The sequence below is a fragment of the Quercus lobata genome, chromosome 1 (genome assembly GCF_001633185.2).
Source record: "Quercus lobata isolate SW786 chromosome 1, ValleyOak3.0 Primary Assembly, whole genome shotgun sequence".
Lineage (NCBI taxonomy): Eukaryota > Viridiplantae > Streptophyta > Magnoliopsida > Fagales > Fagaceae > Quercus > Quercus lobata.
This window is the reverse complement of record NC_044904.1, coordinates 50,960,467-51,032,555: the sequence shown is the minus strand read 5'-3', so window position 1 is coordinate 51,032,555 and position 72,089 is coordinate 50,960,467. Positions and strand designations below refer to the sequence as shown.

The 72,089-nt window shown below is 37.8% G+C and overlaps 2 protein-coding genes across 2 annotated transcripts; one reads left to right on the top strand and one right to left on the bottom strand.

The window, feature by feature from the left end:
- Window positions 1-27,341: 27,341 nt before the first annotated feature.
- LOC115991917 (phosphoglycolate phosphatase 1B, chloroplastic-like) lies at window positions 27,342-63,328 on the bottom strand. Its single transcript, XM_031115901.1, has 11 exons — window positions 62,893-63,328; window positions 60,902-60,969; window positions 60,612-60,704; window positions 60,462-60,533; window positions 58,238-58,309; window positions 50,387-50,446; window positions 50,149-50,201; window positions 48,567-48,664; window positions 47,075-47,174; window positions 27,777-27,880; window positions 27,342-27,666 (listed from the first exon to the last, which is right to left on the bottom strand). Exons 1-11 carry the CDS (start codon window positions 63,203-63,205, stop codon window positions 27,560-27,562), a joined length of 1,140 nt encoding a protein of 379 aa, XP_030971761.1. The 5' UTR covers window positions 63,206-63,328; the 3' UTR covers window positions 27,342-27,559.
- Window positions 51,967-56,853, top strand: LOC115991928. The gene has a single exon (XM_031115914.1). It carries the CDS (start codon window positions 51,984-51,986, stop codon window positions 53,091-53,093), a length of 1,110 nt encoding a protein of 369 aa, XP_030971774.1. The 5' UTR covers window positions 51,967-51,983; the 3' UTR covers window positions 53,094-56,853.
- Window positions 63,329-72,089: the final 8,761 nt, after the last annotated feature.

Below are 72,089 nucleotides of genomic sequence, written 5' to 3'. Positions count from 1 at the left end.
TGCTCCAACAAGGTTGCGCCGAACCTTTTTCTTTTCTAGCTTCCTGGATTCCGCTACTAGACCTTAGCATCAACCAATGAAGATTGGTTCCTTCCTAACTACTTCCTAGAATTCCAAACAGCTCCCTCACAGTGATGATTATGGTGAGAACAAGGTTTGGTAAAATGCCTCTCAAGGATTTGACAATGGAGAGGAAGAGAATTGAGGAATTTGAAAAGACTCTAATGTATAGATTATGGGTGAATCAATCTTGTTTTTCTTTAGGGTTTCTCTCTCAAAATTCTCTCTGGAAGCTCTCTTACATTTGTGGGTAAAAGAGGTATTTATATTGGAGTGGGAGAGGAATGTGAAACGTCAAGATTTACAAAACAGGGTTGGCTCGCGGCTTGACCTCGCGACTTGACTAAGTCGCGAGATCCAGTCGCGAGATAACCGTATGGCCAGTTGTCTTGTTTTGTCCTGTAGTGCTCCAGCTAGCATGACTGTTCACCTTCCGGCATGCTTGGCACGTGTGCTGCGTCTGGCGGCTTGCAGCCGCGAGTCACCCGCGAGGCCAAGCCGCGAGTCTCTGTTTTCTTGCACACTCTTAAGTAAACTTCACTCTATCTCACTCACTACCCTTACAACAAACCTACCTAAATACAGGGTTACTAAATGCTGAAATACAAGCAAATTTGGCACGAAATAAAGCCAATTAGATGGTTGAATAAATTCAACCTTACAATTTCCCCCTTTGGCTATTCCGTGACAAAATCCTAAAACAGACTCTAGACTTAACATGTGAGTTGGGAACAGTTGAACAAAACTCACTCACACCTAACTCTAGAAGTTGTGAAGCACTTGAATCATATGAACATAAGACTCTTGAAACACAACAATACACCATGGTCATTGTAAGCAGAAAATCATGAAATGCATATGAAACAGGCAATGTGTGATCAAGCAAAGATGGAGTTAAGAAACAAACATGGCTTGATCAACCAAGTAATCACTACAAGGCAGTGACCACAATGCTCATTCACACTTGGAATGAACACAAGGACATACAAGCTAACAAGCACAAGGCAAGATACTTGTATGCTCAACACTCAACCAATGCATAATACACTAAGTATATGCATCTAGGAACAATCCTACAAGGGCACAAGAGTGACAGTACATAAATCAAAATGCAAGACATTTAGATAGAAGTACTGATTTCAACATAGCATAAAAGGCTGCATTAAGCAAGGTACAAACCATAAAGCCTACAGAATATGCATAAAAACATTAACCCTAAAAGCTTACATAAACACATGGGTACAAAACACAATATAACAGTTTACAAAACACAATATATAACAACTTAAACTGAAGAAGAATGCAAAGACACTCCCCCTTAGGTAATATCCTCCCCCTCTGATCAGGCCTATCACTCCCCCTTTTTGTCATGGAATAGGCTATACATCCTCTTCCAGCTTTCTCTGAATTTGATCCAATTGAGTTTGAAGTGAGGTAAACTTCATATCCCATCGAGTGCTGTGATGGTGTAGAGTAGATGTGAGTCCAGACATCTTTGTATTCAACTCGTGTACAGAGGATACAATGTGATCAAGTTTTTCATCAAGGGAGAGAGTGCTGAAATGAGAGCCACTGTGAGATGCAGAAGTTTCTGGTTTGGCTCTCTTCCGACTATGTCCAATGCTTGCATTGAATGTACGCATGTTGATTGGACTCGGTTTCGAGAGAGGAGATTCATCTGCCGTTGGATAAATTCCCTTGAGCTTCAAGATCCTTGAAATGAGACAGCAGAAAGGAATGCATGTTCGAGACTCAGTTCGTAGAACCGTTTTGCGCAGAACATGAAAGATATGAGCACAGATGTCAATTTCCACATCAGAGATTAGATCATGAAGAAACAAAGCACGTCCGAGGTTCATATACCCAGTGCTTGATAAAGGGTACAAATTGTGAAACATCACAATTGTAAGCACTCTCAGTTTTGGAGGAAGAGAGGAAACACTGATGGATTTTCCATTGGGTGAGAACTCCAAGTCTTGTCCAAGACATTCTTTGAGAAGCTCCTCATCAGGACAAAGATCATCATAAACCGGTGAATGTCGGAATATTGGTCTGTTGATGTGAAGGATTTCTGCCAGATATGCAGGAGAGACTGAAAAGCTCTTTTTCCTAACCCAGCACTTAAGTTCATCTTCTTCCACAATCGCGTTGGCATAAAATTCATTTACCAAATCTTCATACGCGTCATCCAGATCAGAGAGAAGGTAATTCCAGTCCTTGTGAGCAAACCATTTAGGAATGTCAGTGTCATGAAGTGATGATTGATCCACAGTTCTTTCTAGTAATGGTGTAGCATTTTGAAAATAATTCTCATGAGACTGATAGGCTGCATAGGATCTGAACTTGTTGGGATCGAATCTCTTTGATGAAGAACGAGTCTCTTTTGTTTGAGGTGGGTAATCATCAACATCAATGACGGGTTCCTTCCCTTTGGAACTACCTCCTTTCACAGCTGCTTTCTTGAATGGTGACATGTCTAGTCTGAATCATGAATAGAGGAAATGATAGAACACAATCCAACAAACTTTATTAGCAGTGGGTTAGTGGTAATTTAGGGATAATGAAGAAACCCTAATAGCTAGATGAAAATGACCAGAAAATAGCAATGAGGGACACAAATGGCCCAAATTTAACTACACAGTAGAGAGGGTCAAAATAAAACCACACAATCAGCTGAGAAAAACACAAACAACACAGGATCATTTTGAATCAACACATCAATAGCGGATCAGACAAGATGAGAAACCAACAAATAGCAAACCCTAGCTAAGCACATGATGAATAACAAAACCAACAATTTAAAATAGCTCAAAACAGAAACAAAAGCTTCCAAAAGCAAAGCATGGACAAAGAGTAATAGCCGAGCTAAAAACCCATCTCAAAATCACAAACAAATGCGAATAATCCAGAGGGAAAACCACAAATACAAGTAGAATAGAGTTCAAGACAGAAAAACCATACCTGTTACTTGAGGATTTTGAGCTGAAAAGAGGCAAAAATGGAGATCGAAAATGGAGGCACGATGTGAATGGGTAAGAGCAGATGAGAGAGACAATGAACAGTCACAAAAAGATCGAGGGAAAACAAAAAAAATTTAAAAACTGCCCCTATTTTTGCCAAAACACGCGTTTTTCGCGACTGAAATGAGTCGCCACAAAGTCGCCAGTTCAAGCCACCAAAACACTCAAAGACAAGTTTGAAAAAAAATTTCTAAGTGTTTTTCGCGACTGGAAGGTCTACCCGCGAGTGAGTCGCGAGCTGAACCGCGAAAAATCTCTTAGTAACCCTCGCGACTGGACCTTCCACTCGCGAAATAGTCGCCAAAAATGACCCGCGAAAACGCGACTGAGGCTCGCGACTTGACTTACCCGCGACTGAGTCGCCAAAACAGGGCAAAACTGGGTTTTTAAAATTTTCAGATTTTTTAAACAAAATACTTTCCAAAAACACCTAAGAACACTCAAAAAAAAAATTTGTATTTAAATTAACAAAGATTGAGCATGTGAAAACACATTTCATCAAGTACAATCACATAAATGAATATGGCATTTATTGAACATAAACTTGTGTGTTGTGTGTGGATATCGACAATGAGATAGTCCTTAGTCTAATGTGAAGTTTCAATGATCAATTCAACCAAGGCATACACAATTAGCACTAGATCAAGTGATCCATCTCAATTATAGAAATATGTATATATGACCTCCCACAAAACTTGATAACTTATCTTGGAGCTTTACATTTTACTCCACTTTCAAACATAACATTTGATCATTTTGATCTTTTGAGACAATCACCTCTCATTGTGAGAGTGATATTTGATATTTCACTTTAATGAACAAGCCTTTGGCTGTTTGAATAAACATTCTCTTTAATATAAGGTCGCTTACCCTTTTTCCTAGTCGAATACTAGAATGTGCGACAGGCTTTTGCAGCTCAATATCTCTTTTCATTTGGAGATTTACATTTGGTGAGCTCTTCTTAGCAAAAACAAAAATAAAGAGTGGGAAGATATATAGACACAAGTCTATGCAAGTCTCAAGATCAACATAACCATTCACTAAACATTCATGACAAGATTGAAGATCTATTTACAATAATCAAATAGATTTCAAGATTTCTCCCACAGTGATATAAGTGCAAAGAAACAAGTAATGCTCGAAAATGCACAAAGCCATTAGCACAAAGGTACAAGGCAAAACAAGTTTTGAGACAAAAGCTCAACAATGTCAATCAAACTTTTTGATTTTCTAATTTTTATGTGATTTTTGGATTTTTGACATAAAAGAAGAAAAAGATTGAACAAACATAAGAAGGAGCAACAGTATTCACAAATAGACAAACAAACAATAATCATGCTGCACAAAGAGCTAACAAAGTAGTGTGTGCCCCAACACAAACAAGCTTATCATATTATAAATATGTGAAGCACACATCACACAAGAGAGTCAAGGAATTGTACCAACACCAATGGTCTTACGGAGTGATTCAAACCGTGGACCATTGAGAGGCTTGGTGAAGATGTCCACCTTTTGATTGTCGGTGTGTATGAACTCAAGACACACAACTATTTCCTCTACTAGATCCCGAATGAAATGGTAACGTATCTCTATGTGTTTAAATTTTGAATGCTGGACAGGATTCTTGGAAAGATTGATGGCACTGGTGTTGTCACAGAAGACACACATCGTTTCTTGAGGAATTCCATAGTCATGAAGTAATTTCTTCATCCAAAGAAGCTGAGTGCAGCAACTTCCAGCGACGATGTATTCTGCTTCAGCAGTAGATAGAGACACAGAATTTTGTTTCTTGCTCATCCACGAGACAAGATTGTTACCAAGGTAGAAACAGCCGCCTGAAGTACTTTTCCGATCGTCTACATTGCCAGCCTAGTCAGCATATGAATACCCAGCAAGACAAGCATTTGAGTCTTTTGAATACCACAGACCATAGTTTGAAGTACCATTCACATATCGAATGATTCGCTTAGCAGCAGTCAGGTGAGATTCCTTCGGATTAGCTTGGTATCTGGCACAAACACCAACACTGAATGCAATGTCCAGTCTATTGGCTGTAAGATAGAGTAAACTCCCAATGATGCTCCTATATAAGATAGGACTTACTTCTACTCCAGACGAATCAACATTCAGTTTAGTGGATGAGCTCATGGAGTGGAGGCATGTTTTTTGGAGTCTAGTCCAAACTTCTTGACAATGTTTCTAGCATACTTCTCTTGTGATACAAATATACCCTCCTTCTGTTGTTTGACTTGAAGACCCAAGAAAAATGTGAGTTCCCCCACCATACTCATCTCAAATTCCTTCTTCATCTCCTCAGAAAATTCAATAGCACGATCTTCAATGGTTGCCCCAAACACTATGTCATCAACATAAACTTGTGCCACAAATCTTCATCATTTTTGACAAACAGAGTTCGGTCGGCATACCCCCTTTTGAATCCTCTATCTAGAAGGTAATGTGTAAGCCGATCATACCAGGCTCTAGGCGCTTGTTTTAAGCCATAAAGCGCTTTCTTCAATCTCAATACATGATCTGGAAAGTGAGGATCCTCAAATCCTTTTGGTTGCTCAACAAACACTTCTTCATTTAGATATCCATTCAGAAATGCACACTTTACATCCATTTGATAGAGTTTGAAATTCAAAGTGCATGCAATGGACATGAGAATTCGAATGGATTCGAGTCTTGCCACAGGAGTGAAGGATTCATCAAAATCTACTCCTTCTACTTGTGTGTATCCTTGAGCTACTAACCAAGATTTGTTTCGAATTATCTCTCCATCTTCATCAGTTTTATTTTTGAAAATCCATTTTGTGCCTATAACATGAACGTTGTCAGGCCTTGGAGCAATTTCCCACACATCATTCCTTACAAACTGATTCAGCTCTTCATGCATTGACTCAATCCAATTCTCATCTTGAAGAGCCTCTTCAACCATTTTTGGTTCAAACTGCGCAAGATAGCAGTGATATGTTACATGATTGGCTAACATGATGTTTCCTTTTCTGAGGCGAAGACCTTCATCTAGAGACCCTATGATGTTGCTTTCCGGATGGTTCTTAATTACTCTTGAAGATGGCTTCTTTGATGTGGAGACTTCATCACTTCGAGAGATAGGAGGATGAACTTCCGGAGGAGTAAGAGGACTTGATGTTCTAGACATCGATCTCGTTTCCATTCTTGGGTTGATGGGAGTCGATTCTACTTCTGGTGTAGGTTCTTCACCTTCTATATCCAGAGCTTCTACCTCAACATCGGGCTCTTTGGTGCTCAGACCTTCTCCATCATCAATCATCTCCACCTTAGATAAGGCATCATCAATCTTGACATTTATGGACTCCATCACTGTCTTAGTTCTCTTGTTAAAGACTCTATACGCTCGACTCGTAGTAGAGTACCCAAGAAGAATACCCTCATCACTTCTCGCATCAAACTTCCCAAGATTCTCCCGATCATTTAGGATATAGCATTTACTTCCAAACACCCGGAAAGACTTCACTCTAGGCTTCTTTCCATTCCAAATCTCATAGGCGGTCTTCTTTGTTCCTACTCGGAAAAATATTCTATTACCAATGTGACACGAGGTGTTGACAGCTTCTCCCCAAAATTTTTGAGGTATTTGCTTGTTAAGCAACATGACTCTTGCCATTTCCTGAATCACCCGATTTTTTCTTTCTACCACTCCATTTTGTTGTGGAGTTTTGGGGGCTGAAAATTCTCTTTTGATTCCATTCTTTTCACAGAAAGACTTGAATCTTTCATTCTCAAATTCCCTCCCATGATCACTTCTAATTTTGGCAATAGGGACCCCTTTTTCGTTTTATAGTTTCTTGCACAGAATCTCCAACCTCTCACATGCTTCTGATTTTTCTCTAAGGAATTCAACCCAAGTGTATCTTGAGTAATCATCCACAATGACCATAATGTATCTCTTTCCCCCTAGGCTTTCAGTTCTGGTAGGCCTCATTAGATCAACATGAAGTAACTCCAAACACCGAGAAGTAGCAATCACATTCACCTTGTGATGACTTGCCTTTGTTTGCTTCCCCATTTGACATGCACCACAAACGGTCTTCTTTACCTTTCCAAACTTAGGAAGCCCCTCAACTGCTTCAAGTTTGGACACTTTTGCTACTTGTTTGAAGTTGGCATGCCCAAATCTGTGATGCCACAGCTCCAACATATCCACACGAGCACTTCTACACGATATGGGTGTCGTGGGAACTATTCCATAACAGTTATCTGTAGTCCGATTTCCCTCCAAAACCTGAATCCCATCTTCATTGATGATCAAGCATCCCTTCTTAGAGAATTGTACCAGGAAATCATCATCACAAATTTGAGTGATGCTCAGCAGATTTGCCTTCAGCCCTTTTATGTATAACACATCTTTCAACAGCGGTAATCCAGGAATCTCAATGGTTCCTTTGCCTAGGACTTGAGCATGACTTCCATCACCAAAGGTCATATAATCACCAACCTTTTCTTTGAGTGTCTTAAACAGTGACTTATCCCCTGTCATATGGCGAGAACACCCACTGTCAAGATACCACAAACATGCATTAAACACCTTCAATGAGGTATGCACAAATAAGCTTACATGTGACAAACATTCTTGACCTTCAAACACAAACTCATTATCAGTTTTCATGCTTCTTTCAGATTGACTTTTCAATTTCAGACTCTCAATCATCTCACACAACATTCTATTCTTTCTTTTATATTTCTTAATCAATGATTTAGATTCAGATATGCTACTGTGTAAGGCATGATTCTGATTTTCAAAATATTCCAGCATGTGAACAAATACTCTAGCATGTTTCTTAGTTTTTAACAACTCTACAAGATCATTAGTAAAACACCCTTCAGACATATGCATAGAGTCATTTTCACAAACACGTAAGCTACAATTCAGCATGGTATTTTCCATAACAGCTACCACAACACAGGGGTCTAGGATCATACTTAGGTAATAAAACCACAACAAGTGTACCCGCTCTGATACCAATTGAAAGTTCAAATATGTGTATAAACACCCTTGAACGTTTAGACCCCCAAATTACAACTTAACCAATTCAAGCATTATGTCAAACAACTAGTGTGCGGAAACTTGACATAAGCTATAATACGGAATTGGAAAAACTAACTAAGCCAAATTAAAATCTCAACCCACAGCAGATAATAAAAGGCAAAGATAAAAGGGAAGGAAGATGCAAACACAAAGACAACACGCGATGTGTTATCGAAGAGGAAACCGAAGCCCTCGGCGTAAAACCTCTCCGCCGCCCTCCAAGCGGTAAACAATCCACTAGAAAATATAGTTGGGATACATGGACAGCAATAGACCCTCCAAGCCTAATCTACCCAGTGCACCTAAGCCCTCCAAGCTTCTTGCTCCAACGAGGTTGCGCCGAACCTTTTTCTTTTCTAGCTTCCCGGATTCCGCTACTAGACCGTAGCATCAACCAATGAAGATTGGTTCCTTCCTAACTGCTTCCCAGAAATCCAAACAGCTCCCTCACAGTGATGATTATGGTGAGAACAAGGTTTGGTAAAATGCCTCTCAAGGATTTGACAATGGAGAGGAAGAGAGTTGAGGAATTTGAAGAGACTCTAATGTATAGATTGTGGGTGAATCAATCTTGTTTTTCTTTAGGGTTTCTCTCTCAAAATTCTCTCTGGAAGCTTTCTTACATTTGTGGGTAAAAAGGGTAGTTATACTGGAGTGGGAGAGGAATGTGAAACGTCAGGATTTACAAAACAGGGGTGGCTCGCGGCTTGACCTCACGACTTGACTAAGTCGCGAGATCCAGTCGCGAGATAACCGTATGGCCAGTTGTCCTGTTTTGTCCTGTAGTGCTCCAGCTAGCATGACTGTTCACCTTCTGGCATGCTTGGCACGTATGCTGCGTCTGGCGGCTTGCAGCCGCGAGTCACCCGTGAGGCCAAGCCGCGAGTCTCTGTTTTCTTGCACACTCTTAAGCAAACTTCACTCTATCTCACTCACTACCCTTACAACAAACCCACCTAAATACAGGGTTACTAAATGCTGAAATACAAGCAAATTTGGCACGGAATAAAGCCAATTAGATGGTTGAATAAATTCAACCTTACACATGTTATCAATCATGAATGAAATAGATCCATTTTTGTTGCTTCTGCTGTGTGTTTTGTATGAGATACAAAACCAAATTTACCAACAATTGGTATCAGAGCCAAGTTTTCATATCATGATCGTATAGCATGTGATTGGATTTTAGAATAAAAGAAAAATGGTTTCTTGATGATATCAAGTTCACACCAAGGATGCATATTCTCTTGGTTTGTTCAAAGTGGCCTATGACTATTATGTAAAGGTGTCGTGTCTTAATAGTTGCCTAGATATGGTTATATGTAGGGCTGTCCAACCCACCCAGTCACCTGCCCAAACCGCCCGTACCTGACCCGCTTCCACCCGATCCGACTACTCCGGTGGTCGGACGCAGGTCCTAAGCTCCAAAACCTGACGCCGACGGATCAGTTTCAAGTCCCCTCCTTCAAAACCTGTGAAACCCAACCCGCCCGAAGAGCATGAACATTCTGGTGAATTCTCCAGCTTTCCAACGAGATTTCAGCTTGATTTCATAGATTTCGTCAACCAAAACAATTAGATCCAACATAAATATACCAGATCCAATGATTCTCAGCACGATTTGGGGGAAAAATCATCGGATTTGACGAAATCTCTGCCAAATCCGGCTAGATCTCACCGGATCTTGGCCGGATCGGGTAAGATCTCGCCAATTTTCGATGGTTTCCGGCAGGTTTCAACTTCACCCGAAACCTATCCCACCCAACGGACATCCGACCCGCGAAACCCGACCCTCTTAATGGGTTGGTTGCGGGTTGGATTCTTGCAGACCCAATTTGTTACAGGTCGGTTGCAGGTTGGGCACAAACCCAACCCGCCCGACCCATGGACAGCCCTAGTTATATGAATCTAAGTGAAATAACTGTCATATGCATGCACTTTGACATTGCACCGCTTGGTCGTTTTGCCTTGGATGTAGAAACCGTATATTATATATATATATATATATATATATATATATATAATATATGGATTTACATGCAAATTTTTTGTTATAAAGGCAATTAACATTTTATAAGCAATTAACTTTTTTGCACCGCTTGGCTTGGAGTGCAAATTCTTGGTGGAAAGCATTAGTGTTACATTGATAACATTGATATATCAATATATATTGCTAACATTGATGTATCATTCTTTTGTTTTCTTTGAATGCGTTGATATATATATATATATATATATATATATATATATTATTTATATGGGTTCATATGCATTCAAATTATTGATATAAGGAAGTGATACAATGTTTCTAGCATGTCTAATATGCCTTGGATGTCTTGGTCCGTATATTAAAGAGTGTTTCATATGTTGCAATTTATATGAAGATACACGGATATACATGCTATCATGTTAATGCTAGGATTATGAAATTTATTCCTAATGAGATTAGGATTATGTTTTCAAGGGTTTCTAGCATTATTATGGTTCTTGATCTTGATTTTGAAAACCTTAATGTTTGATCTATGAATCTTCATTCATAAAATCAAAAGGTGTTTTTGATGGAAAATTGCAAAAACTATAAAAAAAAGTTGATGGAAAATTCTGAAAAAATTTAGTTATACGAGTTTCGATCAATTGGGAATTCCTTTCGATCAATCGAATGTACTTTTCAATTGATCGAAGAGAAATTAAGAACCGATCGAGTTAGGCAAAAACTCCATGATGAAATTCTTTATTGTCTTGATCAATCGAGAATTCCTTTCGACCGATCGAATGTTGATTTCGATCGATCGAACAGGAATCGAGAATCAATCGAACAAGGTAGAACCTTTGTGATGAATTTCTTCATTTTTTGATTGATCAAGTAATAGGTTCGACCGATCGAAGGCACTAAATTTTGAATTTTCACTTGTTTTTGACTAAGTGTTAAAACATTGATAAAAAGCAAGGCTATGTGATTAATTTTATAGTCCTTAAAAGTTAAGACATTTATTAATCATTATCTAACTAAAAGACCTAATGAGATCAAAGATGTTAGTTAAATAGAACTCTTAGTCCTAAATTTGTTTTATGATTAAAAGTCCTTAATTTATTTTAATTAGAGATTTTTATGAGATTAAAATTCTAATTAAAAGGTATATAGTTTCTAATAAGATTAAAATATTTTATCTAGTAAATTAAGGATAGAGTTCTTTATAACTAATTTTTGATCCCTTAGAGTTTAAGGAATCCTAAATAGTTTAGGACTTCCATTTTAGTTAGTGATTCTAATGAGATTAGAGTCTTCAATAAGTGCAAGGTAATTAGTTGTGATGGGATCATAATTATTTAAGAAAAACCCAAATAATGAGTGGGAGTGTTGAAATAACCCTTTTGTTAAGTTTATTGTAATGTGAATAGATACCTTGTCTTGACTTTGAGTCTTGCATTCCATGCGGAGGGTATTTACTTCACGGATTACATGATTAAATTTTTTTGTGATTACGCGAATGTTCGTTACGCTATTGTGATGTGACTTAGTAAGATCACATCAAATTTAAACAATTAATCACATTTAATGTGTAGGGTTAAAATTGTGATAAGATCACAATGATTTCAAGACAATCCACTTGTTTTAAAATTTCTAGTGAGAGAGAGATACAAGGGTTGGATCTCATGGCCTCCATTGTCGGTTCATAGTAGTGTGGGATAAACATCTAGTCTTGGCCTTGAGCTTTGCATTCCATGCGGAGGGTGTTTATTTCATGGTATTACAAGATTGAACTTCCCGGTTTATAGTAATTAAACCTTATAAGGGTAGAGTTTTGTGGCTACACATGGGTCTAGGCAATGGTGTACACTAGACTAAGTTTGATAATATCATCTATGTTGAGTTCTTGCTATTATTACTTAAAGGCTAAAGGAAGAGCAGCAAATTATTTTTGTTTGGTAAGAGTTACCATGATAGCATTAATAATGAGAATAATTCTCACCTGATCATAGTGGTTGATATTCACTCTATGCTAAGGAATATTAATTGCGGGATTCATTTGTCGTTGCACCTATTATAATATGGTTTTCAAGTTCCATATTATATGATTATGGATGCAAAATTATAATGTCCTTGTAATTATGTTCATAGTCTCAAAATAAAGTTGTCATAAAATTTTGTTCTCTAACATTTTAATTGAATCATATTAACTAAGAAATAATTTTGGACATGGTGCTTAAGGAGCTGAGGTACATAAATATGTTTCGATTTAGCATTGTCATAATTTCTAATACAAGATGCATTTATGGAAGATAGCTTATGATGTGATCATAGTCTCCATTGAAATGCTAAAATGTTATATTGGCTTTTATCTCAATTGTGCTACAACATGAGATGCAAGAGTTAGTACTAGACTTAGACTTTTTATTAAGCCTAAATGAGATGTTTGGTATGAATCATATTGAGTGCTAAGAAAGGCTTAAGGAGTTCCAATTCTATATCATTTTATGAAAATGTTTTAATTTATTAATTGAATTGGAATTCTAGGATGTAGAGATTAAATGTTAATCTCATATGGATTTGAACCACAAGTCCTTGTTAGAATCATTTGATCAATTCAGATTGTTTTGAAAATAAATTCAGGTTGATGGGTGGTGTTGCAAACCTAGGGAGGGATTTACCAATTAAACTAGTTGGGTCATGTGCTTCAGATAATTAAGTTAAGGTGGATGGGGCCCTTCACAAGTTTCTATGGTAACCTTGTTACTGCCAATCGGGAAGATTCCTGGTCTCTACTTCGAGATTTGAGCCATCGTTTTTCTCTCCAATGGATATGCATGGGGGATTTTAATGAAATTTTGAGAGTGGAGGAAAAGCAGGGGTGGCTTGGCCGACCGAAGAGACAAATGCAAGGCTTTCAGAATGCTTTGGATTACTGTGGGCTTAAGGATCTTGGATACCCTTTACTTGGTGTAACCGACGACCTAGTAATCATAATGTTTAGATTAGGTTGGATCAAGAAGTGGCTTCAGTGGATTGGATGCTCAAATTTTCTACTACCCTTGTACACCATTTGGAGGCTTCTCATTCTAATCATAGACCAATCATCTTGCTTTCAGACTCAAAGCAAAAGAGATTCTATTAGAAGGGTCATCCTTTTCGGTTTGAAGCTATGTGGTTGAAAGAAAAATCTAAGAATGTTGTTAAATATTCTTAGGCAAGCTCTTTAGGTTTATCCCCGGTTAGGAATTTCACAAAAAAGATTGATGCCAAGAAAACCTTAGAGTTTGGAAACAAGTGACTTTTAGGCATGTCCATAGCACACTTGTGAAGAGGCTGAAGGAGTTGAACAGGGCCGAAGAGATGGATTTTTACCAATCTAACCCAAACTACATCTTCCAACTTTGTGATGATATCTAAGCTCTTAAAACAAAAGAAGAAACAATGTGGAAACAACGGTCCCGAAATGACTGGCTAAGGGATGGAGATAGTAACATGAAATTTTTTCATTGTCAGGCTAAACCAAAGGAACAAATAAAATTTCATCTTAGGTTTGGAGGATGAAAATGGTATGTGGGTGAAGGATGAGGGCTGAATGGGAGAATTAGTTGAAGAGTATTTTTCTCGTTTATTTTCCACTTCAAGCTCGATCGGCTTTAATGAGATTCACTTATATCAAGGAGCAGGTTTGGAAAAAGCTTCAAGGGTGGAGGAGAAGCTACTCTCTTGAGCTGGTAGAGAGGTTCTGATTAAAGTAGTGATTCAAGCCATCCCAACTTATTCTATGAGTTGTTTCAAGCTTCCAAAGGGTTTGATTAAAGAATTGGAGACCATGATCTGAAAGTTTTGGTGGGGTTATAGCAATGAAGGTAGAAAAATTCACTGGGTTTGTCGATGCCTAGCGGCTGTTCGACCACCTATTGCATCGACGCTCACGCACCCTTGAATATGCGTACACAGGGTGTGTATGCAGGCTCAGAACTGGGGTGTAGTGAAGAAGGGTATACCTTTGGTGTGTGACTAGAAAATGAGTCAATTTTAATTGAGTTACCAAAGGTAAGTGAAATTACCACCAATCATTGGGTTTTTTCTAAGGTGTGATTGGTCACCTAACTCTATTTGAATTTATTACCAATCCTAGGATAAGAAAAATGTCTTTTTTCCTAATCTAATATGGGCAGATAAAAAATCTTGACTCTTAAGTTTGAAAGTCTGGTTATGTGTGGGGAAGGTGTTAGGCACTCCACAATGCCTATTTGTAGACAGTCCTTTGTTTTGGTAAAATCTTAATTTTCGGACATTGGCATTTAAAAACAAGCTATTGGCATTAACTTTTAGGGTTTTAATGGAATTGGGCTTTGAGGTTTGGTTTCAGAAAGGGTGTAGTCTTAATCGATGCTTCCCTAGTTTGTTTGGAATCGTTGTCAAATTTCCACGACAAAAATCCGATAGCATTTCGCCTTATTTTCATGGTGGAAATCTGGCAATGTTTCGCCTCAAGGGCATCAAGCACACAAAACACTATTTTCATCAAGCTTTCGCTATTAGAATATGGCAACGGAGGTGCCCCATTTTCACGGAAAAAATCCGACAGAGTTTCACATTTGGTGCGCTATGGCACACCAGTAGGGCTTCATTCTTGTGTATACGGCGCGTGCCAACATGCTTGTGCTGAGACAAGCCGGAGCCCCTCAAAGCATCAAGCATATTGATGCGTGTCACATACACGAGGAAACCAATGACACTCAGGTGGCATGGATCAAGACAATCACACAACGATGATCATGCACAAAATATAGTGTGAATATGCACCTACAACAAGTGTCTTAAGTGCATACTCACACAACAAGGTCAAGAGCACTCGTGACTAGAGAGGGTCGCTCACATAACCACAAGAGTCCATCATACAAAGTGCACAATTACCCATATACAGGCATATATAGATATACATACATCTTGCACAATGCTATCACATAGAGTGGGAAAGTAAAGCAAACATTACCAACATTCCAAGGGTATGGCCTAGCAAGGTACAGGAAATGCAAATCAAACATTGCCATACCTAGGGAATGCGGCCCAAGCAAAGTGCAGGAAAGATAAAAGGTACAACGAAAAGAGACCTTAATACATGATTCTAGAGAAAAGGCTAAGAGAAAGAGAGAAAACCACTCGAGGAGGCTAGGCCTCCAAATCTACTGAACACTGCCCTTTTTGGGCTAACGTCTTCCTGCTTCCATCCTTGCCCTCACCCTTGCTCCAAGCACCCTTTTGATTGTCGAGAAAAGAGAGGAATCAAAGGTTTTTGGATGTGTTTGAGAAAGAATTTAGAGAGGAAGAAAGATAGAGAATCTACCAAGAAAAGTGCTTTAAAATGCCTAATTTTTTTTTTTTTTTAATTTGGTGGTCTAGGGGTTAAATAGAGGCTTGGTACACTTTTCGAGGCTTAGTGGCAACTTTTTAATACATGATTCTAGAGAAAAGGCTAAGAGAAAGAGAGAAAACCACTCGAGGAGGCTAGGCCTCCAAATCTACTGAACACTGCCCTTTTTGGGCTAACGTCTTCCTGCTTCCATCCTTGCCCTCACCCTTGCTCCAAGCACCCTCTTGATTGTCGAGAAAAGAGAGGAATCAAAGGTTTTTGGATGTGTTTGAGAAAGAATTTAGAGAGGAAGAAAGATAGAGAATCTGCCAAGAAAAGTGCTTTAAAATGCCTAATTTTTTTTTTTTTTTAATTTGGTGGTCTAGGGGTTAAATAGAGGCTTGGTACACTTTTCGAGGCTCAGTGGCAACTTTTTAATACATGATTCTAGAGAAAAGGCTAAGAGAAAGAGAGAAAACCACTCGAGGAGGCTAGGCCTCCAAATCTACTGAACACTGCCCTTTTTGGGCTAACGTCTTCCTGCTTCCATCCTTGCCTTCACCCTTGCTCCAAGCACCCTCTTGATTGTCGAGAAAAGAGAGGAATCAAAGGTTTTTGGATGTGTTTGAGAAAGAATTTAGAAAGGAAGAAAGATAGAGAATCTGCCAAGAAAAGTGCTTTAAAATGCCTAATTTTTTTTTTTTTTAATTTGGTGGTCTAGGGGTTAAATAGAGGCTTGGTACACTTTTCGAGGCTCAGTGGCAACTTTTTATGCACCAGGTCAGGTATGCTGACATCAGCATTTTCATCTTTTTTTTCCACTTGACTTCGACCACATATTTGAAGCCCTTTCCGGACATCGATTGAGTTGATCTTAGTATCCCTGGAAATTTCTAGATGCCTAGTCTTCAGAGCAATAAAGAAATTGAAATTCCCTCGATCTGATTAAAAGTTATGGCCTCGGGAAGAGTGCTAATGTGTTCCACATGGGTTTCAAGATATCTCAACCGTTTTAACTCCAATTTCAACCCATGAATAGTTGTTTGAAAGGGAATTCAATAATCTTCATAATGACGTTGGTCTCAATCCACTCTGACGATCAGATCAAAATTAGGTTTTTTGGTGCCCTCGAGAGTCAAACATAGTCAAAGTTGACAAAAATATCACAGTAGCTCGAGCTTGATGTAGAAACATAAAAAATGTTGTCTTGGGTTGATTTTGACCAAATTTGACTTTCAATTTGACCTAAAATGGCACTTCGAGTGCTCTGATGCCCAAATGGATTGCACCATGTCAATCTAGGTGTGTCCACAACCCCACGGAGAAAAGTTAATATTTTTTGAATTCCGACATGCAAATAGAGAGCAGACAAAATACGGTATTTACAGCTACCCCTTCCTTATTTGATATCTCGATTGCAATCAGAGGTGTTGGATAAAGAACATAATTCTGCATTTTGTTGCCCAAAAATTGCGTGTGATAACTGTACTATTCATGGGTCAAAATTGGTCTTACCCTAATAAGGCTGAGCTACTACAGCTAATCTAAGAATAATTTCTTCTAGCTTGGCTCCTTCGCACTAGGCAAAAACTCTTCTCTCTTTTTTTGTTTTTTGTTTTTTGTTTTTGTTTTTGTGTTTTTTTTTTTTTTTTTTTTTTGGGGGGGGGGTAACATAGATGAACATGCAGATGCTGGATGCTATGAAAATGCACGAAAAATAATGCAAATCTATGTGGAATGCTAGGTAGACTTGAGAAACTATGCATGATAGAACGGGAAATTTTGGGAGATTTAAAACATGGTGATGATGTAACTTTGATTTAAAGGGGAAACCTTAAAGAAGGAGAGTAGCTTTGAAAACGTGGGACTAAACGAGTGCTGTCGAATTGAATCACGAGAGACATACTTTGAAAAACTTGACATTTTGAGATAAAAATCTGGACTAAACGATCGCGGTCAAACTGAATCTTGAGAGAGATATTTTGAAACATTTGACACTTTGAGACACTTGACATTTTGAGATAAAAATTAGGACTAAACGATCGCCATTGAATTGAATCCTAAGAGAAATATTTTGAAACACTTGACATTTTGAGACACTTGACATTTTGAAATAAAAACCCGAACTAAACAATTGCCGTCGAATTGAATCTTGAGAGAGATATTTTGAAACATTTGACATTTTGAGACACTTGACATTTTGAAATAAAAACCCGGACTAAACAATTGCCGTCAAATTGAATCCTATGAGAGATATTTTGAGAAAGAGGTTCCTACACCATGGAAGTGTGGAAAATGTCCTACACCATGGAAGTGAAGAGGGTTGTACTGTGCATGTTGTACATTGAGTAACATAAAAGATTCCTATGTCGTGGAAGCGTGGAAAGGTTCCTACACCATGGAAGTGTGGAAAAGGTTCCTACATCATGGAAGTGAGGAGGGTTGTACTGAGCATGTTGGGGTGCATCGAGTACCATAAAATATTCCTACGCCATGAAAACATGGAGCAGTTCCTACACTATGGAAGTGTGGAAAAGTTTCCTACACTAAGGAAGTGAGTAGGGCTGTACTGAGCATGTTGGGGTGCAGCGAGTACCATAAAAGATTCCTACGTCATGGAAGCGTGAAGCAGTACCTATATCGTGGAAGTGTGGAAAAGGTTCCAACACCGTGGAAGTGAGGAGGGTTGTACTAAGCATGTTGAGGTACATCAAGTACCATAAAAGATTCCTACACCATGGAAGCGTGGAAAAGTTCCTACACCGTGGAAGTATGGAAAAGGTTTCATCAAGAGAAACAGGTCAAAAGACTACCCAAAAGTGAAAGTGTTTGAAAAAGACCTTTTGGGAGCTAGTTAAAGCTGAAAGTGTTTCATCGAGAGAAACAGGTCCGAAGACAACCTAAAGGTGAAAGGATTTCATCGAAATAAATCTATTTAAAGACTACCCAAAGGAAAGGATTTGTTGGTTGTGCTGGATTATTGAGACACCACCCAAGGCTCGAAAGAACTGAAGGATTGCCCTATTGCGAGCTCTTTAGGTTCCTTTATTTGCTGAATTCTGGATTTAATGTTTTAGGAAGATCCAATCTAGGAAATGCTGAGACTTTTGGTCATAACTACAAAAAAACTACCTCGATGTTGAGTTCTATGTGGTCTTGATGAATCGTGCATGCTTAGCACCTATTCTAGCTCCCACGAGGAGAGATTTCTCCTTCTCCTAGTGGATATCTTGAATTGCACTGGATAAAGGGAATACCGTCAATGGTTTGAAAATATCAGAAATAAAACTGCCTCAGTATCAGGATTAAGATTAGGGCCAACCTTTGGGGCATTAGGGGTCATGTTTGGGTTATGACTCATGCGTCCTCTACTAGGATGAGTTCGATAGGCTCGAGAAGTGTTTAGGGCAATGATGCTCAATTGGTATTTAAAACCTATGGTTAAGCAATTGAATCTTTTGGGTGCAGGTCTTTTTGAAGATGCATGTTAATGATTGATAGAGGCTTGCATAAGCTATTGCAATCATAAAGATCCCATTTTGTTCGAAATTCCTTGGGAAGAAATGAATAACCCTTAAGAATTTACTGAACTTGAAAATTTTGGAGGATCTGAAATCCTTGTCATTTGAAGTCTTTGAGGGTCATCATTTTTCCCTTCTATTTCAATTGGTTCTGAAAACCAAGTTCAAAAATTTTGGAATTTCATTCATAGGTCTTGTGGAGGCAGCCCTATGTGAGATTTGCATAGGAATTCATGACACTTTTGAGGTCATCAGCTTCTTCCCTTTTTTACACAAGAGAGAATCAAGAAAAATTTTACCCCAGTATGGCATTTTTCCGGTTCTTTAACCATCTAATCGGCCTCTTGAAGATTCCTAGCTAAGATGAACCATGATTGATTGGTCTTTCTGAGCGTAGCACTAGCAGTACACTTCCTCTAAAGGAGAACTTGATCCCAAAAAAGTCTTTAGACTAGGTCAATCTTTAGCATCCTCCCTACTCTTAGGGTTTTCTTGAAAATTTCACGCCACTGGTTGACAACATTAACTAAAACTTGGGGGTGAAGTCAGTGGTCCTTTAAGAAACACTACAAGGCAGAAATTGGCTACATATCAGCATGATCTCGAAAACCCACCATCGGGTCTTAATTTCCACACTTGGAAGTAGTGTCAGGGAAGTTCCACGGTTTTTTCACGTAACAGTACTTAAAAGAAATCCCTTTGAAATGAATAACCCAGATATTTTCCTAAGATCATTTCTCTTCAACTTGAGATTAACAAGATTTGACAAAGGTCTCCTCACAAGGCATAGGAGCCCAACAAAAACTGCCCCAGTATAGAGGCGTGCCAAACCTGACTTATCTATCTTCTACCACCTTATGTTCAATGTGACCTCTTGGTTAAGACTTTGTGATTGTTGGTGTGCATGCCCAAAGGGCTAATTCTAGAAGTCCTTTTTTTCGGTACCAAGAATAGTCGAATCCAGACTAGTCATGAAATCATCTTGACAAGCAGTGGGAGGGTTAGGCACCCTTAGGAGTTTATGCCACTGATAGCCATTTCAGAAGAATTAACTCCAAATACTTTGACAAGACCAATCTTGATGGTATGAGTCAACTGGCTTGGATTGCAAAAGACCAATCAAGGGTCTTATTGGTAGCACTAGCCTTTTCAGCCTATCACTTGAAGTGTGACACAAATGAGAACATCTATAGAAGCTTCTTGCTCTTCAAACCATCTTTGGCTCATTCCCCTAGAGTTATAAGACTAGCAAAAGCCATGGACCTAGGTCCTACTGATCTTCCTATAGACCAGAGCCTTAGACATTTCTGGGAATGGCTTGATCATCTCATTTTCAAGTTTCAGAGAATGCACTCAAGATCCCCTTTCTCTTTTCATCTTTAAGTACTTCCTCTAAAAGTCCCCATCCTCTTCCTCCATTTTCTCTCAACTGGAATGTCAATGAGCTACCATAATGTCAAGACAATGATGGTACGGGCATTCAATAGCAATTCATGCTTATTCCTTTCTAGTTTCAAATGCCATGTGGCAGCAGGTTCTACCAAATAATCTTGAATAGCCCATACATGGTTTGCAACTAGATGACAAAAACCGGTTCCCACTTTGCAATCCCCCAAAGAATGTTGGCATTCAACTGAAATGGTCCATTGTTTCTGTTCAATATTCGACTCGCTCTTCATTCTTGCCACATATCCTTTTGTACAAGCTTAAAGAACTTCCCACATGTTATCTCACACCTCAAGAAAGAATGGGAAAGCAAAGAGTTAGGATCACAATTGAGATATTTCCATGGTGGAAACAAAAAACCAAAGTACATGTCAGTTTTATGTCCAAATGCTTTAAGCATGCCCCTATTTCATTTTGCAATTAAGGGGGAGAAGTTCCATGATTTGGACTTTTTGTCATTGAATGGGTTTCTAAAGTGATGCAAAACTTAACATAACCTCTTTATGGCAAGCAACTAAACATTTGCATAGGTTTTGAAAAATCTTGGGATGAACCCCTTTTTCATAATGAAAATTTTAAGGTACAACACCTTGCCCCTTTTTAGGAAAAATTTGACATAATTTCTATAGCAAAGGTTTTTGCAACGATCAAAGCAAATACAAAGTTCTTTTTCTGATACAATATTCACCATGATCCTTGGACAAAGGATCCAATTTTGATACAACGGCATTTGATACAAGGAAAGCAAGGCTCGATCTCTTTGGCAATTTTGAAGAAAAACTTGGCCTCTTGCTTGTCTCTATAGAAAGATCTGGTTGCTTTTCACCCAACTTTTATCTATACAATTAGGTGAAAGATATCAGAAGATGCATGAATGCCCTTGTAAGGCCAGGGACCGTTAAGGCTCAGGTGGATACTAATGCACGAGTGGTCATGGGACCATCCCTCTTAGGGTTTCTCAATGTTATGCAAGTAGGCAAAGATCATACCTTCACTTGAGAATTGTTCCCCTGCAATCAAAATGCTTAAGGACACGCTCCTATCATTTTCAGAAATTGGCTTAAACCCTTGAGCGGGTTTTTATCATGGTGAGTTTCTATAGTGATGCAAAATTAATGCATAAGCTTTGGCAAGTAACCTGAACTTTCATATCATGCTTGAAGTTACGAGATGGACCCTTCTCTTTTCATTACAAAGAAAACAATGCATTTACAAAACTTTGGCTTTTTACAATGCCCCCAAAACCGGGCTATACAATGGCTCCAACACTAGGCCTTTTACAATACAAGGAAGTTCAAATTTACAAGATGTGGAGGCTTCATTCTTGATGGCTTTGCCTTCTTGGAGAACATCTTGGACTCTTGGCAATGTCCTCCTTGGCACGGAGTTCCGACTACTTGCCACAAATTTTATTTGTACACATTTACATGACGAAGCCATTAGTGTATGCATGCATGTCCTTGTAGGGGTTAATCACAGATGCTATGTGAGCAAGATGGATAGAAACTGGAGTAGAGCATAACTCTTTGACACAAGCAAAAATGGCAAACCTGCAAATGGAAACTGAACACTTTCTCCTTAACTCTTTTTGAAATCAATCCTAAAAAGGATATCCGACCCTAGACTTGAATGTTCGCTCGTCTTGACTCTTCCTAGTTCTCATGGATTTCGACTTACTCTAGGCCAACTATATGAGACACAGCTTAACTAGTAAGTTTGTCCTATTCTTAGGGAGGACCCCGATGATTTAATCCTTCCCTTCATAGAAGTTGTGGGATAGAGAGGATAAAGAGGGGTCTTTTCAACTACTCCTGTCCACCCATGGACCCAGAAGTGCCTACAAGTTGGCGCCCAGTAACTATCTAAGGTATGTGTATCCAGCATTTGCCTTCAACGCTGAGTCCAGGTTCGACCCAATATGAGGGGTGATGTCATGCATTTTGAAATGAAAGGGGAAAGATTTTCCAAGCACAACAGATGAATAGATAAAGGTGTAGCAGAAATTAAATCTTACTACCCTAGGTTTGCACATGCGAAGGAAAGTTGCAAAGCATGCTCAGGAAATCAGGAAAGCTTCACACATACGAAAATACATCAAAGCCAATTTTTGGAAAACCATTTGAAAACATTTTTGAAAAACATTTTTGAGTTTTGAAAATAGATTACTAAGGATATAGTAAAAGCATTTTCCAAAAGGAAAGCCCTAGAGGCTAATGCCAATTTCAATGTTTTTGAAAGCCAATATCCAAAGATTAAGATTTTATCAAAAGCTCTCTAAGTATCCCCAGTGGAGTCACCAGTCTGTCGATGCCTCACAATGATTCGACCACCCCTCGTGGCGACGCTCGTGCGCACCCTTAAAGATGCGTACACAAGATGTATATGTGGGCTCAAAGCTTAGGTGCTATGAAGAAAGGTATACCTCTGGTGTGTGATTGGAAAATGAGTCAATTTTAATTGAGTACCAAAGGTAAGTGAACTCGCCACCAATCATTGGGTTTTTTCTAAGGTGTGATTGGTCACCTAACTCTATTTGATTTTATTACCAATCCTAGGCTAAGAAAAATGTCATTTTTCCTAATTTAATATGGCCGGATAAAAAATCTTGATTCTTGAGTTACGTGTGGGAAAGGTGTTAAGCACCCTACAATACCTGTCCGTAGACAGTCCAACAAGTTATTGGCATTAGCTTTTGGGGCTTTAACAGAATTGGGCTTTGAGATTTGGTTTCAGAAAGGGTGTAGTCTTGATCGATGCTTCCCTAGTGTGTTTGGAATCGTTGCAAAATTTCCACGACAAAAATCCAGCAACATTTTGCCTTATTTTCATGGTGGAAATCCGACAGCGCTTCGCCACGAGTGCATCATAGCACACAAAACACTACTCTCACCAAGCTTTTGCTATGAAAACATGGCAACGAAGGTGCCTCATTTTCATGGTGAAAATCTGGCAAAGTTTCGCGTTTGGTGCGCTATGACGCATTGGTAGGGTTTCATTCCTATGTATATGGCGCATGCCAACATGCTTGTGCTAAGACAAGCTGGAGCCCCTCAAAGCATCAAGCATATTGATGCGTGTTGCATACACGGGGAAACCAATGTCACTCAAGTAACATGGATCAAGAAAATCACACCACAATGATCACGCACATAATATAGCGTGAATATGCACCTACAGTAAGTGCCTTAAGCACATACTCACACTACAAGGTCAAGAGCACTCATGACTAGAGAGGGTCACTCACGTAGCCATAAGAGTCCATCATACAAAGTGCACTATCACCAATATATAGGCATGTATAGATATACATACATCATGCGCAATGCTATCACACAAAGCAGGAAAGTAAAGCAGACATTGCCAACGTTCCAAGAATATGGCCCAACTATGTACAGAAAATATAAATTAGACATTACCATCTGTAATTTCGTCTTTTTCCCTGTAGGTGCATATTCACACTACATGTAAATGTAAATCAACCCAAGGTATAGGAAATTGTAAATTAGACGAATATGCACCTACACAGAATTGTGTCTTCTTGCTTGCATCCTTGCCCTCTTAGCTTGTATCTTTGGAATCGCACCCTCACTCCAAGCATCCACTTGATTGTTGAGAAAACAGAGGAATTAAAAGTTTTTGGATGTATTTGGGAGAGAATTTAGAGAGGAATAGAGAGAGAATCTGCCCAAAAAAGTGCTCCGAAATGCCTAAAATCTTTTTTTTTTTTTTTTCTTTTTTGAAATCTAGGGTTCTGGGGGTTAAATATAAGCTTGGCACGCTTTTTGAGGTTCAATGGCCACTTTTTGTGCACTGTGTTGGGTATGCTGACATCAACAATATAGGCTTAGGTATGCAGATTGAATTGATCTTGATGTCCCTCGAAAGTTCTGGGTGTCTAGTTTCTTGAACACTAAAGAAATTGAAATTCCAACGGTCGGATTGAAAGTTATGGCCTCGAGGAGAGTACTAATGTGCTCCACACGATCTTCAAGATATCTCAACCATTTTAACTCCAATTTTGACCCGTGAATAGTTTTTGAAAAGGGAATTCAATAATCTTTACAATGACGCTAGTCTCAACCAATTCTAACAGTTGGATCAAAATTAGGGTTTTTGTTGCCCTCGGGAGTCAACCTTGAGTCAAACTTGGTCAAAGTTGACAAAAATCTCCAAGTAACTCGGGTTTGATGTAGAAACATGAATAATTTTGTTTTGAGATGATTTTGACCAATTTTGACTTTCGGTCAATCCAAGGTTGACTAGGGACATTTTGGTCAATTTGACCTAAAATGGCACTTCGAGTGCCCTGATGCCCAAATGGGTTGCACCACATCAATCTAGGTGTGTTCGCGTATGTCCGCGGCCCTATGGAGAAAAGTTAATATTTTTGGGGTCTAGCACGCAAATCGAGGGTGGGCAAAATACGATATCTACAGGGTTAAGTGGGAGCAGTTATGTGAGGCCAAAGAAAATGGTGGTATGGGGTTCAAGGAGATTAAGAAGTTTAATGATGCTTTGCGAGGTAAACAAGTGTGGCGCATGATGCATAATCCGGATTCACTATGTCATAAGGTTTTTAAAGCAAGATTCAATCTTGGCTACTCTATTTGCCAAAGAATCCACACTTGGTTCTTACGCTTGGAAGAGCATTTTAAGTGTGAAAGATGTTCTTAAAAAAGGCATGGTGTGGCGGGTTTGGAATAGGCAATCCGTGTGCATCAGGGAAGACAAATGGTTACTAGATAAAATTTGCAAAACTGTCATCACTCCACCACCTTCTCTTACCCTTGATGCTAAAGTCAGTGCTCTCATTGATACCGAGTCAATTACATGGAAAGAGGATCAAGTTCAGCAACTGTTCTTGCCTCATGAAGCCAAGTTTATTCTTAGCATCCCTCTTAGTGCTAGACTTCCCCCTGATTGTCTAATATGGTCTCAAACGCCTACAGAACTGTTTACTACTCGTAGTGCGTGCTTATCATTGGCCAATGCTACTTTGGCAAATAGTGCTAGTAGCTCCAATCCAAACCCCCAAAAGAAATTTTGGAGAGGCCTTTGGAAGCTACAAGTCCCTAACAAAGTGAAGCTTTTTGCTTGGAGAACTTGCAACAAAGCCTTGCCAACCACGAATGATCTGTTTCAGTGCCATATTGTTGATTTGGATCAATGCAACATTTGCAGAACTACTTTTGAGGACCCATTGCGTGCTATTTGGGGCTATCCCAGGTTGGAGAAGGTGTGGAGTGACCATGTTTGGTTCAGCCAAGCGGCCTCTTCCCCACCAGTTGATTTTTTAACCTATTGTCTTGATTTTTGTAGGTTTTTTATGATAACAGGGTCGAGTTGTTCATCTGTATGGCGTGGAGGCTTTGGAATCATCGGAATGCTCTAAGGCTTGGACTCCCATCTCAACCGCTAGACAGAGTTGGTCCAAATGCTGCAAAGTTTCTCCAGGACTTCATTTGTGCTCAAGATGCATAGCCTGTGAACTTTCCAACTGCTCCCCCCAGCCTATGGTGCCCCCCCCCCTCCCCCCTTGACTTCCCTGGGATTCAAGGCAAACTTTAATGGTGCCATGTTTAGCAATAACCACATGGCTGGTTTGGGGTGGTAATTCGCAACAATCAAGGCAAGGTGATTATTGTTTTGGCTGAGTGTCCCCTTTCCAAATTCAATTGTCAAGGTTGAAGCTTTGGCATGCCGTCGTGTTGTGAAGTTTGCGTTTGAAATCGGTATCCATGAAGTAATTTTTGAGGGTGACTCAATGATTGTGATACAAGCTCTTAATCACAAGTCTGCTAGTGAAGCTCCGTATGGCAACATGATCGACGACATTCTTACCCATGTTTCTCATTTATCCTGCTTTGAGTTCAGCCATGTTAAATGTTCTTGTAATAGGGTAGCTGATGCATTAGTAAAAAAGGCCAAATCTGGGTTAGAGTTTCAAGCCTAGATAGAGGACCTGCTGGATGACATTGCCCCCTTGGCTCTCTTTGATGTTCATTAATTCCTTTTTTTTTTTGGTTTTTGTTTCTAATAAAGCCTAGGCTACTAGTCTGGTTTCTCAACCAAAAAAAGAGGTTCATATTGGTTTCTGAATGTCGGTGCTTCATATTTCAAATAGGCATTCACCTTTTATATAGTAAACAAGCCGGGTACAACTTAGTTTGTTTTGCCTAGACTAATGGCCTGTTTGGATTGAGGGGAGAAGGAGGGGGAGTAGAAGGAAGTAAAGTAGAGTTGACTGAAAATAAGCTAATTTTGGGTTAAATTTACACTATTCTACTCTACTTCCCCTCCCTCCCCCTCAATCCAAACGGACCATAAAGTTTTGGTTTTTCTTGATGTCTAGTAGTCATTCCAACAACCAACAATGTTGCTAGCATGTGCATATTAAACTATGTTGCTAGCATGTACTACAAACATGCAGGCTATTGCCTATTGGTAGGAGGAGATGATTGGAAACATATAAGCCCAAATAAGGAAACCTACTTTGCCACATCAGGAGTATGACCAAGTAAACTTGCTTTAGTTGAACACATGGGAAAGTGATGGGCCTGAATGGACTGGAGAGAATAGCATAATGCCTATATGATCCTCCTTGTTAGCCATTACAGTACTTGCCACATTACAGTTTACTTGTTTCAGTAAGACAGTCCACAACCATTCAAAATATATAAATTTTACCACTTGGGGCCTATGAGTAAAAGGCTTTGGAAGGACAGCCGAAAGCTGAATCTCTTCTATATATTTACTTACCAAGTGTCCAATAATCAATCTATCGTCTAAAGAACCAAATTCATTCCACCAAAATAAAAAATTGAAATTAAAAAAAGGGAGAGAGAGAGAGAGAGAAGAATAAGGTTAACTAAAAATAGTACTGTACTATAACATGAACAATAATACATGTAGGAATGATTAATATTTTTTACTTTTCATTATTGGAACTACAACAAAAGTATGTTTCTAAGTTCAATCCCCAGTTTGTTCATTTCATGAAAAGAAAAAAAAAAAAAAAATGAACGACTTTTGTATATCAACAATTCATTATTAATAAGGTTAAAAATGAACAGATGTGCCCAAGGAAAATGTCACAATGTGCTTATATGAACATCATACAGTTGCAGGTTTGAGGGAAAGGAAATCTGAAATCTTGTTGGTGTAGAAATCTGGTTGTATGGAATTGTTTGGATTCTGAAGCATTGGCAATGTAGTCACACCTGTCAAGACAAAAAGGGGAGGGGGGGGGGGGGAAATTGGGCTTGATCAGATTATATATGACAATACACGAAGCTAACCAAAGGATAAATTATTCAAAAGTATTAGTTACCTGAGAGAACAAGAAGAGTTTTGCAACCACCATTTTGTCCAAAAAGAACATCAGTATCTAATCTGTCCCCAACCATGCATATTTGTGACTTGAGAATGCCAAATCTGTGGTTGATCAAATTGACGAGACAAATATTATAGACCTCATACTTGATGAAACTGTTATTTTCGTAATTTCCACAAAAGAGTTTAGGTCTCGCGAAATGTAGCATCAAGTCATAGCTTTTATGAATATTGTTTCTTGTGTTGTTAACTGTTATATGCATACTTAAGCCCCATGGTTGACAAAAACAAAATCACATACTATTAGGACTCTTACATGATAGGACTCATCTATATGATTGTATTGTACATTTGCATTGTATTGTAATAATTCGCTAGGCAGGTAATCAGTTACTGTTGTAGTTACAGTGAGTTGGTTAGACCAACTAACTAACTACCTATTTGTGCCTATTAATAAGGGAATGGTACTGTGATTAGAAGTAAGCAGAAATAAGAACACTCTTAGTCTAAGTCTCTCTTCTCTCTCTTCTCTATTCTTAAGAGGACCGGTTCCCTTGAAGTAACAATCTCAATTCCACCATTTTCATTCTTTAGAACTGTTAAAGTCTTAACATTTGGTATCAGAGCAGTTCTTCCTACCATTCCACCATGACAAAAACTGGTGCTTCTCTTCAAATCCAAGAACAGATTTGCAGCTTTGAGCAGAGTTACAGATCACCATGATCAGACTGTACAAGAAATTCAGAAGCAGCTGCAATCAATCAATGCCTTTATGCAGAAAATGGCACAGGCAGAAGATAAGAGACATTCTTCTTCTGGGTTACAAGGACATGCAGCTTCAACTGAGTTGACACTGGTTGATCCAAGCAAACCCTTGAAATTGGAATTTCCTAAATTCCAAGGAGAGGATCCAAGTTGCTGGATTTATAGGGCTAACGAATTTTTTCTTTCTACAATACACCAGAGCATCAGAAGGTACTTATGATATCTTATCACATGGATGGGGAGGCATTAGTGTGGTTCCAGGATGCTGAACAAGTTGGTATGTTTGTGGGTTGACTGGGGCTCAAATGGAGGAAAGGAGTAAACAAGGGTTTTGTTACAATTGTGATGAGAAGTGGCAAGTGCGTCATAAATGTAAAGGTGCTAAGTTTTTTTTATTGGAGGGTTCATCTTTGTCAATTGAACGCAATCAAGGTATGCAGTTGGTAGAATTAGATGATCAAGGAGCTGTAGTTGGGTCCACATATCATGAAGTGATGGAAGATAGTTGTAATGCTGAAATTACACTCTATGCGATGGTGGGTAGCCCTTCATCAAATACTATGAGGGTTCAAAGTAAAATCAAGAATCAAGAAATAGTAACTCTCCTTGATACAGGGAGTACCCATAATTTTCTAATGCCGCTAAGTTATCAAGTCTGAAATTGCAGTTTGATACCTCCCAAATCTTGAAGTCAAAGTAGCTAATGGCTCTATGATTAAGACACGGGGTGTGTCATGGGGTTACTATTTCTATGCAAGGTCGCAAATTCATAGTTGATTTTAATATACTGTATTTGGGGGGTTGTGAAGTTGTGTTGGGTACTCAATAGCTGCGGACACCAGGGGAGATTTGCTGGGACTTCCAGTTATTGACCATGAAGTTCTTTTATATGGGTAAAAGGGTGTTGCTCCAAGGTCTACAACCTTCGGATTCTACCTTCTTAAATGGTGAAAGTTTATTTAAGACTTGAAAAAGTTGGTTCTGTATTTTTTTTTTTTTAATGATAATCTGGCATTTAGTAAATGTTATAATGATCACTTAAAACATTTAAGGGTTGTTCTGGAAATGCTTCTTACCAATCTTTTTTTTTTTTTTTTTTTTTTTTGATAAGTAAGAAAGAGATATATATATTCAAAAAATACCTTATGCAAAAAGAGCATAAGGCAAACCAAAGATTACAGAGAGAGAAAAAAGATAGAAAAAACAAAGAACAAACTAATTAGAAAGGAACAACAGGAGAGAATCACTAGAAGTGAGTCCCCAAACCCTAGACCAATCATAAAGAGAACCACTAAAAGAAGCAAGCAACTGGTCTCCGAAACTTTCCACCTCCTCAAAAGTACGCCAATTACTCTCCCCTCCAAATACACCACATTAAGCATAACAAAGCTAAATTCCAAATTCTAGATGAGTGCTTTCCCAACCAATTCCATCAACCAAAAAGAGTATCTACAACCGATCTTGGCAAAACCCATAAAATCCCAAAAGATCTAAAAACCAAGCTCCACGACCGATACACCTATTCACAATGAAGTAGCAAATGATCCACTGTCTCCTCACTACAACAACACATAATGCACCAATCAACAAAATCAAAGACTCTACCCCACAAATTGTCACTTGTAGAAATCTTATCCTAAACTGCAATCCAAACAAAGAAAGAAACACGCCAAGGAGCCTTAACCTTCCAAATACCTTTCCAAGGAAAGACAATGGGCAAGAGACCTCGAAACTTGTTATAAAACGAGCGGATATCAAAACCTCCATTCTTCTTCAACCTCCATTTCATACGGTCTCCATTTTCATTTTGGAGTAAATTAGATCCCTAAGTACAAAGGAATTCATCCACAACACCCACCTCCCAATCATTTGGTTCTCGAATGAAACAAACATTCCAACTTCTCCATTCCTCCATCCCAACCTTTCAAGAGAAGAGTCCATAGAAGCCTCTCTATTAGTGGCAATCCAATACACAACCGAAAAGGTCACATGGAATGGTAAATCCCTACACCACCGATCTGTCCAAAACTTCACTTTATTCCCCACCCCTATCTCAAACTGAATATTTTTGCTAAAGACCTCCCAGCCCATCCGAATACTTCTCCACAAATCACACCCATGCACACCCCTACCCAACTTGGAAGTCCATCCCCCCTTCTTCCCCAAACTTCAAAGCTAGAACCCTTCTCCAAAGCCTTGTCTCCTCAACCCCAAATCGCCATAACCATTTCCCTAGTTAATTTTCTTACTCCTAAACCACCATTTTCCATAGACGCACACACCTTATCCTACCTCACCAAATGTGTCTTGGAATCCCCCAATAGGAAATCCCTTTGCAATTCTCAATTTTGTTAGCCACATGCGTAGGGATGGTTAAAAGAGATAAATATTTAGGAAGACTAGATAACTTACTCTTAAGTAAATTCAGTCTTCCACCTTTTCACAAATACAGCTTCTTCCACCTGGCCAACTTCCGCTCAATTTTCTCCAAAATAGGATTCCAAATAGTTGGGGATTTATGGGAAGCCCCCAATGGCATACCAAGATAGGTCATAGGCAAAGTACCAATCCTACAACCCAAAATCTCTGTTAAGGCATTCACATTATTAACCTCCCCTATTGGAACCATTTTTTCACTCTTCATGGCATTAACCTTCAAACTTGTTGGGTCTGTTTGGATTGAACTTATTGTTGTTGAAACTGAAAACTGAAAATTGAAAACACTGTAGCAAAATAATTTTTAAATGTGTGAATAGTACCGTAGGACCCATTTTTAATATTTTTTAGTGCATGAACAGTGCTGTGAACAGTAATGAACAGTGCATGAACAGTAATTTTTGTCCCCTGCACAGTGAACCCATGTGAGGTTACTGTTCACGCGCAGGTAAAAAAAAAAAAGTGCAAAACGTGAAACGTGAACGCAGGTTTCAGTTGAAACCAAACGGGCACGTTATAGCCTGGAAACTACGTAATAGCATCCGAACATATAAGATCTGCTCCACATCAGCATCACAGAAAAGAATTGTATCATCCACAAACAAAAGATGCAAGACACATTCTCCTCCACCCCGCCTACCATCAACCCTAAAACCACGAAGTAAGCTGGTCCCTTCAACTCTTTTCAACATCCTACTAAAAACCTCCATCATAATTTAAAAAAACAGCACAGGAGATAGTGGGTCCCCTTGTCTCATTTCCCTTGACCTTCCAAAAAGTCAGCTGGAGACCCAGAATTCTCATAGAGGGGATTGGAAACTTTGCCTGTCACTTTTGGCGATTGAGATTCTTGCGTAGTTTTAGTCACGCAACTTTTTTAAGTAATAATGTAATAATATTCCTTGTTTAAATTAAACATATAAATAGTTTTATAACTAGTTGCCTAAAACTATTAAATGTAAGTTATAAAAAATAATGTCATGCACTTTTACCAAAAAAAAAAATCAAAGAGATCGTACAACTAATTTTTGGATAATTTCGATGGTCATTGGCTACTTGAAATATTAAAATCACTATAATGAAGAAAAAAAAAATCAAATTTAATAATTATTAACAAATTAAAAGAAATTAACAATTATTAATCACCTAAGCATTCACTTGGAAAATGAACAATATTGAAATCCCGAACATAGCACCATGGAACATCCCAATACTGCTGAATGCCAATCAACTCATCCCACGTCTGCCCCGTCATATTATTATCATTTGGGCCATAAACCCCTGAACAAGCCCAAGTAAAACTATCCCCCACACCCTGCCACCGAACTGACACAAAAAAGTAACCCATCATAACCTCCAACCTTTCTAAAACCCTCTTATCCCACATCATTAGAACCCCACCAGCCATCTGATCTGCATCTAAAGCCACACAGGCCACATAAGGACAGCTCCACAAGCTGCAAACTATCTGTCTATCCATGCCAACAAGTTTAGTTTCTTGAAGGCAGACTACATCACAATTCCACTCACGTAAAAAGTTTTTTACTACCAAATGTTTCCGTAAGTTATTCAAACCTCGAACATTCCATGAAATCATCTTTAGCTTCATAAAGACTGTTAGTTCCCTATCTCTAGCTCTGTACAGCAGCCAAAGCTCTACTTACCATCATAATTAACCGAAGATATCAAATTCCTCGACTCTCTTCCCCTTATCCTTAGAGATTTTTCGATGAACAACAGCTTTCCTATGCAATAGGTTGGCGACTTCCATTTCCCTCTCTAGCCTTTGAAATAACACAATACACATCTTCTCATGTTGTCTCAAAGGAAGCCCCACCAACTTACTAAAGTTAGGAATTTTGTGTTTCACCCAATTTGAAATATCAAACGTATTCTCAAGCCCCAAAACCTCAGTTCCACTATTCAGCTAAGCTGACAAAGCCAGCCCAAGGGGAGTGATAGTCATCAGAGGGGGGAAACTATCCACATCACCCAAACCCAGCTCTAAATTAACCACCTCTCCCTCAGCCAAAGCACTCGCCCCAGGAGAACCACAATCAGCCTTCGTGGGTATCATAGCTAGCATGGACTGGTCAGATTCACGAGCACCTGTTGGAATGTCACAATAATGATCTATCCCCTGAGCAACAATTGCACCACTGTCCCAGCCACTTTCATCCCCATCCTAGACACCCAAATCCACTAGCCTAGCTCTCGATAAGTTTAGAAAGAACTCAGACAAGAAATGGCCAATAGATGACCTCGAACTCACTGGAGATGCCGTACCTAGTGCCATCGAAAGTTGACCTCCATCGCTGGCTTCGCAAGCCACCCAATACCTCATTCTGAAGAACAGAGGTCTCGTGAGAGATTTTAGAGCTCAACAATCGACACCATCACCGAGTCATAGGCTAAAGGTCTTGGGTCAGCCAAACCTAAACACCAAAATAATTGGGCCCGAAGAACTTGGGTTGAAAGAACCACGCTGCACTTACTTTGTAATGGATTCAGGCCTAGGCCCACCACACCGCTGGCTTACCCTCATTATAACCCATTTAAAATTTTTTGGTCCACCCATGGTGCAATCCCATACAACACAACACAACACGCCTTCTTTCCTTCCCCAGACACCTCCACGAACCAGGGATTTTTTAGAAAATAACAACAGAACCCAAACAATATCATTAGTTAGTAAACGTTTTAAACTATTTTGGTTTCTAGCAATTCGAGTTAAGGAGGATCGATTTCTGGGTTTTTAGCTGAGGTTGGCGGAGTGGCCACGTAGGCAGAAATCGAGTTTAACTCTGTCGGTTTCTAAGCCTGAAAAACGAGTTTAATGAACTCGGTTTCCAGGCTTGGAAACCGACAGCGTTGAACTCGATTTCCAGGCTTGAAAACCGAGTTCAATGAACTTGTTTTTCAGGCTTAGAAACCGACTCCTTTGAACTCGGTTTCTTTGTCTGCAGAACCACTCGTTCCTGACTGAAGAATCAGAAGGTGCAGGGAAAAATTGACAAAACCAGTCGTTCCAACAAGAAAAAATGAATTGCAATTGATCAGAAGACTCAAGAACAAGAAAAAATGAAATCAGAAGGTGCAGGGAAGAAAAAATGAAATCAGAAGGTGCAGGGAAAAAATGAAATATACTCGCCTACGTTCAGTACTGCAGTAGCCTAACCGAGTCCAATGGACTCGGTTTCTATGACGGCGACGGTGACGGCGACGGAGAGTGAGAGACCGGAGCTGAGACTGAGACGAAGCGAGATGGAGGGCCGACGGCGACGGAGAAGGACGGAGCTGAAGAGAGGGAATGAGTGCGACGGAACGGCGACGGAGCCGGATCAGAGAGCGGAGCTGAGACCGAGATGGAATGGACGCACTGTGAGTGTGGGAGGGAATGAGAGAGTTTTGTTGAGTTCTACGTGTGGCAAAAGAAAATAGAAACCAAGTCCAGGACTTGATTTCTGTGTAGAAAAACTGAGTCTATTAGACTCGGTTTTTGTACATATAAACCGAGTCTAATAGACTCGTTTTTTACACATAGAAATCGAGTCGTATTAGACTCGGTTTTTACACATAGAAATCGAGTCCGTTTGTATGCATAGAAATCGAGTTTATTTAACTCGATTTCTGTGCGCCGTTTCCCTGCGTCATCTGCTGCAAAAAAGGAAAATCGAGTATACTAAACTCGATTTTACAACCCACAAATCAACTCCACCAAACTCGAATTGTTATAAACCAAAATAGTTTGAAACGTTTGCTAACTAATGATATTGTTTAGATTTTATAGTTATTTTGTAAAAAAATCCCACGAACCACGGTCAAACCCTTCATTGTCCACCGAGAAGTCCTCAAAAATAACGTCCTTTTCCATAAACAGATTCATTTGAATTTCAAAGGAAATCTCTTTTTTTATTTCCTACCGGGTTTGTCTCTCCCAAATTAAAGTCTGCATTAATGCAACGCCTCCATGGGCTGTCTGACTTGGTTTGCCCGCCAGAATTCTGCTCAACGCACTCTGTGCAAGTTCTGGGTTCATCTTCACCACCCTCTCCTCCTCTAACCTTATCATGGGGTGGTTGGTTTCTACCCCTGACCTACACGGGATGGCCCTTTACCGTCTCAACAAAAGTTCTAGTCCTTATGAGGCTGAGTAACAAATTTCGAATGACCAGAACCACCAACCACATATTGGTCAAGTTCCAGCACCTTTCTTAACTCAAGCCCAAACACCCTCCAGCCATTCCTTGCTTTGCCTCTGGGATAATAATGGAGCTCCTAAACCCACCAACTTTGAGTTCAGTCAATAATAAGAATTGGCAAAAAGCGTTGGAGCTCCGTTGGAGTGTATAAGCTATATCATCCTCCCTCAAAGTGACAATGTGTTCAATATTCTTCATCAGCCATTGTGCCGCATTCTTACCCATAAAAACCGATTTCATGAAGTATTTGCCCCGCTCAAAAATCTGTAAAGAGAAATAACGCTCCCCTTCCTTTACCACCAATTGAAAAAATTTGGATTCAATAAAGAAATTGCAAGAACCACCCATAATTGATCGGAAAGAAAGAAAGAACTAATTATCTGGCTAATTTCTAGCAGCCATCTTTTGGCAATCCTTATTCTAAGCAAATTTGAAGAGCTTTTCCACCATATTAACATAAGAACAAGATGTAATGAAGTTCCCAGTGGAAGAACCTATTTGATCAACTGAAGCTCCTTCTTACCAATCATCTACATTGCTAAGAAATCTAAATGTTTATTTGGGTGTTCTGATGTTGAATATCTTAGTCATCTTATTTCTGGCCAAGGTGTGAGGGCTGATCTCAAGAAAACTAGTGCTATGTAACTGTGGCCTACACCAGAAAATGTAAGGGCACTGAGAGGCTTTCTAGCTCTTACAGGCTACTATAGAAAGTTCATTCAAGGGTATGGTTCCATTACTCAACCCTTGTCTGATTTGCTTAATAAGGATTCTTTTGACTAGAGTGAGAAAGCTAAATTGGCCTTCAATCAATTAAAGGCAGCAGTAGCTAGTCCTCCAGTCCTAGCTCTTCCTGACTTTACTCAACCCTTTTTAATAGAATGTGATGCCTCTGGGTTTGGGTTAATGGCTGTCTTGATCCAAGGTAATCGACCAAATGTAATGCAGGAGCATAACCAAAAGTTATTTCAATATTTCATTTTAGATTTTCCGTGGATAATTTCAGATTGTAACGTAGTTATTTGTTTAGTTTGGATTGATATTTGAGTTTGGTTAGGATTAGTTGTTCATCATTAGCCTTTGTTTAGGATTATCGGATTAGTATTTAAAATTGTTTAGGATTATCAGATTAGTATTTGAAATTATTTAGGATTTGTTTAGGAGAGTTTATCCTTATCTTTGTGATTCCTAGAAGCTGCATATAAAGCTCCGGATGATTTCTTTTGTATTCACAAACTATGATTATTATTGTTGAGACTATTTGTAGAGATTGCATTGTGTTTGTTTGGTGGTGAATCCAAACACCTTAGGTGGGAAGCCTAAGGTCTAAGGTGGGACTAATCTAGGTGGGAAGCCTAGGTTCTCCTACATCAACTTGGTATCAGAGCTCAACCGGATCACCCCCTTTCAGCAATCGAAAACCACGTCTGACCAGCCCAAACCCACACCGACCAGCAGTACAACCCACGATCATCAACACTCCAAGCATGTCTCACAAGATCTTTGCAATTACCACCAATCAAGCCATCTCTGCTCAGAAACAAAGAACCCAAATTCCACCACAAAACCCACAAAACCTATAATCCCACCATTCTTCCCGATTCAAGGCTCTGAAACTTAGAACCCTATTCCCTTCAAAACAAAATTAATAACCCGTCACAGCAACTCTCACACCCCAAACCCATTTTTGATCCAACCTATACAAAACCACAGATTCAAATATGCAAAACCCACACTACCAGGTCCGAAATACAAGAAGCCATCACCGATCTCTCCATGCTGCTACTCACAAGCACCGATCTCCACCTTTGAGCGTTGATGACAGCCGTCGCCCTTGAGTCCATGCCGCCTCTTCTCCGATGAATCCAGCGCCGCCCTCTATGATATTTTTCCTCTGTGTTACTTGTTTAGTTTCCTCTAAAGCCTTAGTTTCTTTTAGCTTAATTTTCCATCTTTAGTGTTTTAAGTTGTAGTTGTTCTTGAATATTGTTATTTGAAAATAAATAAATAAAGTCAAAAGGAGAATGTTCCAGCAGATACGTGAGGAGTCCATAGTCCACCTCGTTTGCTTCAACCAAGTGACCCATGTCCAGGGCAGCACTAGGTCACTAAACCAGCCCAATCAAGGTCCAACACTTATTGCTCTAGCCGTGGGAATCATGTCCACTAAATGTTCATTTCAAATTGTTGAAAATCTATTCCTATGAATCATGGTAGTCTTAGAAGCACCAATATTTGATGGACATCCAGATCCATGGACCCTCATCAATTGGCTAGATGAGATGGATCAATTCTTTGATCAAATATGTCTACCAGATGCTAATAAGGTTAGGTTTGCCTAGTTGAAATTGAGAAGTAGAGCTAGAAACTTTTGTCGTAGTATTGAGAATCATTGCAAAGGAAGGAGCAAGCCTGCCATAACTGATTGGAATGAAATAAAACAAATACTTAGAGAGAAATATGTTCCCCAATGCTATCAAGAGAATTACCAACCTCAATACTCTCATGGGAATTTTCTACACCACAGAGATAGTATTCAGCAAGAAAACACCTCATCCTTCCATCAAGAACTCACCGCCATAGCTTAAGAAAAATAATAAAGGTTTTGCTAGACTCTTCTACTTAGAAAAAGGATGCTCAGGTTCCACGAAAGACTAATGTTGAAATAGAGGTACAAGTGCCAATAGATGATGTTTCAACATTCATGCAGCAAGAAGAACCTATTATAGACTACACAAGAAGAGAAATTTCAACAAGTGAGCGAAGATTTAGAGGGTGCACTTGATGTGGAGGTTGATTATGATGATAGTGCTATTGAGCCCTTCATGATCCATGAGGTTGATGAACATCTACAGGTTGATGAAGTCCAAAAGGTTGATACTATGGTTCAAGATAAAATTGTGCCTATTCAACACATTGATTTTGTGTTTCTAGAGGAGTTCTATAGTGTCGTGGAATTGAAGGTCATTCTACTCTCAGTGCTTCCTAGGGTGATTTCTAATTTGAAGGAAGTAGTACGCTACAAAGTCCTAATTCTTCATCACTACAAAACTCGAGGTCGAGTTTTCTTAAACCAGGTGAGTATAGTGTAGGAGCATAACCAAAAGTTATTTCAATATTTCATTTTAGATTTTCCGTGAATAATTTCAGATTGTAACGTAATTATTTGTTTAGTTTGGATTGATATTTGAGTTTGGTTAGGATTAGTTGTTCATCATTATCCTTTGTTTAGGATTATCAGATTAGTATTTGAAATTGTTTAGGATTATCAGATTAGTATTTGACATTGTTTAGGAGAGTTTATCCTTACCTTTGTGATTCCTAGAAGCTGCATATAAAGATCCGGATGATTTCTTTTGTATTCACAAACTATGATTATTATTATTGAGATTATTTGCAAAAATTGCACTATGTTTGTTTGGTGGTGAATCCAAACACCTTAGGTGGGAAGCCTAAAGTCTACGGTGGGACTAATCTAGGTGGGAAGCCTAGCTTGTCCTACATCAAATTGCCTTTCATAGCCATACTTTGAAGGGTAAAACCTTCATTTATCTACTTATGAGAAAGAATACCAGCTTTGGCCACTATTGTGAGGAAATAGAGGTCTTAATTGTTGGGTAGACCCTTCATTGTTAGAACTGACCAGCATAGTTTGAAGTTCTTACTAAAGCAAAGTATTGCTACACCAACTCAACAAAAATGGTTGTTTAAGTTGATGGGCTATGCATTTATGGTTGAATACAATAAAGGCACTGAGAACAAAGTGACCGATGCTCTTTCCAGGCAAGGACCCTTGGTTCTAGAATCTGACCAGCAAGAGGACAAGACTGCTAGCTTGTTTTTAGTGTCTCTACCAGATCCTACTTGGTTATCTTTCCTTAAAGATAGTTATCACCAAGATGCCTTTGCTCAACAGCTTTTTAAGTCTCACTCTACAAGAGAGTCTCTTCCTAAGGGCTTCCTTATTCATAATGGGTTGCTTTTCTACAAAGGAATGTTTTTATTTGGGATCTCATTGTCCACTTAAGTCCCAAATTCTGCATCTTGTTCACAGCAGCCCCATTGCAGGCCATTCTGGGTTTCTTAAGTCATTCCAAAGGGCTAAGAGGGATTTCTATTGGCAGGGTATGCAAGCTAATCTCAAGGTATTCATACAAGAATGTGATGTTTTCCTGAGAATCAAATCTGAAACTTCATCTCCAACACTTGTCTATTCCTATCACTCCTTGGACTGATGTTAGTCTTGATTTTGTGGACAGGTTGCCTCGGTTCCAGGGTTATGAAGTGATTCTGGTTGTGCTGGAGAGATTAACAAAATATGTTCATTTTTTTCCACTTGTCATCCTTATACTGCTGCTAAGGTTGCTTCAGTATATATGCATTACATATTCAAGCTTCACGGTATGCCAGTGACTCTTGTTAGTGACAGTGATGCTAGATCCACTTCTCTTTTCTGGTCTGAATTGTTCAAGTTAAAAGGAGTGGAGTTAGCCATGTCCACAGCTTATCACCCTCAGATTGATGGCCAGACTGAAATTTTGAATAAAAATTTGGAACAATACCTAAAAGCGTTTGCTAGTGACAGACCTCATAGGTGGGCTGAGTGGCTTCCTTTGGCTGAGTTTTGGTTCAGCACCAACTTCCACACAGCTCTCAAGCTAAGTCCCTTGGAAGCCTTATATGCTTTTCCTCCTCCAAAGTTACAAGCTTATGTTCCTGGTACTACTAGGGTGGATGCTATTGACACATTGTTGCAACAAAGGCAAGATGTTCTAGCTCTTCTTAAGGGTAATTTGGTGGCTGCACAGGAAAAGATGAGGCTCCAAGCAGATAAGCATTGTACTGCCAGATCTCTCCAAGTTGGTGACTGGGTTTATTTGAGACTTCAACTGTATAAGCAGTAATCTTTAGCTTACAAGGGCAAGTGGAAGTTATCTACAAGGTACTTCGGACCCTTCAAGGTGTTGCAACAAGTTGGACAAGTGGCTTATAGGCTGGACTTACCTTCAGACTCTAAGATCCATCCTGCATTTCATGTTTCTTGCTTAAAGCTTAAGCTGAGAACATATAATTCCTTTCCCTACACAGCATCCTCAAGATAATGAAGGACATTTAGTGCCAAAAACTATTGCTTGTTGCAGACAAGATCAAAAACTCTGAGGTCTAGAACTATTACTGAGGTTTTGTTTCAATGGCTGGGAGCACCACCTGAAGATGCTACTTGGGAATCACTTTACAAGCTGCAACTCCTTTTCCCTCACCTTGTGGGCAAGTTGCTTTAAATGTGGAAGGAAATGTTAGGTGTTATGATCCTAGTGTCCCACATGGATTAAGTATAAGCTTAATCATGTGTTTATAAACTCTTCGGCACCCTCTCCTTGCAAGACAGTTTTTAAGGGTGAGTTCTACCTATAGGTTTGTAAAATTTGGTGTTAGAGCCAACCACTATCCCAAGTAATCGGGCGTAACTCATTGAGTATGAGATCAAATGAGTTGCGGTTTTGTGGTTGAATCCCGGAGGGGACAACCTAGAGGATAGATTAAAATAACTGATAAGTGAGTGGAGCCACCAAAGAAAAAGGGCTACCATCAGGTCAGTGTCGCTAGAGTGAGCCATCATAGATGTCGGCTGCAAAGTGTGGTGGTGTGTTATGATCCTAGTGTCCTACCTGAATTAAGTATAAGCTTAATCATGTGTTTATAAGCTCTTGGACACCCTCTCCTTGCAAGCCGGTTTTCAAGGATAAGTTCTATCCATAGGTTTGTAACATTAGGATTCTTACATGATAGGCTATTAAATCACCTGTAATGATTCCCTAGGCAGGTAATCAATTACTGTTGTAGTTACAGCTATGATTAGTTGGTTAGAGTAACTAACTAACTAACTACCTATTTACTATTCCAGATGTTTGGCCAGCACATGCTAAGTGATTGAAATAATGAATAATTCTTATAAAAAAAAAATAAATAATGAATAATTAACAAGTAAGCTCCTAGAATGTATACCAGGAAATCAAATCAAATAATAAATAGGGTTAGTTTTAGCTATCCATCAAAAACTATGCACTCAATCGAATTGTCCACACATTTTTTTGATAAGTAAGAAGAGAATATTATTAATAAAAGAAGAACAAGAAAAATACAAAGAGTTCATGGTAGTGAACGAAGGAAAAAAAGGAACAAAAAGAAGCAGCCCTAATCTATGAAAGAAAATCCATAAGGGTAGAACAATCCGAGAAACCCCAACAACGAGACCAATCAAAGAGAGTCCGTTGGCAAAACTCTAATAACTGAACCACAGTTTTGCCCTCATCTTCAAAAGACCGCCGATTCCGTTCAGTCCAAATGGTTCACAATAAACAATCTAGAACCAAATTCCAAATATCAGAACTATGCTTCCTAAGCCAATGATACCAACAAATAATAAGTTCACAACTGAACCTGGCAACACCCAATCGATCCCAAACAGCCGAACCATATACATCCATAAAGAATGAGCTATCGGACAAAAAAGTAATCGGTGATCCACAAATTCCGCATTGCAACAACATATACAACAACAATTCGCCAAAGGGCGACCACGAAGCATAAGGTTATCCAAGGTTAGAATCTGACCATGAGCTGCTGTCTACATGAAAAAAGCCACCCTTTTAGGAACTTTAACTTTCCAGATGCCCTTCCAAGAGAAAGTGGAAGAAGCTACATTTTGAATCTTATGATAAAAAGACCGAATATCAAACTTCCCACTTCCATTAAGATCCCAACAAAGCCTGTCACACCCTCCACCCCTAGGAATTCGAGTTTGGATGAAATGAAAAAGGGAGTAGGAAGCCACTAACTCCCAATCATTAAATTCCCTATAAAATCTTAAACTCCACACTCTGTCATTATCACCCACTAGAGGGCTTAACACTTCAGAAATACAAGCCTCCTTATTGCCTGAACACAAAAATAACTGAGGATAAAAAATTTTAAGAGGAACATCCCCAGTCCACTTATCATGCCAAAAAAGAATACGAGAACCATCCCCCACCACAAAAGAGAAATGCTTAGCGAAAATATCCCACCCTTCACTAATACTCCGCCATAACCCACAACCAAGAGCCCTTCTACAAGCTCTAGTGCACCACCAACCCTCTTTTCCCTCCCCATATTTCATGGCTATGACCCTTCGCCACAGATGAGTGGTTTCATGGCCATACCTCCAAAGTCATTTCCCTAGTAGGGCCTGATTAAAAGATGCCAAATTTCAAATTCCCAAACCACCCAACTCACGCAGTAAGCAAACCTTTTTCCAAGCCACCAAAGGATATTTGAAACATTCAACTGACGAACCCCACAAGAAGTTCCTTTGAATGCGTTCCAATCTAATCACCACAGTTTTAGGGATAGTAAAAAGGGAAAGGTAATAAGTTGGAAGGCTTGAAAGGGTACTTTTCAGCAAAGTGAGTCTACAACCCTTTGACAAATAAAGCCGCTCCCAACCTGAAAGCTTCTTTTCCATCCTCTCAAGGATCGGATTCCAAATAGAGGTTGTTTTATACAAAGTTCTCAATGGCATATCCAAGTAAATCATAGACAAACTGCCCACCCTGCATTGAAGAATATTAGCCAAAGTCTGAATGTTACTCACCTCCCCAATAAGGACAATTTCACTTTTCCCCACATTCACCTTCAAACTAATAAAAACTTGAAAACAAGTCAAAACCAGCCTAATAAAAAGAATTTGCTCTCTAGAGGCATCATAGAAAAGAATGGTATCATCAGCAAATAATAGGTGAGAAATACGGATACTAGTAGAATTACTAGGACCCGCATGAAAACCCTGAATGAAACCACCTTCCTCAGTTTTCTTTAGGATACGACTTAAAACCTTTGTTAAATTACCAATTGTCCCAAAAGTTTAAACTATTTGAAAATGGCGAGTTTAATAATTTAACCATAATTCTAACATTCCCCCTCACTTGTAGGCCTAAACTTTCCTTTAGTAAGTGGGGGCCGAACAAGTAGGAATTTAACATTTTAAATGGGAGGTAGAATGAAGACAGGAATCGAACTCGGGATCTCCTACTCTGATACTATGTTAAATTACCGATTGTCCCAAAAGCTTAAGCTATTAGGAAATGGCGAGTTTAATCACTTAACCAAAATTCTAACAACCTCCATGATCAAAAGAAAGAGAAGGGGAGACAAAGGATCACCTTGTCTTAGACCTCTAGAGTTACCAAAGAAACCAATAGGAGATCCATTAACCAGAACTGAAAAGCGAACTATAGTGACACAAGTCTTTAGCCATCTCCTCCATCTACCCCCAAAGCCCATCCTCTCCAACAGATAACATAAAGTGTTCCAATTCACATGATCATATGCTTTCTCAATGTCTAACTTACACACTACCCCTGGAGTACGACACTTCAGCTTACTGTCTAAACATTCATTAGCAATAAGCACTGAATCCAAAATCTATTTGCCAACAACAAAAGAATTTTGTGACTCCGAAATAAGTTTATCCAGCACCCACCTCAATCTATTTGCCAAAACCTTAGACAATAGCTTATACACACTGCCCACTAAGCTAATAGGCCTAAAATCTTTGATATTCAATGCATTATTTTTCTTGGGAATCAAAGATAGAAAAGAAGCATTCAGAGACCGTTCAAACTCTGAGCTCCTATGGAAATTATCAAAAAAAACCATGACATCTTTTTCCACTACACTCCAGCATTTTTGAAAAAATGCCATAATGAAACCGTTAGGACTTGGGATTTTATCACCCTCCATCTCTTGAAGAACCTTTACCACTTCCTCCTTAGAAAAATCCCTCTCTAATTCAAGCCGCTCATCCTCCTCAATTCTAGCAAACTCTAATCCATCCATAGAAGGGCGCTAAGTATCTGACTCAGTGTACAAACTCTGATAAAAATGAACCACCTTAGCCCACACCTCTTCCTCATCCTCATAGAGGACGCCATTCACCTCTATACCCCGAATATGATTAGTTCTTCTATGGGAGTTTGCTACCCGATGGAAAAAGCGAGTATTATTGTCCTCCTCCTTTACAAATAAAATTCGGGACTTTTATCTCCAAGAAATCTCCTCCAAAGAGGCAAGATGTGCAATCTCACCTTTAGTCTGGATACAACAAGTTTGTTCCTCCTATGAAAGACCTGACAAGTCCTCCCTAGCATCCAAACCCAACAATTCAGATAAAAGGCATTTCTTACTAAAGGCCAGATCCCTAAATTCCTCCTTATTCCACTTTTTCAAGTCATCTTTAAGAGCTTTTAATTTACGAGCTAGAATAAAGCTTGGAGAACTCGAAAAACAGTACCCATTCCACCATTGCCGAACCCTCTCTATAAAACCCTTTTCTTTCAACCACATATTCTCAAACTTAAAGGCACTCCGACCTTTATTAACACTACCAGCCACCACCAGAAGTAGGCAATGATCAGAAACTACACAAGGGTAGGGAGTACCCTTTGAGACACATTTACAAAGTGATCTACCCAATCCACCAATGCCAAGGCTCTATCAATTCTTGACATACAATCTATCCCCGAATCTCTAAACCAAGTAAACGAAGCCCCTTCAAGAGGTAAGTCCACAAGGTAATTAGCCTCAATGAAGTCTGAAAAAGCAAACATAGCCGACTAAAAGCCTCACAACCAAATCTATCACTCGGAAAACGAATGGTATTGAAATCCCCAAACACACACCATGCCGTATTCAACCTAGAGTGCATCCTTGTAAGCTCCTCCCATAGAGCACCCCGTTGACTATCATCATTAGGCCCATACACTCCTGAACAAGCCCATACAAAATCATCTACCACCCCCTTCAGTAAAACATTAATAGAAAAAAGACCAACAGCTCAATCAACTTTTTCGAAAACTCTCTTGTCCCAAACCAGTAACACCCCCCCCCCCCCCGGTAGTATTGATTGCATCTAGAGCAACCCAATCTAGGAACGGACTACCCCAAAGGCTTCGAACAACAGGAGAGTTTAAAGAAGATAGCTTAGTTTCTTGAAAGCAAACTATATCACACTTCCACTCCTTGAGAAGATTTTTACATGCCTCTCGCTTCTGAGGATTGTTTAATCCCCTAAACTATAAATGCTCCCAATCAACACCCTAATCCAAGATTAATTTCTAATGTCCACCACACCATCCAAAATCATTTTCAAAGTTGACAAATTAGTGGACTGATAGGGATGGACATTGCAAATTAATGGAGTGATGGAATTTTTTTTTTTGATGAATTAGTGATGGATGTTCTATACTTCTATTTACTACATTGATGAAGTTGAGATGTTTCTGGCAAGTAGTCAGTATTAAAAATAAAATAAAATAAGAGTTGTGAAGTTGCAATATTTGTAGCAAGTGGTCTGTCAAAGACTCAAAGTTGTCTTTCAAACTTATATAGCAAACGCTTATTCATCAAACCTAATTAGAAGATTGTGGCAATGATGTAGGACCAATTGGAGAATTTGTCCACATGTGCTTGTGACTGGTTAAACTTTGGGAGGATTTGTAGATTTATGGTTTAGAACCTTTAGAAAGATGGGTTATGGTTAGAATGACAAGGGTTTTGTATTGAAGAGAAAAGATTTGATTTAAGGTTGAAAAGAGGTAAGAAAAAAGGGAAATCTGATTTCACCAGAGTCTGTGAGCAGTAGCGTGAATAGGAGCAAAATATCAAAGAGAAAGAAAGAGAAATATATCAATATTTAATTGATCAACTCATCCTTGTTTAAGCACAATAACACGCTTATATACACCACAAATATTAACATCTCCTAATAAATCAAACCCTAATTGAATCAAACGAGTGCCCACACTCAAAGACCCATAAACTAAATAAGACTTACTCATTAATAATATTAAACCCAAGGTCCGAAACTATGGCACATACCTAAAAATTACAGAATTACTAGAATACCTTGAGTCTAGAATAATCAACTATAAAATAAATTAAAATACTCAGAACCTAACTAACTACCATGTACACTTCTTCTTGGGCTTTTCCTTAATCTTATACTTCCAAAGAGGATATTTTTTCCTCTAACCACCATCAGAGATTATCCTGTTTATACATTATATACTATTATGAAGAGATGCAGGAAAGCCTTTAAAACTTTGGGATTAAGGTTGTCTTGCTAGGAGGGTGGTGAGAAAGAAGTGGACAGGATTTAGATAACAAAAATAAAACTTAGGAGGGATTCTAAGATGAGATTTCAGTGAAATTCAGCAAGAAAGAGGGAGCATAGAGAACTGGTAAGATTTCAGCAAGGGGAAAGGAAAGAATGGCTGAAAATATCAACAAGAAAGGGAGGAAGAGCTACTGAAAATATCACCAAGTAAGAGAAGATAGAGGAAATCAGAAAAATAAAATAAAAGAGACAATAGAGGAAAGACTAGGAAGGAAGAGAGAGAAGGGAGGGAAAGATTCCAAGTAAACATAACAAACTCAATTTCAATTCTTTCCACCACTACCAAAAGATTACATCTTCATAATTCTGTAACAGAGGTTACCTTACAATTTAGTATTCAAACAGTTCTATGAAAGACAACCAAGACAGCTCAAAAGATGCTAGGTTTATTTAATATACAGAAGCTAACAGCTAGATGCAGCCAGCTTTCTTCCCCATGAACCGTGTCTAATATGGTTCTATTGCACACAATTTTCCTACTTTTAACCAAATTTTCTACAAATGTAACAAAAACTTTCTGAATAAATTAGTGCACTAATGTTAATGCATATATCTGAACTTCATAGCATTTTGAGATATGTTACAATATATCAACAGATAATATTTGCTGATGTCAAAGAGCATTTGTATTATTGATAGCCAAACGAGCTAGAAGAATAAGGAAATCAGAAGCTATACTTGTCTGCTAAGTAGTCCATCATAAAAGTTGAGGGCTTTCCCACAACCAGTGGCTCACGTTGAGTAGATCCACCAATAGCACCAACCATGGAACCACCACCTAAAATCAAGTACCAACTATAGTGTGAATAAAAAGATTATATACAACTACAAATAAATTAAATCAAGATGGGTTCTCCATCCAACCAAAATGGAATCAATTCCTAAGATTGATTAAGTTGTTCTTTGGATCAGCACTTTAATTCCTATGAGGTTTTCAGTAATTGGAAAAGCTAGCTTGAGCTTATCTAAGCTTTCATGATATTTTGTCCATTTCAATTCAATCTAGCACACATAAAAATGCAAATTCCCAGGTCTAGCTAATGGATATCAAATTATATGAGGGTTTTATACACAGTCAAAATTGGACATTTCTTGTCCTAATTTGACCACAGCTTGTGATCAAATTAGGGTGAGTGTTGACTCTGTTAAGCTGATTTCTTACTATTATGACCGTGTTTTTCTACATGATTAGGTGATGCATTGGTTTTACATGCTGAAGAAAGGAGAGCTCATCAAAAGACTTGTGATGGAGCCTTCATGACAAGCTACCCTCTTTGTCATAGTCTAAGCTGTGAAAAATTAAATATGAGTATTTGATCTAGAAAGTCAATTCTCAACTAAATTCTCAAGTTTGTGACAACTGCTCATTTCAGACAATGCTTTATAGTTGTTCACCAGTTTACGTTAGAGAACAGCATTTTGGACTTTAAAAAATTATCTAATATTTCGTTTCCATAGCCAGAAGGAATTAGACTCTAATACTTAATTATAACATAGAGATGATAATGATTCCAATGTATTAAAGATCAACTGGAGCACCACCAGGCCATATAGAGAACAGAATAGAAGTTACATCCACAAAGGAACTACAGTTATTGAGGAACAGGTAGCATAAACGACTGTTAATGAAAAGTGGAAAGAAAATTGCAATGAAGCTCAAGTTTAGGGAATTTGAGTATTAAATCAGGCGCAGAAAAATACAAATAGCAGAGCATGAGGATGCAAGTGGTTTGTGTCCACTGATAGAGTATTAGTTAGTTAGTAGTGGGGTTAATTGTACAGCTGGACTATTGGGCAATTAGTTACTAAATCTGGCTTCCTATAGGCAGTTGTAAAGGTGAGCCTAACTTAAATACTTGTGATGTACCTTTTATAAAACAACCAGAAATAAGACTACAATTTGTTTCCTCTTCTTCTCGGTGTTCCTTGTCTTTTCCCTCTCTACATTTCTTGGAGGGTGACTCCCCCGAACCAGTCAACATTCCTCTTCATTTAGAAAGTAAATTTTTAACATAATATGCTAAGTAAGCACTGAGCTAAATTATAAATCACATCTTTGCCAAGCTATAGTTCCCCATCTTTTAAAAATGAAAAAAATAATCTACATTATACAAGTGGCAGGTAAGGTTATGAAAATCGAAATTAAAATAAAAGCGGGAAAGGAGTAAACCTGCCCATTCTTGAGCATCTGTTAGATGAGTTACAGCATCACGATTTGTAGCAATGAAAAGACAACCAGGGTTTTCACGTATGCAGAGTGTTCCATACCTTCCATCAAAGAAAATAATTTGTTAATCACTCACTTCATGGAAGGCTAGATAGAATATATGTAGCAAGATTAAACTAGAATGATATCAGAGGTTTAAAGAAAACTTTGACAATTGTATTTACACTAATGGTGGTGACTTGAGTTAATAAAGACTAATGATTACTATTAAATAAAAGCAAAGGTGCACCTTTTTGAATAGTGTAGATAAACATGTGTGCTACAACAATAAACTAGGTGATTGAAGTAAGTTGTATGTTAACTTTGACAAATGAGTACAATTAGGGCTTCCATTGATAACATTCTAAGCTACTTAACGTTATAATATATAGATGGCATAAAGTCCCTAGGAACTGACAATTCAGGATATAAATTATTGTATGTGTAACTACAATCTTCAACCAAAGCATGGAATTGATTCTGATCAATCCAGTTAATAACATAGATTTGGAAGGAACTATTTTCAAAGGTATTGAGCACAAATAAATAAGATAAAGCATCTTCCGTTTACCCAAGCATAGTGCCACAGGTTCAAGTTTGGGATTCAATATTTCCAAATTTGGGATAAGGTTGTATGCCAATCACCTCCCTAAACCTACGGAAGCAAAAGTCCAATGCACTTGGTATGACCTTTACGACAGACCTCTAATTTGTTTTTTTTGAGATCATTATTAGACTAAATGGTTGCTTTAGGCTGTGTCCTGCTTCCTGTATTTGGGTGTTTTTAAATTTCTTAAGATTATGGTTATAGTTCTTCAGTGAGTCCGTTTGTATACTTCCCATGTACTTGGAATGTACAACAACAACCAAGTCTTGGTTCCAAAACTTCGGGTCAGCTATGTATTCTTTTCAATTATTCTATCATTTTCAAAATCATACTCTCTATTACCTCCTTATTTGACAATGTACTTGAGATGTACCTATCTTTAATTTATCCTATCATTATCAATAAGATTATCTCTTTTTAAAAGTGTATTAGAAGCATAAATTTTGGATATTCTTATTTATCAAGTAAATCAGGGTATGAACATATACCGTCACCAGCAATTAATAAGACGCTGACTGCAATAGCAGGTGCTAGTGGATACGTAATATATATTACTTAACAAGGTAATGTTTTAAAAAATAATAGTAACAAAATAAAATTTCTTTTTCAGACTTCTACAGTGTTAGCTTTCCCCTCTCCAGGCACAAAGAAAAAAAGACAAAAAGAAAGGCCTGGAATTTAAACATCTCCATATAGTTCTCAGAGGAAAAAAAGTAACTCCTGTCAATAACTTTGTCTGTAAAAGTGTTATTCTAAATTCTAAATTCTACATGAATTCATGATTATGGACCACATTCCTTTCATAGATACAGAAAAAAGATCTGCCAGAGATTATACCCAAAGCAGCAATTATACAATGTGCTTCAATGAAAAGGTAATGGCTGTTCTGCCAATACAAATGTGTGTCTGTGTCTTGTAATTAAAAACTTGAGATCTTACTGGATTTTGTAGTAGTTAAAATAGCGATCAAACCCAACCACAACAGCCCCAACCTAGAAAGCAATGAGGAAACTCCATTGTTATGGCTGAAATTTGAATCATGGCAAAAGAAATTGTTTTGAGAACCAAAGAATGCACAAACCATAAACAAGATTGAATGTAATTTTTTTATCTTGTACAAACTGTTAGAGAAACTCAAATCAGAAATGCATTCATAAAGCACAAGAAAGAAGTATACATCCTTATCATGTTCCATCAAAAACCCAGGCTTCAGCTCTATCTTTTTACCACCATCATCCTGAAAATTTAAAATAAATAAATAAGCATATATAAGCATTATTGTTAAGGAGTAGATTGATAGATATAGGTTCTCTAGCTGAATTCGAGGCCAGCTGGTCCTCCAATGGAAAAGAGAGAATAACAGAGAAGGAAACAGAGAAAAGAGAATGTAAATTGAGTAACAATCTTCTTATTGATCCTTCTTTACAACTCTCTTGCCTTTATACAATTGCCTAATGCCTTGCCTTCTAACCCGTGACTGGTACTAACAGCTAAACCCAATTTCCTAACTAACTTCTAACTAACTAATTTGCCACCCTGTCATAACCACCCTGCCACTTGTCCTCACTAACTTGTATACAACAATCTGAATACACTATACAACAATATGACTTGGCATTTTATGCTGTGGTCAAATAACTATGGCATGCATTGTTTCTAACAATCTAGTATGAGTATCTGAATAGGACAAACCATGAGGCCTGGCTACCTCAGATTAGTCACATATGAGGCCTGGCTACCTTGAATTAGCCATAGATTTTGTGCTTCCTTCACAGTATGGTTGCTGCTGCTTAGATTTCATGTTTTCTTTCTGATTTGGTAGCTGCTGCTTTCTTTCTTTTTACAATGGGTGGTTCCACATTTTTCTTCATTGAATCCAAAACGTTTGAGTTTTCCGTTGAGGAAGGGGGTTCTTATTACTTATTACAGATCTTTGAGAGAGACCTTACCTCAATGTGCTCTTTTTTTATGGGGAAGGAGAGTGCAAACCGATTCTTGTTCCATTTGGAGGAACTAATTTCAAAGCGATCACCTGGTCATTATGTAAGAACGATTAGAGAGGATGAAATTGTTTTCATCCTTCAATTGGGGTCCAACGCCCATGGCACGTTTTTAATGGTTTCTGAACTTCTTCATGGTCGATGGAAGGGTAATATAGTGATACCGGAGGGAAGGTTGGGTAGTGGCTGGCGTGGCTTTGGCTTAAACCTGAGGAAAATTTTAAAACCAACTTCCCTGAGTAGTCAGGGATCACTTCATAGAATACAAAGTGCACCGAAGGCTGATGCGGCAGTGGTGGTTGGTAAACCTCATAATCACGGCGGTGCAAAAAATACAGGTAAGGAGAAAATTTCTGTCTTTCAAAATTTGAAACCTAAATTCCCAGTAATTCATACTATGATCAAGGTAGGAGTTATTCTGGGGAAGATACGGCACAATTCGGGGTTGATATTTTGTCTAATATTAATGTGATTGCCAAAAGAGATTTGCTGACTCTAGATATCTCTTTATGTGTAGAGCGTGGGAAAGAGGCGTAGTGGGCTGTGGTTTCTTCTTTTATTAAAGATGTGGGCTCCAATCAAATTAGCCATGGAATGAGGCCCAATACTTTCAAGGGCCGTAACATGTACGCCCAAACCTAAGCCTAAAGCCCAACCTCAGCAACCTATTATTTTTGAGCCTAAAGCCCAACCTCAGCAACCCATTATTTCTAAGCCTAAAGCCCAACCTCAGCAACCCATTATTCCTAAGCCTAAAGCCACCCACTCTCATCAATGCACCGATATGATGCCGATAAAGCTCACCTCCCCTCCATGCATCCTTCAACTACCTTTACCACCAACGGAACTTCTAACCCACCGAGGAGCACCACTAGTAACGATACCGATATGCCTCCGACGTCCACCATCATCAAGGACACCACTCCGTTGTTCGACAGCGTCATCTCTCCACCAGTGAAGAACAATCCCACTCCTCCATCGACAACCGATATCAATATCTCCCCACCACTGAAGAACAGCCCCATCACCAACAACAGCAGCTCTTCTCCACCACGGGCTGATTCTTTACAATTTGGGTCTGTGTTGGGCATCAACCTCCCACCGTTGACCAACGACATTTCTCAATCGAGCACTACTGCGGTGGCCAGTGCTACACTCTCCGATTTGCCAGTAACTTCGGTGCTAGTTACAACTGAGGATTGTCATGTTGAGCCTCACCCCTACATTAAGAATTTCATTGAAGATTTGGAGCACACCTGGGGTAATTCAGAGAAATGGGTCTTAGAGCTTCGTGGAGGGAGGCATATAGCTATTCCTCTCTCACTTTACCACTCTCCTGGGAGCTTGTCGGATTTTTCCAATCTCGAGGGAGCTGTCGGACAGGGTAACAACACTTTCAAGGAAGAAGGGCATATTGTTAGTTGGGCGGATGAATATGATGGTGCTCTGGATAATGTTTCTGTTGTTTCAGGGTTAGATTGTGAGTTAGGGGAATCAGATGGGGGTCTTGTAAACTGGGAAAATGTTAAAGAACCATTGGTTGTGCAACCTTTGGCGATGGCTAACCCAGTTGCTCCACTTGTAGAAGTGGCAGATGCTTCCACTCAATTATCACCATGGGTTGAGAAACGAATTAAAGCCTTTAGGAAATCTGTGGGTACTTCCTTGGAAGGCTTCGAAGCGGAAATTACTGGAATTTTTTTAGCTTTGGAGGCTAGGAAGAAAGCTAAAATGCAAGTAGAATGCTCTCAGAAGAGAGAACCTAAGACAAGTTATAAAGGGCGTCGGGAGTTAAAAAGTCTGCTAAATTCTTGGAACTTTGAGAATAATTCTGATTTGGTAGGAGTTGCCAGTGGGGAACGGGATTCTGTGGTGCCTCAATGAATCTGAAAATTATCTCCTGGAATGTTAGGGGGCTGAATGATTGTGAAAAAAGACTTCGAATTCGGAACATGATCAGAGGTTGGGGTGTATACATTATTCGTCTGCAAGAAACAAAAATGGAATTGATAACAAGGAGAGAGATTCGGAGCTTGTGGGGTTGTCAACATTTGGATTGGCTATATTTGGGCTCTATAGGTGCTTCGGGGGGTGTTTTGGTGATGTGGGATAGAAGGCTGGTGGAAAAAATTGACGAAGCACTGGGAAGGTTTTCTGTCTCTTGCAAATTTAAGAATGTGGTAGATCATTTTGTTTAGGCTTTCACTGGTGTATATGGACCAAACTCTGATTGTGACCAGCGACTGCTTTGGGAAGAGCTGGCTGGCATTCATAGTTGATGGAATGTGCCTTGGTGCATTGGAGGCGATTTTAATGTCGTGCGATTTCCTTCGGAGCGACGTGGTGCAGACTCTTTCTCATCAACCATGCTTGATTTTTCAGATTTCATTTCTGAACACAATCTTATTGATTTACCATTGGAGGGAGGTACTTTCACTTGGTCTAATTCTAGAGAAGTGGCTTCGCGGTCTAGGCTTGACAGGTTTCTTCTCTCTTCTGATTTGGAAGAGCATTTTCCTAATATTTGTCAAAAAAGACTGCATAGATTACTTTCAAACCACTTTCCAGTTCTGTTAGAAGGGGGAAATTTTCACAGAGGCAGTCGTCCTTTTTGCTTTGAGAATATGTGGTTAAAGGCAGAGGGTTTTGTGGAGAAAGTGAGAACTTGGTGGGAGTCCTATCATTTTCAAGGTTCCCCTAGCTTTCGGTTTGCAAGCAAATTGAAAGCTTTGAAGCTAGATTTAAAGAAATGGAATGTAGAAGAATTTGGCAATGTGGAGGATAAGATGAACAAGTTATGGAAGAACCTTGAAGCACTTGACTTGCTGGAAGATAGTCGTCCTCTATCATATGATGAGACTTTGGAAAAAGAACGGCTTCGCATTGGTCTTGAAAAGGTAACTCTCATGGTTGAAATATGTTGGAGGCAGAAATCTAGGGCCCTTTGGATTCAAGAGGGGGATAGAAACACTAAGTTCTTTCATAGAACAACAAACTCCCACAGAAGATTTAATACTATAGACAATCTGTTGGTGGAAGGTGAATTGACATCGGATCCTAATTCAATAGCAGCTTGCATCTCTCATTTCTACAAACAATTGTACTCTGAAAATGAGGGCCAAAGACCTGTGCTTGATGAAGTGGAATTCTCTATGATTTCTAAGGAGGAAGCTGCTTGGTTAAAAAGACCATTTGAGGAAGAGGAGGTATATGGTGTCATCCAAGGTTGTAATGGCAATAAATCTCCAGGACCAGATGGTTTCTCAATGGCTTTCTTTAAGGCTTGTTGGACTTTTTAAAACTTGAAATTATGGAGGTTCTTGCCAACTTCCATTCACAAGCTATCTTTGAGAGAAGCCTTAATGCAACTTTCATTGCTCTCATTCCAAAGAAAGTTGATGCTGTCAGTGTGAGAGACTTTAGACCTATTAGTCTTGTGGGTAGTATTTATAAAGTCATTTCCAAGTTGCTGGCTAATAGGCTGAGAAGGGTGATTACTGGAATTATCTCTGAGTCTCAAAATGCTTTTGTTCTGGATAGACAAATCCTAGATTCTGTCTTAATTGCTAATGAGTGTTTGGATAGTAGGCTCAAGGCAAGGATTCCTAGGATTTTATGTAAGTTGGATGTGGAGAAAGCTTTTGATCATGTCAGTTGGGATTTTTTTATGTATATGTTGCAGCATTGCGGATTCTCTGAGAAATGGAGAAAGTGGATTCTGATTTGTATTTCCACAATGAGATTTTCGATTTTGATAAATGGCTCCCCTAAGGATTTCTTTGGGAGCTCTAGGGGGCTGCGCCAAGGAGATCCTCTCTCCCCGCTCTTATTTGCTATTGTTATGGAGGCATTAAGTCGTTTGTTGGATGGTGCGGTTCTGGCTGGACACATTTCGGGTTTCACTGTTAGTACCAAGTCTAATACCCCCCGCATGGTGACACATCTACTCTTTGCGGATGACACTTTAATTTTTTGTGATGCTACAGCAAGTCAGATTGAGTATTTGCAGGAGATTTTAGCCTCTTTTGAGGCGGTGTCAAGGTTGCACATTAACCTAGCTAAGTCAGAAGTAGTTCCAGTTGGAGAGGTGACTAATATGGGGGAGCTTGTGGCATTGCTAGGTTGTAGACAGTCATCTTTGCCAATGACTTACTTGGGACTGCCGTTAGGTGCTAAATTCAAGGACAAGACGATTTGGAACTCTATCCTAGAAAGAATGGAGCGAAGATTAACGAGTTGGAAGCGATTATACTTATCAAAAGGTGGTAAGATTACCTTAATCAAAAGCACTCTCTCAAGTTTGCCAACTTATTTCCTATCTCTTCCCTATTCCTGCGGATATTGCTATTCGTATTGAGAGGCTTCAAAGAAATTTTCTATGGGGTGGGATAGATGAGTCTCCTAAATTCCGACTAGTAAATTGGGCCCAGGTTTGTTCTCCATTGCAGTATGGCGGTTTGGGCATTAAAAATTTGAGAACCTTCAATCAAGCTTTGTTGGGGAAATGGTTGTGGAGATATGGAAGAGAGACAACCCATCTTTGGAGGCGGGTTATTGAGGCTAAATATGGGAATGATTGGGGAGGTTGGTGTACAAAAGAAGTCTCTAATCCTTATGGTGTTAATCTTTGGAGAACCATAAGACAAGGCTGGCCAACCTTTTCAAAATCCATTCAGTTCGAGGTTGGTGTTGGTGACAAAATTAAATTTTGGCATCATGTGTGGTGTGGGAGTTGTACTCTCCGGGAGGATTTTCCGGAACTCTATAATATTAGTTGTAATAAGGAGTCTTCTATTGTAGATGTTATGCGCTTTCCCAACCAGAAACTTCACTGGGATCTTCTTTTTTCTAGATCTCCCCAAGATTGGGAAACAGAACATTTTTACACTTTTCTAGATCTTATCAATTCAATGCCCCTTAATGGTGAAGGTCAAGAAAAACTATGCTGGAAACCAACTGGGAATAAGAATTTTAAAGTGAGTGAGTACTATCTCTCCCTTTCCTCTACTCTCGACATTTCTTTCCCTTCGAAGCCTGTGTGGCGTTCAAAGGTCCCTACTAAGGTTGCTTTCTTCTCTTGGACTGCCTCATTGGGTAAGATTTTGACGACTGAAAATTTATGGTATAAGGGTGTCGCAGTTGTAGATTGGTGCTATATGTGTAAAAAGAGTGGAGAATTGGTGAATCATCTTCTTCTTCATTGTCCTATTGCTTATGAATTATGGTCTATGGTGTGGGCTCTATTTGGTCTTCAATGGGTTATGCCGCTTGGTGTCTCTAATTTATTTTCAAGTTGGCAAGGTTCCTTCGGTGGGCATCAGAGCATTGATTTATGGAGGGCTGTCCCACATTGTGTCCTATGGTGTATTTGGCGAGAACAAAACTCAAGATGTTTTGAAGGGAAGGAACGGTCTATTTCAGAAGTTAAATCTCTTCTTCTTCACACCTTGCTAGAGTGGAGTTCTTCCTTTAATCTTTTCCCTTGTTCTACTTTTTTAGAAATGCTTGATCTTTGTAATTTTTGTGTTTGATATACTGTTTTCCAAGTACACCCCCGGTGTACCTGGACTTTTGATTAATACAATTCCGTTATTTATCAAAAAAAAAAAAAAAAAACAATGAAACTACTAATACAATTGCATTACAATCATACAACAACCTTGCCATATAACCACACTTGTTATCTGCACTAACCACAAATATCCCTAACATAAATAATAAAGATGCTTCATGAAAAAATTATTATATTCCAAACATCAACATCCTCAAAGATGGTGTTGATCAAATTGCACTTTGTTGAGAAATCGTTAAAATTAATTTATCGTCAACATCCAAAAGCAAAACATATAGAAATTTTATACTTTATCTAAACATCACTTTCTTCTTATGCAACATAGGATAGAAACTTATGTTTAAAATATCATTTTATCATACAAAATCTCATCTATATAGACCTCATTGGCTCTTTAAAATTTCCATCACAGGCAATGTCTGGTTTACATGCCAAGATGTTCTTCTTTAGTTGAAAAAATGATTTAGTTGGAATGAATAATCACTGGCATAGACTGTCAAGACAGTGCACCTAAGATAAAATAGAAACTCTCAGCTTTGGCAGACAATTAGTTCATGCAATTAAGCAAATATTCAACCAAGAGACCTATATTTCAATAGCATCAAATAATTTTTATAGAGTAGGTGACACTGAATTAGGTTTCTAGATGTCGCAGAAAAAGTCTAGATATTTAGAGTCCGATTGGTAGCAGTGTTTAAGTATTATTGTTCAGTTTTCAGTGTTGTGAAAATACGTGCTTGAGTGTTATAGAGATACGTGTCAAATGTATTATTATTATTTAAACACTGAAAACTGTTGTTTAAACAACCGTGCCAAACAGCCCCTTAGTGTCTGTTTGGCATCAGCTTATAAGATCAGCTTATTTTAGCTTTTAGTTTTTTTGTACAACTTTTTAATACCTCACTTTTTCCCTCATTTTCTCACTTTTTAAAATTTTTTCAAAGTACAAGTATACTTTAGCATACTTTCAGCAAAAAGCTAAATAAGATATTCTCAAACAAACAATTTGTATGAAAATAAATGAATAATACATTTGTTGTTGTCACGTCATTTATTGTAATGCTCTTATGTGTCACCAATATCCATACCATCATTTCAGCTTTGTGAGAAATCTTCCACAGAATTTAAATTTAAATTTGCTATCAAGAGTGAATACTTCACAAAAACTACTGTGTAAGAACAGCTGAGCCATTAATTTCTATGAGAGAAAAGTACAGATTAGGTATGAAGCTTTGCAAACAGCATAGTAAGAGGAAATCATATCTAACGTGATCCTTAAAATTTTTTATCAAAACTGATATATCAGAATTATAAAAAATAAATAAATAAATCAAACAAAATTTACACACTATCATGTAAAAGTTGCAGATATATTTGGAACATGTAAAGAAACTCAAAGATTTATAGTATATTTGGATCAAGAAAGCAACTTATGTGAATTTTAATTCACACATACTGGCCCACCAAGGTATTGAAATCCAGCAAGCTCAAGCTCCTTCAAGATGCCATCCTCACCAATCACATAGACCTAAATCATGACCAGCTATCAGCACCGTATTTTCTATATCCCTTAGTTAGCATACTCATTCAGGGCATCAACAAGATTTCTAAACATGCCTTACCATTTGTGATTTATGAACAAGTAAAAATTTTGAAGGATATCAGGGTAGCAGGATAACCGTAAGCAGAGAGATATAACTGTTAGATAATAAAGAAAACTGAAAATGCTCTGCAATTTTTGTAAGCATTTACCAGAATAGAAAACACAGTGCAACATTTTAATCAGTATTGTATAGGTTTGAGATAAAGGCCTTATAAGAAGACCAGAAATAAATTACAAATGGAAGGAAGATAATGGTAGAAGTCTCATTTCATGGAACAGTAAAGTATCCTCTTCAGAACCATAAATTTTACGCAGTGGCGGCTCCAGAAATTTTGTTCAGGGTAGTCATTAAGAAATTTAAATTAAACAAAACTTCATAAAAATAAAATTTGAATATATTGACAAAAAAAAAATCACAAATACATAAAGTTTTAAAATTTCATTCTACAAGTTTTTCACTTTTTGAAATTGTTGTATGATAGTTTCATTATTAATACTATCAACTACATTTTTTTTCAATATAAACAGTCAAGTAACCATTAAACTACTGATCTCCCTTTCAATTACCAACATCTTACATAAATAAGTAACAATATAAACAAAATGCATCATCCTTTTTTATGATATGTTCCAAACTATATTTTGTATTCTTTAAACTAATCAAGATTAAATTAATGCAGTGCTCCACTAATTTCTTTTTTAGGGAAATCATGGCAAAGAGGTTGACAAGAACATCTTTGTAAATGTGCTCTTTTTATTTTCTCTCGATTATTAGGATGAAAAGATGAGAACTTTTCTTATAGCCTAGGATCTAAAAGAAGATTATTCAAGTGAATACGAATTTGCTTAGAAGATAAATTTTGTAAAAAGTGATTTCCTTATAAGAATTTTGTCCATAGTTATAACAAAAAAATAATGCGTAAGTTACAAGTTCATTCAACGTATTCAACTTAGGCATTAAACCGTCATATTAATCATGTTCAATAAAATATTGAGGTATTATTTTAGTGCATACGTGTATGTACAAGATGTATCACATAAATCCAATAAATTCATCTAAAGACTAAAGCGAGTACTAATTGACTAGCTATTGGAAAATATGCATTTTTTTATTAAAAAAAATAGCAATTTTAAAATATTTCTTTTGTAAACATAATTTAAAATATCACAATTAAACATTTGATTTGGGCTTTTAGGCTAATTTGTTTGTTTGGACAATTTTTGAGAAATGCTACGTCCACAATATTTTCACAACAAATCCTAGTTGGCAATTGTTACTAGTTTTAATTTACATATTATTAAAATTGTTTTTTTTTTTTTTTTTTTCCTACTGGTAACAATCTGCCACTTAAGATTTATTATGAAAGTGTTGAGGACATATTGTGAACATAGCATTTCTCACAATTTTTTGGTTCAATCTTCGATGGACCAAAATTTTGGAGAAGTCAAATTTTATTTTTAATGGACAAATTTTTATTTAGGATGTTCAAGTTTTTTTTAGGGTGGTCAACAATCCATATTAATTAAGAATTTCTTTTTTTATTTTAGGTATAAAATTTATTTATTTTTCGAGTTTGAGGGTGGTCCTGTGACCACCCTCAATTATATATGGCGCCGCCCCTGACTTTACAGCTACTGGATGTGTTGGCATCCGTCCTATGCCATAAGATGGCCATAAGCAGATTACCATAGTATGTGCCATGTCATTTGTTGAGTCTTTTGCTAGATATACATTATAACTGTAGATAAATTATTCATAATGTAGATAAATTGTTCACTACTAAACATATATGGGTTAGGCTCTAGGTTTTAGAAAATGTAAAGCTAATTGCTAGTCCAACATCAACAGGAAAAATAACTTCCTGTTAAGACCTTCCAGAGTCTGTAACTGAATAAATTGTGTAAAAAGCTTGACTGCAATCAAGACATATATACAAGGATATATGGCCAACAATGGAAATTTCCTTTGAAAACAATGGCTCTTGCCCAGACATATGGAGCTGATCCCTACATTGCTGGTATAATAGGAAATTTTCTGTTTGTGTCACCAGGTAAAATACAAATTTAAAACAAATACCTTTTTATCTTTTGGGAAATTAATGGACTTCAAATATGCAGCAGCAGCAAAAGATGATGCAAAAATTTCCTCCTGAAACGATTCAGTTGCATTAGAAGTTATGATTAACAAAGTTTAGCAAACATGGGGAGAGAAGAGTTATTAACTAACCTCATTGACATTCAGACCAAGTGTCTCAAACTTTTTACCATATTGTTTCCTAGACTTTGTTGAGTTGTTTGTAACAAACACTAATCTCTTGCCCTGCAGAAAGAGAAAATCAACAAATATCTCATAGCCATAACAACTCACTGACGCCCAATACTTTGCGGCAATAATCCCAATTGTAATCATTTCACAAGGAAGTCAACAGATAAATGACAAAATAATAATGATAATAATAATAATTTATCATAGACATACAAATGCATGCAAGGTAACACCTACATTCATATACAGACCTTGGACCGAAGCATATCAAGTGTTTCTGGGACTCCATCAATTAGTTTATCTCCTTTCCATATAACTCCTGCAAATCAATAATAAATAAAGTAAAGATCTTTGATTAGATTATCACTAGAAATGTAACTGGAGCCAATCCCCCAAGCAAAGAAAAAAAGAACAGAAGTTGCAAACACATACCTAATTATTTTAATTAGAAAATTCAAATATGCTAATTTAAAAAAGAAATCAATTTCGAACAGAAAAAAGTATTTATTAAAATGTTATCCAATAAATTAGCACTAGATTTATCCCATTTATGCTTGCCTCAAACTTTTCAATGACAAATTGTAGACCTAGTCATTCAACTTTCTGAAATTGGGAATGCATTTCTGTTACACATTACAGTAATGCTTGGTCTTGGAGTTCATGTGCAAGTGTGAAGTCCAGATCAAAAAATAGTAGAAAAAAGTGAGATTGTATACATGGTAGACTAAAGCTTTTGGATTCAAGTGGTATCCAACATATTTGTCCAAAATGTCACTAGAAGACTCCTCAAGTCTCAATTTCCCAACGCTTAACTAATTTGGGGCACTAGCATGTCTTTAGTGGAACAAAACACCAAAATGTGACTATATATGGATTGAAAACTTAAAGATGGACTCGTTCCTTTGATTCTGGGAGGCAGATGACGCAGCCAATAATGTTAATGAAATTGTAGATTCTGTAATCAACAACATAAGCTAAAGTTGGCATCCTATTGGATTTTATTATCTGGTAAACATTCAAAGCAATACCTAGACATTGGTTTTTTTATACTTCTCAAGAAGACTCAGTTACTTGAGAAGCCTCTAAATATGAAGACTGTAACTTTTATTCCATATGAAGACTATTTAGAAGTGGTCTTCCCAAGGTTATTTGGTAAAAGTTAATTTGATGCTCAAAATCAATTCCTAGGCACTCTTTTATTACCTGGCTAATCATTCTAAACAAATGGTCTACCAGAGAGATCCCTAAAATGAGGCAAAAATGGATATGTTTTATGGAAAATAGTAAATTACCTATTCTATGAATGTGGCCTAAAAGAAGGATTTGGTAAAGACTTCTTCGACTCTGTTTTATCAATAAAAGAGTTGGGGATGGGATTCAGAGCTTAGATGGGAAGCCGCAAATTGGAAAGGGAAGTCTGATTGCGATGTTCTTGAAGCTGGTTTGGATGGCTCATTTAATTTTTATACCATCTGTGAAATTTGAAAATTGCTCATATACGTATGCAGAGAAATATATATTGAAAAGCTTTTTTTTAGACTAGTGATATGAAGTTCAATTTCAAGTTACCTCGTGCAGAAAGCAAAATAGTTCCAATCTAAACAAAAAGATCTGTAATAGGCATTTCTTTAAGTGTTTTTAATTATACTTCAAGTTGATTGCTTCCATCCATTGGTTCTTATTAGCTGGTTTTTTGTTAGCCATTAGCTTGAAATTACACAGTATATATGTTGTTATTGTGCAATTGCTAGGGCTCCAACAATCAACGTATGAAAAGAAAGGAAATTTTGAAATTTCTCAAGAGATTAAAGGAAATGTTCTTAAGAAATTAACTTAAATTGTTTCAAGAGGGCAAACCTGACCCAATTTTTCCCCTTCAATTTGTTTATCATAATTGTGTAATTGAACATAAATCAAACTTCCAACCCCACTCTCTTAAAAAAAAAAAGGGGGTTCTCATTCACTTCAACCTTAATTAAAAATAACTAAATTAATTAGCATAATGCCTTGAGAATATGAAATCCAAAAGCACTTTAAGGTTTTAACTATTTCCTTATCCTAAACAAACAAACAAACAAACATATTAGCACGCGTGTACGTACACACAACAAACCGTCCTCATATCACAACACAACTTAATAAACAAAAAAAAAAACCAATTCAATCCAACGCCATTAAAGCAATTCCCTTTTTTTTTTAAACTTTGTTCTTGTAAAAAAAAAAAAAAAAAAAGACCCCTCACCATCACAGTCAAAGACGAATGTTTCAACAGAGTTGATAAGCTCCTCCGCGTTCTTAAGAGGTTGCGCTGATGCCTTTATTGTGAAACTCTCCATTCTTGACGTACCAAAGTTGTTGCACTTGTTCTTGTTATAGGTGTTGTGTTTATTGGTGTTCCATCTAATGCTGAAGAAGTTGGATAAAGGGTTTGGTGGGGTAAAGAATCTGGAACTGTTGGAAGTGAAATGGCAGAGAAATGGAGATGGGGTTGTAGAAGAAAGGGCAGAGACTACTGATAGAGAAGCTGTGGCTGTGGCTGTTGTTTTGGTCAGCATTTTGGGTGTTGGGCACTCGTGTTATTTTTCTTGCGCGGGTGTGTGTGTTGGCCGTTCGAGGTAGTTGGAGGTTTGTTTTTTTTTAAGTGGTTGTTTGGGAATTGGGATATGAGTGTGCGTTTTGTGTGGATGAGATGAGACTTGAGATATAAGATTATCCACGTCAGCGGATGTAAACCTTTGTGTAATACAAAAAGATACAAATTTTACACATTTTACTTCAAAAATGTTTCACATCAATGCTTCTAAAAGTGTGCATATTTGCACATTTGCTACAGTAACCGTGCATATATATGAGTGTGCGTTTTGTGTGGATGAGATAAGACTTGAGATATAAGAGCATCCACATCAGCTGATGTAAACCTTTGCATAATACAAAAAGACACAAATTTTACACATTTTACTTCAAAAATGTTTCACATCAGTGCTTTTAAAAGTGTGCATATTTGCACATTTGTTACAGTAACCGTGCATATATGCACGATTACTATAGCTTTGTATTTTATTTTTTTAATAATTTTTTCTCTCACTTCTCAAATCATATTTTCTCTTTTCTCCGTCAACTCTCTCTCCCTTCTCCGCCTAACTCTCTTCCATCTCTATCTCCTCTATACAAATCATCAATTCTAGACAAATCATCAAACAAATCCTAGATCTAGATCTTAACTCATCAAACTCATATGGTTTTCTTAAATCTAAATCTCAAACTCATCAAACCCATTTACAAGATCATATCATCAAACCTATATTGTCGACACCCGGCCTTGACCGGCTAAGCGGAAAAGACTGCCGCCGTTGTGCCTTCATTCGACCACCCGCCATGGCAACAGCTCCCACGCGCGCAGGGCTCGTTGAAGGCCCCTCTCGATATATATGCGTGTTGTTCGCGCAGAGCTTTGGGTGCTTTCTCGCTCTCGGTGGAGGAATGTAGGTCTACCTTTGGCGTTATGGCAAGAATCTAGACCAAATTTTAAGGGATTACCAAAGGTAAGTGGAGTCGCCACCAATCATTGGGTTTTTCTAAGATGTGATTGGTCACTTGTTTCTAGTTGATTTTATTACTGATCCTAGGCTAAGAAAAAATGGCGTTTTTCCTAATCTAATGTGGATGGAAAAAAATCTTGATTATTAGGTTCGGAAGTTTGGTTATGTGTGGGGAAGGTGTTAGGAACTCCATAACGCCTATCCAAGGACAATTCTTTGTTTTGATAAAACCTTAATTTTTGGAAATTGGTAATAAAAACATGATTTTGGCATTGGCTTTTAGGGCTTTACATGCATGAGGGGGCTTTGAGGTTTGGCTTTTGAACGGGTGTGGTCCTAATAAATGCTTTCCTAAGGCATTCGAGCAAAGTGCCAAATTTCCATTGCGAAAATCCGGCGAGAAGTCACCTTACTTTCGCGGTCGAAATTAAGCATTGCTAGCCTTAAATGACACAGATTATGGCAATCACACTAGAAAGGGACAAGCAAGGATATATATACATGCATCATGCATAATACTAGCACACAGAATAGGAAAGTAAATGCCTACATCCCTAGAGCATGGCCCAAAATAAAGGTGTAGGAAAATAAATAAGGGTCGCCATACTCTAGAGATGAGGACGAATGGTACAAAGCACGATATACCTAATACAAACCATCTAAGGGAGAAAGGCAGGAGGAAGGAAGGGGTTTAAAAGGGTACATAACCAAAGGGAAAAGCTAAACCCTAAACCTACTGAATACAGTCACTCGACTCATGTTGGCAAGCTTGCATCCGTGCCCTTTTTGCTTGCGTCTAGGAGATCGCGCCCTAGCTCCATGTGTCCTCACTCTATATGTGTATATGTAAAGGCAAAGACAAGAAATTAGTAGACGAGCAATGGAAAGGGAGAGATGCATAGATAATAACAAAAGGGCGCAAAACGAACAAGTAAGATAGCAATGACAAGCATAGCATACAGGATGTGAACAAACATAATAGCAAAGGGGCAGACAAGCAAGATAGCAAACAACAAGCAAAGGATAAACAAGCAAGATAGCAAACAAAAGGTGGTGTCCGCGAGGGACAAATGTAGGTTTGGATCGGTTGTCCATAGCCTCATTGTGTTGAAGCATGGATGACACACTAACAAGCAAGACTCATGCATGAATATGTAAACAAGTGTGTAAAGATGCACATAAAGCCAACAGGTGGCACAAAAAAGCATGGTAAGCAATCATTGCATGGAGCGGAAAAGGGGATAGGTGTGCACGAAGCAACCGGCATCACGGTGATGCATCCCAAATGGCTACATCCAAATAAGGCCTCATGGGCATCGAATGTAACCACACAACCATGAACCCGCTAAGGGCACCAAACGTGGCAAAACCTAGAACAAGAGAGGCTAACACAAGCATAAAACATAGAAGCAAGCAAGCACAGACATGAAAAACGAGTGATCCAAACCCTTTGATATGGGCCAAGGTGTATGGACGATGACAAAGACCATAGGGCCTAGATCGAGTCTGAACCAAAAGGACATAAGAAAATATGATGAAAGGAACAAAAGGGCTATAATTGCACATGGCATGACAAACAAGTCTAGGCCTAGGCATACAAGCATGGCATGGAGCGCACAAGCACATGGAAGATTGCATAAGCATAGATCCAAGCATGCAAACATGTGAAAACATAGATCTAGACATATAAGCATGGCAACATGTGTGAACGTGTGAAAGCTAGCACATAAACATAGAAGAACATGAATCCAAGCATGTAAGCATGTACGGATGCGGATCTAAGCATAAAATATGGCGAAAAGCACACAAACACATAGATCCGAGCAAAGCATAACCATAGAAATGATATCAAGCATGTGAGCACATAACCCTAACATCAAAATAAAGAGAAAAGAGGAACGAAACAAAGGAAAGCACAACATAAAACCCTAAGCATGTAGATCTAAGCATGTAAGCATGTAAACAAGCGTGGAAACATGTAGATCTAGCCAAACAACACATAGAAATGATATATCTAGGCATAAACATGTAGCACAAAGCACAAAGCACGTAGATCAGGACAAAAAAACATGTGAACAAGCATAAAAGAACACAGATTTAAGCTAAAACATGCTAGAAACAAGATAAAGCAAGATGCATGTCAAAGAAGGCAATAAAACATATTATTATGGCAAAAAAAGCAAGAACATGCTAGGAAAAAAATTTAGAAGGTTAGGAGTGTGGATGATAGCTAACAAAGCTAAATCCACACCCTTAAACCCCAAATCCAAGATGTAGAACCAAGGAGAAGAAGATTGAGTACAAGAACACTACCCTGTGTTGTTGGTGAAGATGCAAGAATCAAGAAACTTTGATGTGTTTTTTTTTTTTTTTTGGGTATGAAAAGAAAGAAAAAAAAAAAAGCCCAAAAAAGCCCAAAACAACTCCCAAAAACCCAAATTTTCAATTCTGGTCCAATCAGAGGTGCCAGGGGCTATTTATAGCCCTTAGCGTGCTTCTTGAGGCCTAGCGCACCTTGTAGGGCCGCTAGGTCGGGTCAGAGGCCCAACCATGGAGGTTCACCTTTGTGGTGGCTATTTGAGTTTTGGCTATGGAGGTTCAGCCAGAGAAGTTTTGTGGTGATCTAAACTCTAAAGAGAAGAGAGCCGAGAGATGAGAGAACATGTGAGAGATAAAAATGAGAGATAACGTGTGAGAAAAAATGAAGGTAAATATAATAATAAAAAATTAATATTTAAATAAAAAGGGGTATATAATAGATAATCTGACGTGGGTGTTTTGTAAAAGTGGTCGTGTAAAATAGAAAAAGTAGGATTTTATGCTAAAATAGAAGAGAAATTTTAAACATATTGATGCGGTTGCTCTAATAGACGGCTTCAGGAAAAATTTGCTAGATAGCATGATTTTAGATAAAACTAGTCCCTAACTCGAGTGATGTACAAGAATAGCCACTAGATGAGTTTCAGAAAAATAAAATAAAAAATAAAAAAATAAATTATTGTTTTATATACTGGATGCGAAAATGTGCTTATTAACAAAAAGGTGTCTGTTGAACAAAAATGTACCTATTGAACGGAAAAAGTGTCTATTGAATGAAAATATGTCTATTAACCGAAAATGTTCTTATTGAATGAAAATGTGTCTATTGATAAAAAAAAATATACATATTGAATGAAAATGTGCATGTTGATGGGCCATAATTATTTGGGTAAATAGTGGTTCATCTTAATTTGGTAACTTTGTTCTCAACTTCTCTTTCATCTTCTTAGAAACACAATAAACCTGAGGGTATTCTCCAAATTGCTATTTGTAAGTCGGTTTTTTATTTTTTTTTATTTTTGGTTAAATAGTGAAAAGGTCCAAGAATCAAGCCACACCAACGATAGCAACAATAATACTTAATGATTTCTTCATCTGATAACTTCTTCTCTTTCATCTTTCTTAGAAACACAAAAAACCTATGAGTTTTCTCAAAAATTGCTATTTGTAAATACCAATAATGACAGGGTATTAGGCAATTACTTACCGTGTAAATGCTCAAAGAGTTATCCCATTTGGAGCATATTCAAAAACTATGATCTGGTGAAAGGCTCCTCCTCCTCACAATATCCAAGAAGGTTGACAACATTCTTGTGGTTAACTTTCGATAATGTGTCAATCTGAATCCATAACAACAGAAACAATTAAGGACACTCGGACAGCATAAAACCCACACACGGTTCAATGCAATTTGTTTGTCAAATACCTTCTTCCTGAACTGTGTTTCTAAACTCTTTGACCAATCCATGGTAGATATTGCTTTTCTAAAACACGTTAATTTAAAAAAGGTCCAAAAATTAATTTAATTTAATTTTTTTTTTAAAATCCCTTATTCGGTCTAAACACCCTCCCCATAGAATCAAAGAAGTGAACCTACCCCCAAAATCCCACCCTAACTCGATTGGGATTCTCCATAGTATTCTTTCGCCATTATGTTATGTGAGTATTAGTATTTTTCAGGAAATCAATAACCATATTTGCTTCATGGATTTCGTGGGCTAATACGTATTATATTCAAAGTTTGAGTTCTCTTGACCGATGAAGTTTAATTGTTTGCTCCATATAAAAAATAATTTTGCTCTTTGCTAAAACTTGCGTCTTTATGCAGTGATTTTTTCTAGGATCTGCCATCTGATTGCACTATCCATGTTTTCTCTACAATAACAGTTTTTTGTTTTAGGGTAATTCTACCGTACCCCTTTTTTGGGTACGGTACCACTAGTAGGCAATTTGTTATACTAGGTTATCAAATCCTTACATTTGATGGTTCCATCTTCACATTGTATAGTTTCAACATCACATGTAATAATTCTTTTGTCATGTTTAGTGATTCCCTTATTTTTTCTCACATTTGACGGTTTCATTCTCACATTGTACAGTTCTAACATCACATTTGATAGAACTTTTGTCATATTTGATAGAACTTTTGTCACATTTGGTGGTTCATTTATTTTTTTCCCCCCATTTGATGGTTCTATTCTCGCATTGTGCAGTTCCAACATCACATTTGACAGTACTTTTGTCACATATGATAGTTCCCTTATTTTTTTTCTCACATTTGACGGTTTTATCCTCACATTGTGCAATTCTAACATCACGTGTGACAGTTCTTTTATCACATTTTGTGGTTCCCTTATTTTTTTTTATCACATTTGACAGTTACATCCTCACATTGTGTAGTTCTAACATCACATTTGATTGTACTTTTGTCATATTTGGTGGTTTCCTTTTTCTTTTCTCATATTTAACGGTTTCATTCTAACTCGATTAGGATTCCCCATAATATTCTTTCACCATTATGTTATGTGAGTATTAATATTTTTCAGGAAATCAATAACCATATTTGCTTCATGGATTTCGTGGGCTAATACGTATCATATTCAAAGTTTGAGTTCTCCTGACCGATGAAGTTTAATTGTTTGCTCCATATAAAAAATAATTTTGCTCTTTGCTAAAACTTGCGTCTTTATGCAGTTATTTTTTCTAGGATCTCCCATCTGATTGCACCATCCATGTTTTCTTTACAATAACAGTTTTTTGTTTTAGGGTAATTCTACCATACCCCTTTTTTTGGGGGTACAGTACCACTAGTAGGCAATTTGTTATACCAGGTTATTAAATCCTTATATTTGATGGTTCCATATTCATATTGTGTAATTTCAACATCACATATGATAATTCTTTTGTCACGTTTAGTGATTTCCTTATTTTTTCTCACATTTGACGGTTTCATTCTCACATTGTGCAGTTCCAACATCACATTTGATAGAACTTTTGTCACATTTGGTAGTTCCTTTATTTTTTTTCCTCACATTTGATGGTTTTATTCTCACATTATGCAGTTCCAACATCACATTTGACAGTACTTTTGTCACATATGGTAGTTCCCTTATTTTTTTTTCTCACATTTGACGGTTTCATCCTCACATTGTGCAATTCCAACATCACATGTGACAGTTCTTTTATCACATTTTGTGGTTCCCTTATTTTTTTTTTATCACATTTGACAGTTACATCCTCATATTGTGTAGTTCTAATATCATATTTGATTATACTTTTGTCATATTTGGTGGTTTCCTTTTTCTTTTCTCATATTTGACAGTTTCATTCTAACTCGATTGGGATTCAATTGGGATTCCCCATAATATTCTTTCGCCATTATGTTATGTGAGTATTAGTATTTTCAGGAAATCAATAACCATATTTGCTTCATGGATTTCGTGGGCTAATACGTATTATATTCAAAGTTTGAGTTCTCTTGACTGATGAAGTTTAATTGTTTGCTCCATATAAAAAATAATTTTGCTCTTTGCTAAAACTTGCGTATTTATGCAGTGATTTTTTCTAGGATCTGCCATCTAATTGCACCATCCATGTTTTCTTTACAATAACAGTTTTTTGTTTTAGGATAATTCTACTGTGCCCCTTTTTTTGGGGGTACGGTACCACTAGTAGGCAATTTGTTATACCAGGTTATCAAATCCTTATATTTGATGGTTTCATCTTCACATTGTGTAGTTTCAACATCACATATGATAATTCTTTTGTCACGTTTAGTGGTTCCCTTATTTTTTCTCACATTTGACAGTTTCATTCTCACATTGTGCAGTTCCAACGTCACATTTGATAGAACTTTTGTCACATTTGGTGGTTCCTTTATTTTTTTTTCCTCACATTTGATGGTTATATTCTCACATTATGCAGTTCCAACATCACATTTGGCAATACTTTTGTCACATATGGTAGTTCCCTTATTTTTTTTTTCTCACATTTGACGGTTTCATTCTCATATTGTGCAATTCCAACATCACATGTGACAGTTCTTTTATCACATTTTGTAGTTCCCTTATTTTTTTTATCACATTTGATAGCTACATCCTCACATTGTGTAGTTCTAACATCACATTTGACAGTACTTTTGTCACATTTGGTGGTTTCCTTTTTCTTTTCTAATATTTGACGGTTCCATCCTCATATTGTGCAATACAAACATTCCATGTGATTTTATTTTTGTCACATTCGATGGTTCCTTTATATTTTTTTTCTCACATTTGATGGTTCCATTCTCACATTGTGCAACTCCAATATCACATGTGACTGTTCTTTTATCATATTTGGTAGTTCTTTTTTTTTTTTTTTTTCTCACATATGATTGTTTCATTGTCACATTCGGTAGCACCAACATATCATTTACCAAAAAGTGACTATAATACCCTTAGTACCTAAAAAACAACCATAATGCACTTTAAACCTAAAAAATGATCGAAATACCCATAGAGTCCTAAAAATGACCGAAATGACATTGAAACCTTAAAAAATTTCAAAATACCTTTGAAACCTATAAAATGACCAAAATACTTCAAAACTTAAAAATGACTAAAATACTCTGAAACCCTTAACAACTATCGGAATATCCTTAGAACTAAGAAAATTATCAAAATACCCTTAGAACCTAAAAAAATTATCAAAATTGCCTTAGAACCTAAAAAAAATGAATGACCCTAAAGCCTAAAAAATGACGGAAATTACCCTAAAACATAAAAAATGACTGAAATAACGAAGAAATCTAAAAAATGACCAAAATACCCTTAGAACAAAAAAATGACCATAATGCCCCCTATACCTAGAGAATATTTGAAATACCCTTAGAAACTTAAAAATGACCGAAATACCCTTAGTACCTAAAAAATGAATGAAATAACCCTAAAAACCTAAGAAAGGATTGAAATATCACATCTAACTGTATTTTTGTCACATTCAATGAGACCATTATTTTGTTTTTCACATTTAACAGTCCATCGTTACATTATGCAATACAAACATCACATGTGACTGTACTTTGTCACATTCGATGGTTCTTTTATTTTTTCTAACATTTAATAGTTCCACTTTCACATCAAGTAGTACCAACATCACACCTGACCGTACTTTTATTATATTTGGTGGTACATTTATTTTTTACTCACATTTGACTGTTCTATATTAATATCATGTAGTATCAACATCATATCTGACTGTATTATTATCACATTCGGCGGTACCCTTATTTTTTACTCACATTTAAAGGTTCAGTCGTCACATTATGCAGTATCAACTAGGGTCGGAAGAAGACTTGGACATTTAGGGGCAATGCCCCCCCCCCCCCCACCTAAATTTTTTTTTTTAAATTATTATATACATAGAAACCAATTTTAGAAATTTTGTTCCATAAAATTACACTTTGCCTCTTTCAACAATATTATTGATTCTGTTAAAGGTAATGTTATAGCCACAAACTTTTCTACAACAATTTTTCAAAACTTTTGATGTAATAAATTCTTTTTAGTTTGCATTTAGCCTACCACATACATCACATTTTTAC

Excerpts from the sequence above, each read along its gene's own strand:
- LOC115991928 (XM_031115914.1), top strand. The coding sequence starts at position 51,984 with ATGCACCGATATGATGCCGATAAAGCTCACCTCCCCTCCATGCATCCT.
- LOC115991917 (XM_031115901.1), bottom strand. The coding sequence starts at position 63,205 with ATGCTGACCAAAACAACAGCCACAGCCACAGCTTCTCTATCAGTAGTC. Across the intron at positions 50,202-50,386 it reads TGATGGAACATGATAAGGAT|GTTGGGGCTGTTGTGGTTGG; the intron begins GTATACTTCTTT and ends ATTGCTTTCTAG. Across the intron at positions 27,881-47,074 it reads ATGGACTACTTAGCAGACAA|ATTTGGCATTCTCAAGTCAC; the intron begins GTATAGCTTCTG and ends GATCAACCACAG.